The sequence below is a fragment of the Euphorbia lathyris genome, chromosome 8 (assembly GCF_963576675.1).
Source record: "Euphorbia lathyris chromosome 8, ddEupLath1.1, whole genome shotgun sequence".
In the NCBI taxonomy this organism is placed as follows: Eukaryota; Viridiplantae; Streptophyta; class Magnoliopsida; order Malpighiales; family Euphorbiaceae; genus Euphorbia; species Euphorbia lathyris.
This window is the reverse complement of record NC_088917.1, coordinates 57,272,158-57,344,246: the sequence shown is the minus strand read 5'-3', so window position 1 is coordinate 57,344,246 and position 72,089 is coordinate 57,272,158. Positions and strand designations below refer to the sequence as shown.

Genomic DNA, 72,089 nt, shown 5'->3' with positions numbered 1-72,089 from the left:
TGTTTTAAATTTGCCCTCTAGGCTTGTAATAGAATTAAGGAACTGTTTGTACGTTCTGCAAATGTCTCGTAACATTATTTCTATTAGCCATCTTATTGACGACGGTTTTCATATTTCAATAAAAGACAAACATTGCGATTTTTATAAAGATTTGATCTTCTATTTTTCAGGAATATCACAAAATGGGATTTATGTGTTAGATGACAAAATTTCTGTTTTCGCAATTGATACCAAAAGACATAAGCTAGATAATTCAACTTACTTGTGGCATTGTCGTTTAGGCCATATAAACAAAAGACGCATGCTTAAGCTACATCAAGATGGGCTTATAAATTCAATTGATCCTGAATCATTGGAAACGTGCGAAGCATGTTTAAAAGGCAAAATGACAAAGACACCCTTTAGCAATAAAGGTGAACGTGTATCAGACACTCTAGGACTCATTCATTCAGATGTATGCGGTCCTATGTCAGTCCAAGCAAGAGGAGGATTCAGATACTTCATTAGCTTCATAGATGACCATACACGATATGGTTATATCTACTTGATCAAGCACAAATCCGAAGCTTTTAAGAAATCCAAATGCTTCAAGAATGAAGTAGAAAATCAACTAGAAAAGAAAATAAAGACACTTCGATCCGATCGAGGTGGCGAATATCTTTCAGATGATTTTCTGAATTATCTAACTGAATGTGGGATTTGCTCACAATGGACACCTCCCTATACACTATAACACAATGGTGTATCCGAGAGGAGGAACCGTACCCTACTAGATATGGTACGATCCATGATGAGCATTGCATTACTTCCAAAGACATTCTGGGGCTATGCCTTGGAAACCGCCCTCTTCACCCTAAATCAAGTACCAACTAAATCCGCTAGTTCCACACCATATGAACTGTTCATTGGTAGGAAACCCGTATTCTCATTCATGAGAGTATGGGGTTGTTCAGCACTTGTCAAACGCATTGCGTCTGACAAACTAGATTCTAAATCTGATAAATGTTTCTTCATTGGATACCCTAAGGAAAATATGGGATATTACTTCTATCATCCAGATGATCAGAAAGTGATAGTATCCAAGCACGCAACCTTCTTAGAGAAAGAGTTTCTCGAAGAAACATAAAAGGGAAGCGTGATTGAACTTGAAGAAGTTCAAGAAGAAGAAACACCGACTGAAACAACAGAGGTGGTTGAGGTGCCCGAAGCCGTCCCATTAGATGAGACTACAGTGCCACCTATTTGTAGATCACAAAGAGTTCGTGAACTCCCAGTTAGATATGGTTTTCTAGTGGGAGACGATAATGAGGTTCTCGTGTTAGTCGACGAACCCAAAAACTACGAAGAGGCTCTTACTAGTCCAGATTCTAAAGCATGGCTTGAGGCCATGGATTCTGAAATGGATTCCATGTACACCAACCAAGTGTGGACTTTGGTTGATCCACCCGAAGGGATAAAACCCATTGGGTGCAGATGGATCTTCAAAAAAGAAGACAGACATGGATGGAAAGGTTAGCACCTACAAAACTAGGCTAGTAGCGAAAGGATATCGTCAGAAGCAAGGAATTGATTATGACGAAACTTTCTCTCCTGTGGCTATGTCCAAATCAATCAGAATCATGCTTGCCATTGCCGCTCACTACGATTATGAGATTTGGCAAATGGATGTGAAAACAGCTTTCCTAAACGGAAACCTGCTTGAGGATGTATATATGATGCAACCTGAAGGTTTCATATCAAAGGATGCAAACAAAGTTTGCAAACTTCAGAGATCCATTTATGGACTCAAGCAATCATCTAGAAGCTAGAACAAGCGTTTTGACGAAACCATAAAACAATTTGGTTTCGAACAAAACTGCAAAGAAGCTTGCATTTACAAGAAAGCAAGTGGGAGCTCTGTAGCATTTCTAATATTATATGTGGACGATATATTACTAATGGGAAATGACATAGCTCTACTACAGTCGGTAAAAGTATGGTTATCTGGTAACTTCTCAATGAAAGACCTTGGTGAAGCAGCTTATATACTTGGTATAAAGATCTACAGAGATAGATCAAGAAGACTGCTTGGTCTTTCACAGGCTACATACATCGAAAATGTGCTAAAGCGGTTTAGCATGCTTGAATCGAAACGAGGTAACTTACCCATGCTACATGGAGTAAAGTTAAACAATCATCAATGTCCTAAAACCGATGATGATAAGAAGCGCATGGCTGTAGTCCCGTACGCCAGCGCAATCGGTTCGATTATGTATGCTATGCTATGCACTAGACCTGACGTAGCGTTCGCGTTATCTATAACGAGTCGTTACCAAGGAAATCCGAGAGACGAGAACTGGATTGCCGTCAAGAACATTCTTAAGTACTTGAGAAGAACTAAAGATATGTTCCTAGTGTACGGAGAAGGGGATCTGAAAATAGAAGGATTTTCAGATGCAAGTCATCTCACAGATGAGAACGATTTTAAATCCCAATCAGGATACCTGTTTATCTTGAATGGGGGCGCGGTCAGTTGGACGAGTTCCAAGCAGGGAAGCGTAGCTTTCTCTACGACCGAGTCAGAGTATATCGCAGCTGCGGAAGCAGCAAAGGAAGCGGTTTGGATTAGAAAGTTCATTACAAAACTTGGTGTGGTGCCTGACATTGTAAATCCCATTACACTGTATTGTGATAACAATGGAGACATTGCGCAAGCAAAGGAACCACGGTCTCATAATGCATCCAAGCATTACCTTAAGCGATACCACATTATAAGAGAAATTGTGGCAAGAGGGGATGTGAGAATAGAAAGAGTACCTACAGAGGACAACGTTGCAGATCCGTTGACAAAGCCCTTAACCCAGAAAGTACATGATCGTCATCTAACTTCTACTGGGATAAGTTATAGAAACAATTGGCTTTAGTCCAAGTGGGAGTATGTTGGGGTTTAGTGTCCTATAGACAATTGTTCTAGGATACAAACTTAATGTAAATGAAGTATTCTTTATATCATTTGTTTTAATGAGATATATGTTTTATAACTATATAAAGGCAATCCCTTTTAAGCACTAAATAAAGTCTAATAAAAGGAAATCCGTAAGTTTGTTTTAAAGTGATTATAAAGTGTTCATACAAGCATGAAGTGAGACAAAACTTTATAATAAACTTAAAACCACCCCAAGTCAAGTGATATGTTTAGGATTGATATATCACTATTGAGACTTGCATGTAACAATGTCTTCTGTCCAACAGAAAGCTGATCTCACAAGCTTCATATATACAGATATCTGGACAGTTACATGGATCCGATGAAAAGTAGTTCATTAGGATTGGGGACCCGACTTGAGATAACAGGATGGGTAGATTCATCCTTGTCACATGTTCATCTCATTGGTATTAATAGGTGTAAATAATCCTCAGACTCAAAGGAATGTTAATTGGTATTCTGGATTACGGAATGTGACGCTTTGACTCTGGTGTAACACGATCCTTAACAGAGATGACTCTGGGGTGTGAACACCAGACTTTGGGTATCACAGGAAGTGATTGCGGGATCGTTATATATTGGATTGAGCATTTATCACTCCCGATAAATGGGAGATATGTCCATGGATCACTTGTGGAAGACTCGACTCTAAATCCTTGCAAGGTGATAGCTTAAAACTTGAAATACAGATTTCACTTAACCTATCTATTTTGAGTTGACTCGGCCTGTACAAGTAAAACGAACGTCTCGCTATATGTGACTTGACATTACCCATAGTCATAAGATTCAGTTCAAGGACGTAGTTGATAAAGGATCGAATTATACCGTAACTAATACTGAAAGGTCAACGACAGAATCAACCTGTCTTCTTATAGCTCTAGGGGAATGATTACGGACTTGCTAATCACATACTCTGTACATCATTCCGTTATGCAAAGATTAAATATAATTCTTTGAAAGTTAATTTTAATAGTTGCATACGGCTAGAAGCAATAAGAACCTAATGGGTCACACATAAGACTTGGAACCCAAAAGAGAGACAGATGTTAATTAATTGATGGAAGCCCAACTGAGCCTAGTAAGGCCCAGTAATAGAGGGGGTCGAAATTTATGTATATAAATACATAAATAATTAATTTGATTTTATCTATTCTAATTAGATTAGGATTATGAATTAAATTAATTAAAGGATAAATGAGTTAGGAGTTTTAATTAGATTAAATTACTCCTATTATTATCCAATAATGTTATTATTATTATCCTTTATATATTAGATATATTAATGGATAATAATTATGAATTCTATTCCGAATAGAATTCTTATTTCAATAACCTAATTCTATCTAACTAGGGATTAGATACAAGAGATTATAAATAACCCCCCTTATAGGATTTTCGAAATCCACCAAGCAAAAAACCCTACTGGAACTTTCGAAATACATAGTGCAACCGGGAGAGAGAATTTCGACACCCCTTGTTGAGGACGAAACAATCCACCGCTTCCTACCGATTCAATTGATTTCATCTTTCTTTCTTTATCATTGATCTTGTGTTGATTAATTAGAGGCAATCTACTTTGGTTGCTATTCAACGGTTGATTCTAACTTGATCTTATATTTATTTTGTTCTGTGCTCGGGAACTCGAAGTAAGAGTTGTGGGCACTTTGTTTGCAACGGTAGATAGAACATCTAAAAGGTATTTCTTCTTATCCCTCTTTATATGAAATAACGGTTAACAGATCTTATGGTTTATGGAAATAGGTTAAAAAATTTATATTTCCGCTGCTATACGTTAGCCTATTTTCCAACATAATATGGGTATCCTCATACCCCCCCCCCCCAATCATCTTCATCCCTAATAGGTTCACAAAAGATGGCATCATCCTCCTTATAGTCGTCATCATATCTCTCTACCAAATTTACATTTCTTCTCTTTTGGCACTTATTAGGATGGTGTCCCGACTCATTACATCTAGAACATTTGAAACAGGCTAGTTTTGCATATGGATGTTACCCTAGGAGGTGGTGGTGCCCCTTATAAGGCCTATATCCCCACTCAGTGCTTTACTCGCCAAATGAGCCTTTACCCCACTCGTACTAGCCACATTCTTCCTCTTGTCACTCCTTATGGAAGCTTCTCTTCCACCATATGAACTGTCACTAATGGACCTCTGATATCCATCCCTAACCCTTACACTTAATTATGACTCAGCTTTAAGATCAAGATTCTGAGTGTCTTACACCATGATAACCATTTGAGTACCAATTCGATCTTGAATGTTGTACCTCAAACCTTCAAAATACCTTGAGGTCTTTTGGCTTTCAGTTTCCGACAAGTTTTCCCTTGCCAAAAGCCTTAAGAACTCTAAGGTATATTCGTACACAATCTTGGCACCTTGAGAGCACCCACTATATGAACTATACATATATTGCTCGTAATCGGGTGATAAGAACCTCTCCCTTAACATTGCTTTTATCCAAAGCCAATATCTTATTAGATCCTTTCCTCCTCTTCTCCTTTCTTCTCTTATATGGTCCCACCAAACTGATTCCCCCACCTTTCAATATATATGCTACCAAACGGGCCTTTCGCACATCCATAATTCTCGTATACTCGAAAAACCGTTAAACTTCCGATAACCAATCAAGGAATCCCCCAATGTCCAACTTGTTGGAGTTTAGTGTCCTAAAGACAATTGTTTTAGGATATTAATATTAATGAATAAATTGTTTATTTGATCATTTGTTTAATCAGATATATAGCATTAAAATATAACTATATATAAAGGCAAGAATCTTTTATAAAGAAAGTAACCCTAAGTTTATTTAAGTAGTTATAAAGTGTTCATACAAGCATGAAGTGAGACTGTACTTTATAATAGACCAATAAACTTAAAGTAAACCCAAGTCAAGTAATATGTTAAAGGGGTTGGCATATTACTGTTGAGACTTGCATGTAACAGTGTTTTCTGTCGAGACAAAAAGCTGATCTCAGAAACTTTAGATATTCGGATATCTAGACAGTTACATGGATCCGGTGAAGGAGTTCATTAAGATTGGGACCCGACTTGAGATAACAGAATGGATTGATTTATCTATTGTGTCAACTGTTCATCTCATTGGTATTAGTAGGTATAACTAATCCTCAGACTCAAACATTCGTTAATTAGTGATTCTGGATTGTGGAGTTTGATACTTTGATTCTGTGCGAGCACGATCCAATAGGTGAGAGCCTAGGGTGTGTGAGAGCAGGATTGGGTATCACACAAAGTAATTGCGGAATAGTTAATGTCGGATTGAGCATTCGTCACTCCCGATAAGTGGAAGATATATCCAAATGGCCGCTTGTGGTGAATTGACTGAAATCCTTACAATGTGATACAGTTAAGAGTAGAAATGAACATTTCACTTAACTTATCTTTTCAGAGTGAATTCAACTTGTACAAGTAAAACCGGACACTTCGCTATATGTAACCTTAACACATTCCATGGTTATAAGGAATTGACCGACAGGATATAGTTGATGAAGAATCGTATTATGCTGTACCTAATACAGAAAGGTTAACGTCAGTTATCAACCTGACTTCTTAATTGCTCTGGGGGAATATCATAGGTTCTGCTAGTAACAGCTCGCGACGGTATTCCGTCATATATATGTTGGAATTAATCGTGATGAATAATTTCAAAGGATATATACGGCTAGTGGCAATAAAGAACCTAATGGGTCGCATATGGGACTTGGAATCGGAGGACGAAAACGTAATTAGCGGGACACAGACACATGGGCCGAAATTTATATATTAGTTAGGGATATTAATTTAGTTTAATAATTGTAATTAGATTATGATTGTAAATTAAACTAAAGAATTATCTGATAATATTAATTGGATGTTTTATGCAATTAAAACTCTAATTAATTATCTCTAACATTAATTAATTATTAATTTGATTAATAATAATTATCTAAATATAATTAGTTATTGTTTAGATAATATTAAAGTGTTTATTTAATTATCTAATTAGGAATCCTATTCAGAATAAGATTCCAATTAATTAAATTCCCAACACAACTGGGATTAGGGTTTTGGAAGTCTATAAATAGACCCCTAACCTCAGAATTTCGGCCAACACACTATACAGGAGGAGAAGGAATTGTTCCGTCGTCGTCTCGGCTAATTTACTTCATTTCTTACTCCCTCTTTGATCTCGTATCGATTTCTGTTAGAGACAATCATTGCGATTGCTATTCATTAAAGGTTGATTACTGATTAGTTTTTGTTTTGTGTTGAATCAAACGTTCGTGGTTCACGAGTTGATAATAACAAGTTGTGGCCACTTCGTTTGCAACGGTAGATAGTTCTTCAATAAAGGTATTATTTTCTATCCCTCTTTATATGAAATAACAATTAACAGATCTTGGAAAAGGGAAATAGATAAAATAGATAAAAAATTTATTATTCCGCTATGCCTAGACTTGTCTATTTTCCTACACAACTCACTTCTAAATGAAGGCAAGTCTATCTTCAATTTAAAAGCATCATCCTGATCTTAATTATCAACATACCTGCCCCTAGCATGCAAATTCTCAACATGTGGCTTTTCCCCAACAAAGTTCATATTTCTATCACCAACCACACCAACATTATCATCATTATCCATATTTCTACCAATTCTATCATGCTCAAACTCATCAAATCCATCACTATCATTGTCCTTATTATGAATTATAACATGATTAAATTAATCGTCTTACCTCAGAGCCCTAAGGCCCACTTGTGTTTGTCTTTGCGATTGGGGTTAACAACTTCCTCTTGTATCTTGTGAGGGCCTCCGGTGGTGGTTGAAGGGCGTTCCGCATCTCAAGCTTGAAATCTTCAAGAGAGGCGGCTAACTCCCTCATATTTTCATGGTGTTTTTGGTTTTGTTCCATAATAGTCTCTTTAAGCCCTCTTAAGCTAGCTTCCACGCCATGCTTACCTATGGATTCCATCATCTTTTGGGGTAGTTGAGGTTGAACTCTCGCTAAAAAGAAGTCTATCGGAAGGAAAATGATTTGACTCTGATACCAACTGATACGGATTACTAATGAACAAGTTGATTTTAATCGTAAATCAACAAAGAAATTTCTTCTCAAGCTAAACTTGAAGGAGTTAATCCCAATAGGTATGAAAACCTTGCTCCAATGGAGTTTTTGATAAAATGATTCATAAAAGTTTCCTTACAAATAATGGGGTTTAAATACCTCCCATAATTTTAAGGTGAAAAACTTAAATGCCCTAACTATGTTTTAAAAGCATAAAGGTAGGATGGGATAAAGTAGTTAAATGGCATAGAGGTTAATATGCCTAAAAGGTAAGACATCAATTAGTATAATGGCAAAATAGTAAAATAAAAGAGAGCAATAATTCTGGCAGCCTTGTCCCTTTGTCCTTCTTGCTGATTAAGTCACCTCACGCGGCATGTGAGTGTTGTGACACGCCATGTGGCTTGAGTTCTCCAGTCGCCAGGTTTGTCGAAGCCTTGATCCAATCTCCATCACACGGCGTGTGAGAATATGCACACATCGTGTGAATTAGCAAGTTAAGTTCCAGGGGTTCAGAAGCTAGCCCACACGATGTGTGCCCCTGTGACACGCCATGTGGGTTAATTTCTCAATCTCCTTCATACAGCTCTTGTCTCACACGTTGTGTGGCTGATGGCACACACCGTGTGAGCACAATTCCTTCTTGCCTTGAGTTCTCATGTAAGATGCCTGCATCACTCAGCGTTAGAATGTTTTCTCCACCCTAGGATTCTAATAGGCCTAAATCTAACAGTGAATGATAAAATACTACATGGTCATTAAAGTCAATATGATCAAAACTGTGTTTGAGGCAAAGTTTAAATAAAGGTCTAATTTACTTTTTAAGATTCATTAAATTATAAGAAGTTTGCTATCAAAGGATATAAGTCTATGAAATTTAACATGATAGAAACCATCTCAGCGTCTAGTCTAGGGACGGAATGATACTTTCACACTCTTAGAAATCTATAAATACGTAATATTTACTTTCTTTCTGTCTTCATTAACGATCCTTGTGAATCAATCAAAGCACATAAGATTTTTCAGGATTAACCTAAATAAAATTAGTATTCTAGATATAAAAGAAAAAATATAAAATATATACTTTCAGCAGATAATATTAAAAAAAAAAAAAAGACATTGTGGTGCTAAAAAACAACAAACCAAATACAGATGGAATGATTCTTATAAATGAAGTAATTTTGGTAAGTCTCCCAAAAAAATTGATATCTGACTTGTTCAAAAATTCTATCCGTATGCATAAAGTCAAGTAAATTATATTTCTATGGGGTTTTTTTTTTTTTTTTTTTGGAAAATGTATGAATTATTTTCATAGTTTGTTCAATTTGTAAAGAGAGTTATAGGTGGTTTAAAAAATTTCAAATGAAATGTCCTTTATGAAATTTGCCGTTAAAAATTTTTGTGAATCAATTATCCGGATGGTTTAGTTAATTTGCAAAATCAGACCTCGTATTTTCGATAATTTATAAAGTTAATCTTTTTATTGCTTCAAATCGCTTTCTTTTGTGGTAAATAGTTACAATAATATTTTTTGACGGAATGGCTGAATTTATATATTGCATAAATCAATCAAACTATGATTATTGTAACTTTCCTTTCGTTTTTAATATATAAGATCAATTTTCACACGGTACGTTTAGTATACGGAATTGAAGGTCGATTATACTATATTATAAGAATAGAAATAAGATAAGTAAATCTGCAAATTCAAAATAATATGTGTCAGATTTGGAAGGGGATAAGTCATAAAAGATGAAGAAAGTCAAATTGGCACAACTAAAAGGAACGTGTCTTGCCTTCCTAAATACTTATATATACAATACAAGAATCGATTATTTAGAAGAAGAAAAAGAAAGACAAAATGGATAAGCATTTGATTAGATTCATGATTCTTACCATAACATTAACATTAACATTATTGGAAGTTGGAAATGGTGCTACTACATTTACAGTTGGAGACAGTTTAGGATGGAGTCTTCCTCCAAATAATTCAATCGATTTCTATCAGAATTGGTCTGCCAACCACACTTTTCAGATTGGAGACTCTTTGTGTAATTACCTTTCTTTCTTTCCTTCTTTGGTTTTTATGGTTATTTATGAGAGTAAATTTAATCCGTATCGTACAAAACTGTAATCTTATGCCTAGTATTCATTAAATGATGCAATTTTAAGTCTCATTAGGTGAAAGTTTTTATTAACAAAAGATGTGAATTTTCTTATATGAGAGTGGGCTCAACAGTAAGGAAGGATTCTTATAGCATGCACACCTAAATTCGATTCTTATTGTCATTGTTGGAGTGTCTTAGGTGGAATAATATGTAAGTCCTCCCATAAACTCATCTACAGCCTTGAGGCTCTGGACTGGAGATGCCCCATCCTGCTAAGCTTTTTATAATAAACAAAAATGTGCAATTTCAAGTTGTATTAAGTAGCGAGAATGATGGAGATATAAAGGTGACTAAAACATGAAATTGCAGATCAAAAACACTTATCTATCGTTATGGAGATTTGAAAGTATATTATTTGGTAAAAGTTAGGTTTAATATTGTATTGTTTTATAGTAAGTGCTAAATTCGCTCTCCCCTAATCTCGGCTCATCCGGACTTGTGACTAAAAGAAATGTTTTTTTTTATTGCAGTATTCAACTGGACCGGAACGCATACAGCAACAGAAGTAGCGAATAAAGAGGAATATGAAAACTGCACGAAAATGGGAATAATATTGGCATCAAGTGGAATAAGTACTTTACTTTCTCAAAATGGAACTCGTTACTTTGTATGTTCAGTTGGGACACATTGCGAACAAGGTATGAAGGTCGCCGTCAAAGTTGGGAATGGGATTCCTCCACCGCTTTCTGCCGCTCCTTCTCTCCCTGCTGCTTCCTTCCTAGCTGCTATTCTCTACTCCATAGCCATCCTCTTCTTTACTCATGTTTAATTGATTGGGCTGTTCCTCAGCCTGGCCAAGAAGGGCGTCTGTCTGGGCCCGATGGAGGAAGGAGCCGAGATTAATATTTTTATAAAAAAATATAGAAGTTAAATTTTAAAAGATACCATGATAATAATCGCAACATATATATACAGCTTAAGGGAGAGAATGGTCCGAAAAGTAATATTTTTTATAAAAAAAATACTTATTTGTTTTTAATATTTTTTATATAATTGATTTTTTTACTTTATTTTGAACACGTACATATTTATTGCTTCACCTATAAGCTTCTAAAATTCCAGATTCCCGGATTGACCATGTTAATTGCTCCAATTATTTCTTGTGATTGGAACATATGTTGTTGATTTTTTTATTTGTTTTCTATGATGTAAAGTTATTTGATTTTATTTATGAAATTATAATAAGGCAATCCGTTTTTTAATGATCTCATTCCCTTTTCCACAATTCAAATTTCAGTAGACTATGAATGATAAGGATTGAGAGGGTTGAGAGAGAGAGAGAGATTTGGATGTTTCTATTGAAAACCAACAAAGAAAGAATTTTAACCTAAAACTATCAAGGTTCTCAAACTAAATATTTAAGGAATAGGTGAAATCCCAAGTTCACTTTTTTTAAAATATTATTGAACCTTCAAAGGTAATATTAGTTCCTACATGTTAATGTCCGGTTGGCTCATATTCCATACGTTTTTGAGTTTGTTTCCTTTTACAATAAATCATGACGTTTCTTAGGAATTAGAAGCATATATTTGGAATCCATCCATGTGATTGGAACATGTGTCTAGAAGTTATACTTTTCACATAAGGTATTTCATTGATCCATATATGAGCTCTTTATTTAGTATGATATCATATGTCCCACCGTGTTTAGAGTTTTCTATTCGAATCACTTTAGTGCTTTGTCTTAAATAACCCATATGAACAAGTATGGGCCAATTTTATTGTTTGGAGGTCCACCTCATGTCACTTGTAGACGGTTTCTCTTTCCTAGGAGTTGTCCAGCTTTAATCGTTTTGGTAGATGTAATTATTACCTATCCATCGTTTTTTGAGAATACCTAAAATATAGGTAATGATTATGAACATGTCTCTCTTTAGGATCCTCCCAGTTTGTGCTTAAAGCAAGTTCCTTTAAAGAGTGTCAAAACACATTATACTAAAATATAACATTTTATTAATTTAATCATGCACATTACTTTTGGCAACTTTTGTTAAAAGATGTTCCAATAGTAAATAACTTTAAACATTGGCACAATGGTCCCACAAATTTCAATAGTTTGTTTTGCTCTTTGTGGTCCTCTACCTCATTCTCTTTATTAGTATTTATTTTATTAATACAACCATTTCACTTGTCTTTTTTAAGTTTTGGATTTACCCTAAATTCCTCTAATCAAATTGCACGACCTCCTTAAAAATTTTATTCAGTTTCTCCTCTTTTACTACATGTACATTTATCCTTCTCATAAAATTCTATTTTAATCTTTATTATACTTTTTTGTTTTTATTTTGATCCATAGATTTATTTATTTTTACTTTTTATATCTCTTGATTAATTTTACTTTTAATCTTTATATGTATATATTTTTATTTTTTTCCTCAAATATATATATATATATATATATATATATATATATATATATATATATTTGATCAAATTTTCTTCTTAATTTTTGTTTTGGTTATTATCGTATTTATTTATACTTTTTTATTCCTGGATTAATTTCACTTTTGATCCTTATATTTATTTATTTATATTTTTTACCCTCAAAAATAATTTTGACAAATTCTTTTATTCTATCATATTATTCAATTTTAATATTTACTTTTAATTATGTTAAAATTATTATTTTTAAAAAATATAATGTTTATTCCTTTTTTATTAATTTTATTTCAGTTTTCTCTATTTCACCGTCTTTCGACTTTAATTGTTGAAGTAATTGACTTTAATTCTTATATTTACATGTAATTAATTTATTAATATAGCACATGTATGTATAAAAATTGTTGTTAAAAAAATCCACAACTCTGGTTTATTATTTTCTTTGAACCAAACAGCTACAAAAAGAATTAGATGTATATCATTTCCTTTCTGGCAGGGACAGATCCTGCAGGTGCTTGAGCAACTACAGGTCGTCGAAAACGTCAAAATTTCTACTTAAAATTGTGAACATGACTTTAATTTTTTTATGGAAAACACTAAAAAAATCAATTAACACTCATAAATCACAATAAACATACCCTTTCAATAAATCATTGGTGTGTCACTACTTTCCGGAATCGAAACAAACAAATAAAGAATTTAAGGATCATTACTTCTTTTCACAGGCTTTCACTTCCTTTCTAGCCAATGCTCTCTCATATTGAGAGTTCCTCTCTAATGTAGTCAGTAACATTCACCTGGTTAATGACTGACCAATTGAATTTGGTCGATCACCATTGGATTTAAGCTTATTAAAATTATGTGATGGAGATTGAAATCATAATAAAGCTTAGGCCCCGTTTGTTTGGGGGAAAATATTGTGTTCTGGAAAATTTTATGCGGGGAAAATATTGTGCAGGAAAATAAAATATTTTCCTGTGTTTGGCAACAATACTGGAAAATATTTTCCGGTGTTTGGCGACAACACTGGAAAATATTTTCCAACCACTAAATATAGATTTTCTATATTTTTTTATTTTCAATTGTATATTAAAACACAAAAAATATATAGAGACGTGGAAAACTGTGAAAACGTAAAAAAATAGAAAAAAAATGTAAAAAAACTCATGAAAACAAGAAAATGTAAAAAAAAACACGAAACACAAAAAACGTGAAAAGATGTGGAAAACACGAAAACGTTAAAAACACGAAAACATGCAAAAATATGGAAAACAGAAAAACGTGAAAAAACACAAAAAAATATAAAAATTTATTAAAAACACAAAAGGTGGAAAAATGTAAAAATTACGAAAAGTAAAAAAATATTAAAAACATGGAAAAAAAAGTTGAAAAACACAAAAATGTGAAAAAAATAAATATAAAAACACGAAAACATTTTTTCACATTTTCGGTATTTTTTGCATGTTTTCTCATGTTATCAACGCTATTATGTTTTTTTGCACTTTTTCTTCTTTTTTGTGTTTTCACGTTTAGCTTTTCGGTTTTCGGTTTTTTCCTTTTTCACGTTTTATTTTATTTTTTTTGCGTTTTTTATTTTTCGCATTTTGTTACTTTTCCGTGTTATTCACGTTTTTTCATGTTTTTCGTATTTTTCACGTTTTTATGTTTTTTACGTTTTCGTGTTTTGTTTGCATTTTTCGTTTTTTCATGTTTATCGTGTTTTTCACGTATTGTCAAGTTTTTGTGTTTTAACATTTTTTCCGTTTTCGTGTTTTTCATATTTTTTCACGTTTTTGTGTTTTTCATGTTTTTGTATTTTTCGTATTTTGTTACTTTTTCGTGTTCATGTTTTGTGCCTTTTCAAGTGTTTTTTTTTGCGTTTTTGTATTTTTCGCATTTCTTCACATTTTCATGTTTTTTGCGATTTTTTTTTGTCATATTTTCGTGTTTTGTAACGTTTTCATATTATTTATATTTTTTGTGTTTCATATTTTCATATTTTTTAAAGTTTTCTGAACGCGTATGTTTTGGGGAAAATGTTTTACCCTTTTGAAAAGGGTAAAACATTTTCCCTTATTTCTTTCTTGTTTTTCCATTGACTTGCAACTTATTTTCGTTTGACTTATTTTCCTGTCCAAACAAACACTGAAAAATTGGAAAAATATTTTCCTACAGAATATTTTCCTCCAAACAAACGGGGTCTTAGATTCACATTTGGTAGATCTAATGATAATTGACTAAATTCACTTGGTCAGGTCAGAGTCATTGACCAGGTAAAAACCACCCATCGTGTTAAATGTCCTCTCCTTTCTCCTCTTGGTATTTCTTTTTTATTTTCTTTTGTTTCCATCATATCAACTTTTTTTTGTTTGACCAAACCTCACCCATTCTTTGTCCTTTATTTTTCTCTCCTCCTTATTCCATCCGAAGATGAGACCCTTCTCTTTCTTTTTGTCCTTTCTCTTTACCTGCCAAAGCCATATGTCTACCTACTTTTTTATTTTTCATTTCTTTTCTTTAACTAATGCTAACCATGATTCATGCAAATCACAATACAACACAAAAATGAGTTCAATTAATATTATACTGAATACCAGTGGCTAGGGGTGAGCCTGGTTCGGTTTGGTTTTGTTCAGTTTTAAACCAAACCAAACCAAACTGGACCGAAAACCGAACTGTGTGAAAAATAAGAACCAAAACCAAATCAAAATACATTTTGGTTCAGTTTTTTCGATTCGGTTTTTGGATTTTTGGTTCGGTTCTGCTCACCCCTATCAGTGGCTATAAGTAGATATTTGGAGGCTAATTTTAGTTTGTTATTAGGAGTAATTCTTCTAAGTCCAGCCGATTAGGGTTGGACAAAAAAAAATAACCTCTAACAGCTAAAACTTTGTAGTTTAGGTTTGTTGGCTATAAATTTTAACATTTTTACATTTTTTTATTTTTAGCTATAAATTATTTATAATTTTCATAATTTAATTCAGAAATTAAGTTATTTGAATCTGAAAAGTAAAAGTAAGAAATTGTTTTTTTTATGGAAAAGAGATAATAAATTCTAAAAGAAATATAATAAAAATAAGTTCAAAAGTATTATACTAATAAAGAGTCAATTTAGAAAGATAAAGTTTAAATACATAAAGTTTTATAAAACACAAAATGAGTTTGGTGGATATTGAATTCATGATCTCTCACACGTTATAATATATTTTTTATATTTTAATCTAATTTTTTCACTACTAATAATTATTTATATTGTTATTAAATAATTTAAATGTTATTAATTTAAAAATATATATTTTTGAAAATAAATATGTATTAATAATAATGTTGCTATATTTAAATAAATTACTAGTTGGTGTGTTTTAATAAATTAGAAGTTGATAAAATAAATTACATATTGTTTTAAGGAACCGGTTTATAGAAACATTGTGCATTATTTTCATAGTTGATATTAAGAAAAACTGAAAGCAAAAAATTAAGTGGAATTTAATTTATTGGTGTAGATGTAGGTTGGTCCACTTTCTTCCTTCATTTTGGTGGACGCGCGGAGAGCTTTGTATGAAGACCACAGCTTTCTCATGGAGAGACACGTAAGGGAGGGCAATTTTTTTTATCAGTATCCAAATGTGAATACTGTCTAATTGTGGATACTTAAAACTTGGAGTGCTTTAGTGGTTAGATACCATATTTTAAGAGTTTGAAATTGCAGATCAGTCCTAAAAGTGAACCACTAGGGATGCTCTTAAAAACAAAGCTCTTAAACTAACTCAACCACTTTAAAATACTAAACTAATATGACATAAATTAAGTATAAACCAATATTTGAAGACGCTATTCAGTAAAACTAACAATACTGAACTGATTGGAAAGACTATTCATCGCTAATGGACTATTGTGGTTACCATCAAAAAGGTGTTAACGGCGATGCTTTGTGTCCTAGGAAAAGAAAATGGCTAAGGACAAACTCTACAATAATGAACTCCATACACATACAACTTAATAAAAGACTTGTTAGAGGCTATTGGATCCTCTTGGAAACATAAGGTATTTGTTCTAGTCTGACTTAAGCAATATCATATCCGAGCTTCCAGAAGCATATTTCCTTTATTATGTCGGAAGAGGAGTCCTCTCCTAATTAGGAGTTTGAAACAGCGTGCGTGCATAGATAGCATCTCTATTGAGGAATGCCGACCTTTTCGGTATCTTTTCTCCTAATTAAATGAGGAGTCTCCACTCCCAGGAGTTCAACTCTCTTCATAAGGTCTCTGTCTAATGATCCAGTCGGAGCTTGTTCAAGGAGGATATGCGATCATGTACATTTAATCCTATTTGTATTCAGAACTCTATCCTCGTAAGTACATCCCGTATCCATTAGCAATATCAACCGGATCTATAATAGCAAAATTTCGTGTTACGGCTCAGTTTAACAATGAAAATACCAACCAAAATTAAGTAAATCATGTTATAATAACTTTACATGGTGGTATAGGTCAAAAGGTGAATCCTCTTCTTGCATTTTTTGTTTTAATCCTTTTTTCCCTTTAAACGAGTACATGATGGGTTTGTGAAATGGAAGGCCCCCATTTTGTTGTGATTAGGAGGATGAGTGTATCCTATCGTGGCTTTATAGATGTTTCCGAAAAGGTGTGGTGGACATGGCCCATCATCCAGCCGTATACAGGCCCACCAGTTTCTTATTCTTCTAATTATTCTCATCATCCTTCTTTATGCCATTCCATAAACAATTAGGACACAATACCAACCAATGCAGACCTTGCCATCACCATTTGCAACAAAAACAAAATGACAATGCTGCTATTCTCTTATTCATTTTGTGTTCAATTTTTAGTGGGAAATGGTATTAATTTAGTCTTACGAGAGGGTAATCTTAATTGGTAAAAATGAGTTTTTTTCATTAAAAGAAGATGTGAGTCTTATTGGATCGATAGAATGTTAAATGTCAAAGGATTGTCCAAATATGAAATTACATATGAAAAAAAATTGTTTATCAATTGGGATTAAAATTGCACGAACTATTAAATTTGTGTTTATAGTTTATATAGTTCTTATTAATGATGAGTAAGTGAGAAAAAAAAAACGTTAGATGAAATCCGAGAATAATTTAAAGAGTTTAAAAATCGCTTGAAAGCTTTTAAGAACATTTAAAGATTTTAATTTTTTTTCAAAAAAAAATTATTTTTAACTGTTTTAACCAGTTTTAAACTTTTTTATTATAGTTTTTTTTTTTTTTCATTTGAAGCTTTTTATTATCTCTTGTATTTTTCCATATATTAGTGGTCTAGTTTCTCTCTCTATTGATGTTATCATGTTTTTCTAACATAAGAGTTTTATCTATTATTAGATATCATTGAACGATTATGAGGTGATTCCTTATGAAGATTGAATGGGGTAAGATCAAATACTTACTATTTTTCTCATTAAAATGACAACTTTATGCTTAAACATTTATATACTTTAAAACTTTTATATAGGAATACATTTGGAACCGGACTATTTATATAACAATTTGGAAGTTATTACTAAATAGAGCTTGGTCATAGAGGTTATTACTAAGTTGGGACCAAGTTTTTTTATAAAAAAAAATAGAGGTTACTCTCATATAAAGTATTCCTATATAGAGGCTTTACTGCATTAATTTTTGGTTTGCTTAGCAAGAAAAGACTGCACTAAGTAATTAAAGGACATAAACAGGTATAATCGTGGCCGTTGATCCTGGATGGGTGTGATGAATGGTGTGGATGAAGTGGATAAAAATAGTGTGTTGAGGTGCAGCTTAGTTGTGTTGTGCTGCTTCTGGAATCTGCTAAATGGCAAAATGGCAAAATGCCCCTGACATGTGAACAGGGTTGTCTGTTTGATGTAAATAAGACTCAAAGTCCTTATCTTTTGCTTTGTACTTGTTACTTTAACCAAAGAAAAGCCAGAGAAGACTTCCTCCAAACAAGACCTTTCATTTCTTCTTCTTCCATAAACCTTTGTTTTGTCTCAAAAAAAACTTTGAATTCAATTGTGGATAGAATTTGTTTCCAAAAACAGTTTTAAATACTATCTATTATTGTTCTATCACCATTTATAATATTGAAATACAGATTCAATGTCCTCTAATATACTTCAAAATTATAATATTTTAATTAATTATGTCGAATTGTACTATTTTTTCTATAAATGAAACAATTAACTTTTTTTCTTAAAAAGAATATTTTTTAAAATTTTAAAATATTTTCTACATTTTGTATGTAGGCCAATTTATATATATATATATATATATATATATATATTGCCCTGGTTGAGATTAAATTTGTATTGAATGTTGTTATTTGTTGTTCATTTCTTCTTTTAATGATTATTTCAATCTAATCAATTGAGTAGAAAGTTTAATCCATATAATTAGCTTTTCTTTTTTTTTATTGAAATCAGTATCAATGTAATTGGTCTTTTTGTCCATTTCTGATTCTGTTGCTTTGGACCAACTCTTTTAGCTAACTTTGGCTTTTTGACTCTATTTGCGTATTACTAAAAGAACAGAAGAAAAAACAAAACAAAATAACTTTAACTTTGATTGTTCGGCTTGACCGAACCACATACAAATATATTTGTCCCAACCCCATAGATATTCATACTGCATAGGCTTCAAATTGTAAAAATCACTAGGCATATGCTAATCATGAAAATATAGTGATTTGTAATTTTTTATTTTTTATTATAAATATATTTATTATATTATTTAAAAACAATAATATAAAATAATTTAATATAGAAAAATATGTTATATCTTTAAAAATATATTAAGAACAATATTTCAACAATAACATCACCAAAACAACTGAAATAAATAAAAAACAATAATATATATATAAATAATATAATTCGGCAAAAATATGAAACAATGACTTTAAAATCTTAAATCATATCATAGAAACAAGTAGAGAACGGAATTAACAAAAATCTCTAAAAATAATAAGCACAATTAACCAACAACCATGTCACAATGTAAAGTAATAATAAAGCAAAAAAAAAAAAAATCAAAAAAGGTTTTTTATTCTGATCGCTGCCCTATCGGCTCCACAGTGGCCTTCAGGTGGTTAAAAACGGCTAGGGGGTCAAAAACGCACATAGCGCTTAGATGGGGAAAAAAATCAAAACAAATTTTCGATTTAAACATCTAAACAGTCCAAACGGCCTTTTTCTTAAACATTGCTTGGGGTGGATAACAAGTCTAGTTTTTAAAATAATAATAGAGTTACACTATAGTTTAAGATGAGATATGGACATTGCAAAATCTTTTCTTTTGTGCTTGCCCCACCCCCCAACTCTGCCATACTGTCACTCCTAACATGCTGCCTCAAAACATCCATCATTTTCCCAACTCTGTATTCCCAACTCACATATCACCATCAATATGTCGAAACAAAATCAATTGATACATTGGTTTTTTTATTTATTTTTTTATGAATTTAATAAACCGGATCAAGTTCGATTCACATCCCTATTAAAGGCTATTGACTACACTAAGAATCGAACTTGAGATCAAATGGACGCTTCAAGGCCTACAATCATTGCTACAAACTAAAGACATCACAGAAAAGATATGTTATAACGAGTATGCCGCAGTGTCACACTTTCATTTTAAACATCAACTTGGAATGCCCTAACCCTAAGTGACAATTAAAAGAGAAAGCTCGAAACTAAGCTAGACAAGACTGAAGCTTTTGCTGGCTGCTCACATTCCCCATTAACTTATGAAACAACCCACTTTCAAACACTTTCACCAACTGAAGTTTTCAAATTAATTTCTGTAACCAAATATGTCAATCATGCAGCAAACACATTCCAAGCAGGCCCCCTTAACTACATCACATTGATAATCTCAAAACATCTAGGCCTTCAAACCAATACTTAAACCTGGAGTTGAGATTGAACCTACATAAAAATCCTGAACCATGGAAGAAGTACACCAGGACATACCATTTTTTTACACAATTAGACATTCTCACTACAACTCATCTCTATCCTAGCCTACTTCTTAATTGAGACTGACTGTTCTTCAAACAAGGCTATACCCTAGTTACCTAGCAAAGCAAGTATGCAGAAAAGGACAGAACAGCGTATTCAAATAACTAGGATCCGGATATTACCAACAGATTGGTTGCCAGAGGTGAACAAGGGAGACCAGCTTTTTTCTTCAGGCAACAGCAATTGGAATGAGCTCTGTGAGGAAGTAATTCCGGTCTCTCCTTATTTTTTCCTTTCAAAAACAAATGTGAAGAGATGAAGTACAATGGCCTGCAGCCAAGCCACATTTAGCTTGAGGCAAAAATATGAATTGATCAAATATTCAAGATAACAATTCCCAAAGTAGTTGGGCACATGATTTTCGCAAGCTAGAGAGAGAAGCCTACAATATTTGAGATCTGAGGGAGTCTGGTTTCTCAAGAGTCTTGTATTCTACCACCAACTGTTAGCATATGATACAAACTCATGATTCCATTTACACTTCACCTTTTTCCTAAATTTCAACTTGCAATCTCACTGTTAGCATTTATATTATTTTCTAACTAAATATGAAATTGAGGTTGAAAATGGATTGGAATAATTTAAGGCATCTCTAACTTTTGATGCATATACACTACAACATGAAAACATTGTCTACAAACCTCGTCTTTCTATTCGACCAATAAACTGGTTAGAGGGAATTTCAGGTTGCCAGCAAAATTGCCCATCCTCCACATTGTCATTAAAGGGTGCCTTGCGCTTTCTGATAGTTGTGTCCAAATTATGACCTTCACCCTCATAAAAACACTTAGTTGGAAAGGAATCAAAGGGATCATTTGTATTCCTACTAGGAGAAAGAAACAACTCCATGTTTCTTCGTCGAGACAAATGAGTATATTTTCCCCTATCTTGGGAGCTGCTTGAAGCAAGATCTTCAGTCATTTGAGCCGAACTTCTTTCCATGCTCATACAAGGATCAGTGGATGGACCCAACCTCAAGGACAAATCATATTGTGTCCCAGGTGGCTTCTCTTGAGTATTCCCTAAATCTGCTTGTGAAAATCTCCTGCCAGCAATTTCAGCACTAGGACAAAAGAAAAAGTTCTGCATGGCACCCATTTCAGTAGCCTCTGCAACTGATTTGCTGATAGGTTTACCAACAAGTATATTGTTGCAGGTCTTCTCTGGGACATGGGAAGCAAAATGGGGCCGTTTGATGTGATAGTCCTTTCCATAATACAACGGATAAGTTGAACCCAACTGTAGTTCCTTGTTAGTTTCCTTTGTCAACAATGTACTAAAGCCAGGGGGCATATTCTCATTCAATGAAGGGTAATAGCAAGGAGAAGCAACTTTAGTAGCTTCTGTCAAATGTCGGTTATACTCAGAAACTGGAACCGTTGAACTTACAGTTGTGTTGGTTCTTGCAAAGTTCAACTGACTGCTGGACTGAAATTGAGATGACTGAGAGCATTGTATCTCGTTGGTCTTTTCCGATAGTCTAAGAGGCACAGACACAGGTTCTTGTACTCTCGGGCTGAGATAACTCCTCGGATTAGTATGCCGTTGGCTTCTTGAAGCTCTCACTGGAATGCAGCCTAGATTGAGGGCAGCTACACAACATTTTGGGCCAAAAAAAAGGGACATGATTTAACATCTCAAGCCTAATCAGTTGCAAACTACTTTGAATTACTTCCTAAATTTACCACATTAGAAATCAAAATAAAAAAGTAATAGTTGCAAGCAACTTTTCTTTCATGGGAGCAATTATCAAAATAGAAATTTCAGAGTTGGATCGAAAGAAACGCGCGCATAAGCGAGTTAGAACTCAGTACCTTCAATACAAGGAGGTAATAGTTCTCCAGCTCCACTTTCACTGCTCTCGTCTCTTCGAATAATGGTGTTAACAGCATCATTAAGACGATCCCACAACGTTTCGGGATCTATATACTCAGACTAAGCAATAAAACGCTGCAAACTAAGTACAGAGAGAGCAGAGAAAACAAAGATCCAAGAAGAAGCTGAAAGGGAAATGAAATGAAATGAAATACCTCATAGTTAGCTTTGGAGTACATGATTTCCTCGGCTTTTAAGACAACAATAGGAAGTTTCTCTTGCCACTCCTTGTTCTTCTTAGTGGCGGCAGAGTGAGCGTCATTGGCGACCCTAATCAAACAGATGGAGAACAATAAGAAAATGCACAAAAAGAAGAAGAAGAAAAGCATAAAAAAAAGAAAGAAATAGAACCTGAAAATTTGTTGAATGATAGAACCTCGGATAGGCTGATGTCTATCGCTGTGCCAAGCCCGCCTGACGCACTCATAAGGTCTGGGGCCAGGTCTCGGCATCTTCACCGGCAACCCAATGAGGGAGACAGAGAGCGAGAGAGAGAGAGAGAGATTTCAAGGTTCCCCTTTTTCTTTTAATAAACACAGTACAGTACAGTCTACAGATACTAATAAATGGGTCAATTCAATTCGTATTGTTGTTTTGCTGCGTTTGATATCAAATCAAAATTTAATTACAGAGTGCACACTGCACATCAATGGATGCTTTTCCCTTTTTTTTATGTTTTTTATTTTTATTGCTCAATAATGTAGAGAGATTACCATATTTTTCCAATTGAAATTAAATATCATGACTACATGTCAATTTTGACCTAAACTTTTAGAAAATTAGGATTCTTTTTAAAAAAAATAGAAAATTAGGATTTATTATTAGGTTTAGGAGTGAGCAAAATAGAATTGGAAATAGAAAATCAAAAAAAACAAGTTGAACTAACCTAAATCAAATATTACTTTAGCTTTGATTTTCGATTCGATTTCTTTTTAAGATCGGTTTTTCTTAAACAGAAACACAAAAAAAAATAGAAACTAAACTCAGTTATATCATTTTTCTAATTAATACTATATTTTCTTATCTATTATATTATATATGATTATATGATGTATTTTCTTAATTAATATATTATCGGTAGCTTTTATTGTAAAGCTCTTGATATGTCAGAGTCTGGCAATTTGATGAGCTCATGTCGTCGCTTAGTAAAAATGTATTTAGGGATTAAAATCTCACACATTCCGAGATAAATAAATGAAGTTGTGGATACTTTAATTACGGTTTTTTTTCTAAGAAAGCTAAGGATTTTTTTTTATTTTTATAATTATCATATATGATGCATATATCATGATTTATTTCTATACAAAAAAATATAATTCACTAATTTGTAATGATTAGGTTAATAATAACAAATCATAACCTTAATTACTTTTAGTTTTCAAGAATTTAATCATTAAAGTGAATTTTTTTAGTTAATCAATATAAATTTATTAATTTGATTCTATATTAATTGTTTTTCTTAATTTGGGTGAAATATCCTAAAATGAATTATTGTAATGTTTAGCAAATAGATGTTAGTTGATTACATTAAAGCATCTCCAACAGCCTATTAGTTTGACTCTTAAGTTAATATTTGAGGAGAGATAGTTAAAAATAAGTTTCAAACAGCCTCTTAGTGGCTCCTCAAATCACTAAGATGATCTCCACTCTTTCTATTGATAGAGAGTCGCTCTCCACCTCTGCTTGGATAAAGGTTTCACAAGGTTCATTAAAAGGATGGGAGAGAAGGGGAGGTTATTTAGAGAAACTCCAGATCCCACCAATTTGATGGGACTAAAATTGAGGTTATTTCAAGGTTTTTGAACCTTCATTTCACCCTCATTTAACCTTCATCTCCATTTAAACTCATTTCCGAGTAAGGTTAGGAAAATAACCTTCATGTAAACTCCTTTCTAAGCAAGATTAAGAAAATAACCTCCCTTTAATTAACCTCCTCTAACCCAAAACAAGTAGATGTGCCTCCTTATTTCATTTTTTTTATTAATAACTTATTATTGATGAGTCTTTCTCCTCTCACTATTGGTAAATATAACAACAATTAATAATTTTAATGATAAACTAATAAATAAGTAGTGAATACGATGAGTATTGTTGTGAATGATATGTATTAGTCACTCTTAAATCACTAATAGTCAATTATTTATATTATTTTTATAGAGTAAACTAAGAGGTTCTGTTGTTCTATTTACCAATAGTGTGAGGGTTAATTATAAATCTGGGCCAATTTGAAAGTTCATTTACATATTTAGCCTGGTTCTCCAACTTCTTACCAATCTAGACACTTTAGCCTCATTTGGACAAAAATATCTTCATATTTCTCTTTCCTCATCTCTCAAAACACGCGACAGCAGAAGCAGAAGTGGGAAAACGATGAAGATTATTTACCTTTCTTTTGTTGTGTTCTTTGTTTACATTACACCCATTTTGGACCCCAAACTAAAGCTTCAAAGTCAATTAGGACCCTAAATTATCAAAATCGTTAATTAGATCTCTGAATTAAGCAAAAATAATCAATTGAGTCTATATCCTATCCTAAAATTAGAAACTGTGATATTTGATATAGACTTTAATAATCTCCGTGTTAAAATGGGTTTGGAAAAGAGGATCTGAAACTGTTCAATGGAATGATTTTCGATGAGGCCTCAATTGATGATTTTTATTTAGAATTGAGACTCAATTAATGATTTTTTATTAGTTTAGGGACCTGATTGATTATTTTTATAGTTTAATGTCCTAATTGATTTTGAAACATTAGTTTAGGGAGCATTATGCCAATAAAATATCACATACCTTGAAGATTTAAAGGTCGTTGTATAAGACTTTAAGGTTCTAATCAAAATAGGATTCATCTTCATATTCATCCAATATGAGTGAAACTAAATCGGTATAAGATTGTTTCATATGTGAAGAGATTTCTTGCACGTTTACTGCACAAATAATAAATTGTGAAAATAATTTATATGTTTAAGACTGAATTGAGGTTAGATGCTTTGAGAAGACGATTGGTGGTTGAAACTTGTAAAAAAATATAGAAACCATTCCGACGCTCGAATCAGTAAGAGATCCATAGAGAATCGAGTAAAAAAGAGAGAAAATGAGTGCAGATATTATAGTTTTGAAGCTTAAAGGCCTTTATACAGGACTTGAATAATCCTAATTAGAATAAAAATACTATTCCTATTTATCCAACCGGACGAAATCCTAGTTGTGGGTCATCATGGCCCACATAATATTTTATGTTAAATAAGTATGAATCTTTTTTTATAAGAGGGACATGAAATAGAATATGAACTCGAAGATAACAGATTATCTTTCGAAAGAACCTATAATCTCTAAAAATTGAAATGAATATATAGTACACAATTTGAGTAGAAACGATAACCCTTTTCTTCTCTACTTATCTTTTTGTGTTATTCGTTTGAACAAAGTTCATTTATCCAACCGAGAAGAAAATTTGGTCCTCACCTTATTGACGTCTATTTCGCTTGGAAGATACCAAATATATTATTTTACTTCGTTACCATTATATTATTGTTTTTTTTTTTTTTTTTTTTTTTTTGCAAAATTCGATAGTGTAGTATAGTAAAATGATGAGAATAATTTGTTAAAATTACAATATTAGAAAAAAAAAATGAGATAGGCCACACACTTTTATCCTAGTTGAAGGCTATTCCATTGGTTTGAATCCAATTTGTGTAATTATAAGGTAAAAAACATTGTGAAATTTCTTATCATTGCCTGAGTCTCTTGAGCTCTTAAATCTTTTATTTTAATATATTAAATTTTTGATATTTTATTTTTATTATATTAATTCATTAATGTTTTATTTTTTGTTATATTAAACTCTTATTTACTAAATTAGTTAGTTGTGAACATAAAATTTAATTAATAATTAGGATACGCGGAACAGTGATCCGAGCTCTCTTCGGGATGGGGGGTGCTCGTGTTCCTCGAGGGTCGTCTCTGTGCGGGGAGCGATCCCTGGAAACACTCCGACGATCAAGACAGTTAGTCGCTCGAGTGTATTGATAATCTATTCAAGATGAGTTAGAGAGTATGTTACCCGATCCTTTTGCCTTGGTTGCCTCCTTCTTATTTATAGTCAATCCTCTTGGGCCTTTGAGGCCTCTTGCCCTTTAGCCTGCCGGGCCCATGGTCGTAATGGGCCAATGAGATATTCCGAATCAGGTAGTCCCCCCCCCCCCGGTCAGGCATACCGAGTATTGCATGCGAGGTGTAATTGGGAAACTGGGAGCCTTATGTTCGCCTGGTGAGCGGGGGGTAAGCTTTGGAAATGCTGCTCACTTAGCGAGACAAAAGACCCTTTCAACTTCCGCATGCGCTTTTAGGTTTTAACGCAGAATTAATTGCTTGTACATTAATGCTCATGCACACGCCGTAAAGTATCGTTGGATACCGTGCTCTGCCGGCGCCTCCGCTTGAGATATAAATATAGGAGAGAAGGTATTATTTCTTTTTCCAAATTCTCACTCGGTGTGCCTTCTTAGTCTACTTCTTTCTTTGGATTCCCTGCTTTCTTACCGGCATTATGGTCTGTGTTCCTTTGCTTGTCGGAATTTGCTGAGTACCGGGTTTGTCTGTTCACGGCGGTCGTTTGAGGACGGTTTCTTCTTGTTGTCGCGGCGTCGTTTGAGGTCAGTTGTGCCTCGTTTTCATCTTTTCTCTTTCGTTGTTATTTCGTTAGTTTATCTTGGGAGGGAGAGTATGTTAGAGGGTTCTTCGCGGGGAGCCTTAAAACGACTGCCGTCAGTGACACTGGGTGACTTTACGCTTTGTGACGCCTCTCGAATGCGATCTGTGACGAAAAAGGCGAGTAAGGACGGAGGGGGAGAGTGGTATCACTGTTGGAAAGAAAAGGAAAACCGTTGTGGTGCGTGCGACACCCAACATTGAGCGGTCATTAGGAGGAGTTGCCGTCGGTGTTCTTGAAGTGACCGTGGTTGTACCGGAGGGCGTGATTACCGAAGATCGGCCCTTAGCCTTGATTTACGAAGAGATGCGTGAGAGAGTGTGGACGCGGTCGTCGGGTGTGACTAGTGTTGATGGTAAACGCTATGAGGGCAGGCAACGCCCGAAGAGACCAGAGTCCTTTTCGGTGGATGATGCATATAGTATCATAGTGTCTGCGGACTTGGCCGCCATCTCTGTAGTGTACCGATTAGGGCAGCCCTATGAGCCGGTTGCGCTTGAAGAAGATGATCGTGCTCATCATACGGGTGGAGCAAACGAGCTGGTTGTGTACGAAGAGCAGTTGGAGTCAGAGATGCGGCTACCTCTTCTCCCCTTTTTTGTGGAGGTATTGAAGGAGTACGACTTGTGTCCTGGGCAGATCCATCCAAATGGGTGGAGGATGATGGTGGCGTTCTACTCACTATGTCGATCGGCTGGATATCGAGCTACTGGGCTGGTGTTTCGCGAGTTCTTTCGTCCGAATAAGGGACCCCGATCACAGTATGTGACCTTTTCGCACCAAAAGTTCAAGGTTCTTGGCGGGTTGAAGGATAAGGTTCCCGAGTATCGGCATCGCTACTTCCTGGTGAGGAAGTTAGATGGCGATTTCCCTTTCCGGGTGTCATGGAATGGGGATCCCATGGATTCTAGTCGGTGGCTAAAAATGCGACCTATGTTGCCATCGGAGGAGCACCTCGTAAAGTACCTAAAGGGTCTGCCAACGGATAAAGAACGTAAGAAAGATGTGGATGAGATCGTTGGTCATTTTCTTGCCGCAGGGTATTACATCTGGAACCAGTGGAGAATGGATCAGCTATCTGGCTGGTCGCCGGTGGATTTCGAGAAGTGGAAACGTGGGTACAACTTTTCAACCGGAGAGCTAGCGGAGTTGGAGGCGATAACTGTAAATGTTGCTGTCGTAGGTGAGGGGTCCAGGTTGTGGGTTTTGTTTTGCATGTGTTGCGTGTGTTTGCTTGAAATATATTGATTGTGTTGCTACTTATGCAGGTCCAGATGATCCTCGCGTGAGTATGGATTTCGACCCGAATGAGTTTGCTGTTGGCTTGGAGACTGCGGAGGAAGCATTTGCAGTTGCATCAGGTTCCTTGGCCTCATTCTCTTCGCTTGAGGATGCGAATCAAGTGGTTCAGAGCATGGGCGGGGTGCTTGCTACACACGAGGATACTGATGTGACTGGTAACATACCGCAAGGTATGCCCGTGCTAGAAAGTGAGGCGAAGGAAGCTGCGGAGGTGATAGCTGCTGAACCGGAACAGGTCGAGAACCAGATTCAGGGAGCGCTTACCCGAAAGCGTACGAAAGATAAAGGTATGTGCTGGCAATGATACTGTTAGGGCAAGCGACGGCTCTAAGCGAGCGTGTACTGACGGCGGGGCCGAGCTTTCAGCGGAGATGATGGATCAGGTAGGTGATCACCCAAAGATGATGAAAAGAATGGTTATCAAGATTGCCAAGTTTCGGGAGTACGTGATGGGGTTGTCGGTGCACTCAGACATGGCAACGTCGGACCTTACGCGGGCGATGGCTCGTGTTGCTAAAGTTCACCGAATGGATGGTGTGTCCAAAATGAACCTCGGTGTGGAAACTTTGTCGGCGCTTGGTGTGGTAAGTTCTCTTGACATGTTCGTTCAGGTTTGTTTCTAATGATCGTGTCCTGATTTATGTATCTTTATGCAGGCCATTCAAAATGCTAACACGGTATTTGACATGTGTGTGAATGATGAGAATTTGTTTCCGGACATGGAGCAAGGTTTGCGGAATGCTGTGAAGGAGCTGGAAGCGGCGAATGGGAAGTTATCCACCGCCGGAGAGTTGTTGGAGTGCCGTGAGGGCGAGATCGCAGTGCTGACCGAGCAGCTCAAAGTGGAGACAGGAGGCCGAGTGGAGCTGTCGAAGAAGTTGGCACATGATGCTGAGGATCTCCGTTCTTACAAGGTTTTGCTTAAGGTGGCCATCTTATGGACCCGCCGAGTGAAGGAGAAGGTCGACGAGAGAGCTAGGCGAGCAGTTGCATTGTCCGATGAGAATGAGAGACTCAAGCGAGAACTTGAGGTGGCTCGGAAAGAGGCTAGCGAGTTGCGTGCCTTCGCGGGACAGCGCGAGGAGAAGCTGATCAAAATGGATCGAATGATGCTTATTGTTGCTGCTCATTCTGCGGGGCATGAGGTTCCTCCAGAGGTCATATTCTCTCCGAATGTGTATGATAAAGTTGCCCAGGCGAAAGCCGTAGAGTTTTGTGACCATTTTAAGAAGAAATAGTTGTAAATGGAGATAGCATGCTCTTTTTGTTTCTTTGATTCAAAGATGTAATAATGTTTTGTACGGTTGGAATCTTTGAGGATCTTTTGGCAGCTAAATTTGAACATAATTTTGCATGTTGATTTGATTTGAGGTTCTTTGATGTGTTTGTCAAGTCTTGTCTATTCTTGCAATAAATAAGAGTTGGTTTGTGTTTGTGCTCTTCGTTTATGGGGTGTCCTTGCTTCGTTCGTTTGTATTTTTAGGTGCTTGTTTAGCCCCATTTTCGTGTGATGTCGCTTCAGGATGTCGTGGATTCCGCTAAGATTCTTGAGGTGCAGAAAGCGATCTCGGCAATGCCTCACCCTTATGTGTATTGTCTGCCAAGGGATGATCATGATCTTAACAGAAAGGTGCGATATGCCTCCTCGGTGTGGATGAATCGGGGTGTTTCGTGAAGAAGCCGAAACGGGGAGAGTGAGAGTTCTGCTCCTTATACCGGGTCTGCGATAGATTCGTGCGACGTGGTCGCCAGTGCCTTATCTTCAACTGAGAAGAAAGCTTGGTCGCAGGACGGAATTGGTTTTCTGAACCCTGACGAGACGGTCGTGCCCGTGACGAATCCGCATCCTGCATGGGTGAGGAGGCTTCTTACCGATGAGCTCGATAGGGTGATGAATCTTCCTCCTGAAACGAAAAACCGGCGTGTCGGATGCCATGCTTCGCTGACTCATCCCTATGGATCGACGTTCGTCGATCCTTTGAAGCCTCGTAGTGTTGTCTTTCTTGAATTTTCTAGGCAGGGCTTTCTGGGGCCTATTCCGGCAGATCCGGCGCATCGAGTGACGCATGTTGGGAAGGCCTGTCTGTATCATAGGCAGAATGGGAACAATACGGATGAATGTACTGATTGGCGGACAGTGCACCAAGCTTTAATGGATGCTGAGGCCATTCCTAATCCTGATCGTGCCAATGTATCGTCGTAGGAGATTGGACTATTTTGCGTTTTGTGTCTGTCCTTTTGCGTAATCTGTTTAAGTTGCATTGTACTAGAGATTTCCTTTCAATTTGTCCAACCTTTTGTAGTTTTGCTGTCTGTAATGAAAACTGCAAATTTGATTTCCTTTGTTATTACTGCGACCAAAGCTGTAGCTGATTTTTCGTGCGAAAATTTTTGACATGTTTCGGGATTTTGTCTAGAAAGTCCGTTTTGAGGATCATATTGCTTCCTATGGATACGCAGCCAACTTGCTAAAGTGTGCAAGATGCTGTTTTAGATGTGCGACTCCTCAGGCGTTCGAGATGCTCGAGAAGCCTTAGTATAACCTTCGATGTTATTTGAGCGGGGACCGTATATGGTAGCGCGCTTCGTTAGTTAATCGGAAACAACATGGTATTGTTTGCACGTTTTGCTAAGAGGCGTTTCGAGATGATCGAGAAGCCTGGGAATAACATTTTGAGTTATTCAGTGCGAGGACCATATCGGGTAGCTTGCTTCTTGGTTAATCGGTAACAACATGGGGTTGTTTGCGCGATTTAAGAGGCGTTTCGAGATGATCGAGAAGCCTGGGAATAACGTTTTGAGTTATTCAGTACGAGGACCATATCGGGTAGTTTGCTTCTTGGTTAATTGGTAATAATATGGGGTTGCTTGAGCGATTTAAGAGGCATTTCAAGATGATCGAGAAGCCTGGGAATAACGTTTTGAGTTATTCAGTGCGAGGACCATATCGGGTAGCTCGCTTCTTGGTTAATTGGTAACAACATGGGGTTGTTTGCGCGATTTAAGAGGCATTTCGAGATGATCGAGAAGCCTGGGAATAACGTTTTGAGTTATTCAGTGCGAGGACCATATCAGGTAGCTCGCTTCTTGGTTAATCGGTAACAACATGGGGTTGTTTGCGCGATTTAAGATGCGTTTTGAGATGATCGAGAAGCCTGGGAATAACGTTTTGAGTTATTCAGTGCGAGGACCATATCGGGTAGCTCGCTTCTTGGTTAATCGGTAACAACATGGGGTTGTTTGCGCAATTTAAGAGGCGTTTCGAGATGTAAACATGTATTCTTATTCATGATTCAGATTACAGGGGCTTATTGATAGTACTTCTTTAGTGTTTGGATGTTCCAGCTATTGTCAAAGACCACCCCGTCTAAGGAGGCGAACTTGTAGGCTCTATTATGGAGGACAGTATCGATCTTGTATGGCCCTTCCAATGATTATCCGAGCTTGCCTTTAGCTAGCGGAGATTGAGCGGCAGCTGCATCTCGGAGCACAAGGTCCCCAACTTGGAAAGTGCAAGGCCGGACCCGTCTATCGTGGTATCGAGCTATGCTTTGTTTATGGGTCGTGATGTGAAGTAAGGCATTAAGGCGCTCTTCCTCTAGTCGCTCGCTTGCTTCGGCAAGTTCCGCGTTGTTGCCAGCTTCCTCGAAGGTGATCTGCCGAGGAGAGTGAAGGATGACTTCGGATGGTGCCATTGCTTCTGCCCCATAGGTAAGGAAGAAAGGAGTGCACCCGGTGCCGGAGTGTGGGGTTGTGCGGTATGACCATAATACTGCTGGGATATGGACAGGCCATGTTTGACCCTGGTCGGACAGGCGCGCTTTAATTCCTCACAGGATTGTTCGGTTGCTTACTTCAGTGAGCCCATTGCTCTGAGGATGTGCTACCGAGGTGTAACGCCCTTTGATATCCCATTCCGCGCAGAACTCGCAGAATTGACTACAGTCGAACTGCCTCCCGTTATCTGTGATGAAAGAGTGAGGGACTCCGAACCGGTAGATGATTGTACGCTTAAGAAAACCGATTACATTGTCGGCGGTTATTTTGGCGATTGCTTCTGCCTCGATCCATTTGGTAAAGTGATCGACTGCTACCACTACAAAACGCTTCTGTGCTAAGGCCATCGGAAATGGGCCGAGCAGATCAATGCTCCATACTGTAAACGGCCAGGGTGTGACAATGCCTTTGAGCGGAGCCGCCGGTGCGTGATGGGTATTGGCATGCAGTTGACACGCCTAACAGCTACGAACCAGACGCGTTGCGTCGGAATCCATGGTTTGCCAATAAAGTCCCTGTAGACAGGCTTTCTTCGCAATTGACCGAGCGCCCTGATGCGAGCCGTATACGCCCTGGTGTATCTCCTTCAAACAGTGATCCCCTTCCTCCTCGGATATGCAATGCAGCCACGGGTGCTCGGAGGACTTCCGATAGAGTAGGCCATCGTGCATTGCATACCGCTAGGAACACCGGACCACGAGGGATGTCTGCGTCCGATCCTCCGGCAGTGTCCCATCTTCTAGATACCTGATTATCAGACTCCCCCAACCGCTTGCTGCTGCGTCTGCTGTGTCGATCTGTAATGAGCACTCTGTGTCAATAGCTGGGGTCGCAGCAATTTCTATAAGGGTATGCGGGTCACGGGACTGCTCGCCAGCTGCGAGAGCGGCAATGGCATCTGCCTCTTCATTATCTTCTCGTGGTACAAGCGTAAGGCAAAAGGTTACTCCTTTGTTCTTGAGGTCCTCGAGCAGGGATTTGGCGAGCGCCAAATATTGACACATCGTCGGGTCTTTTGCTCTGTAAGTACCGCTGACGTGGCTAACGACGAGTTTGGAGTCCGAGTATACTGTCAGGTGCCCGGTTACCATTGTTTTGGCTAACCGAAGAGCTACGATCAGGGCCTCATATTCTGCTTGATTGTTCATCGTTGGAAAGTCGAGTCGGACGGTGTACCGTAGCCAGAGGTTATTCGGTCCCTGGATGGCAATGCATACGCCTGCCCGCCCTGGGCCGCAAGACCCATCCACACTCATGGTCCACATGTCGCTGTTGTGAGTTCTCTTCAGTGTGAGGTCGCTAGTCGATGATCCGGTAAATTCTTCAATGAAGTCGGACAACACTTGAGCTTTGATCGCCGTACGGGGCTCGAAACGTATGTCGAACTGCGATAGTCGCACCGACCAGTTGGTGATCCGACTGGAAATTTCTGGTTTTTGGACTGCCTTCTTAAGAGGATAATTGGTCTTGACCACAACCGTATGCGCTTGGAAATATGGCCTGAGATGCTCGGATGCTTATGTGATGGCGAACAGAGCCTTCTCCACCTTGGAGTATCGGATTTCTGCACCCTTCAGGACCCTGCTCAAAAAATAAATTGGGTAGAGCTCCGTCCCCTCTTCTTGAGTTAAGACGACTGCCATAGTTTCATCGGCGATGGTGAAGTACAGTTGGATGTCCCGCCCTTGCTTTGGTACCGACAGTAGTGGGGGCGTGGCAAGGAAAGTTTTAATGGCATTGAATGCCGCCTGACAATCCGTGGACCATTTGAAGGGATGCTCCTTCTTGACTGCTTTGTAAAAAGGCAAGCATCGCTGTGTCGTGCAGGAAATAAATTGGCCCAAGGTGATAACCCTCCCATTGATCCTCTGAACTCCCTATAGATTATGCGGTGCTTCCATTTCTAAGATTGCCTCGATCTTCGCGGGATTAGGCTCGATAGCTTTCTCCGAAACTACGCAACCCAGGAACTTGCCGCTACAAATACCAAAGAAACATTTCTCCGGGTTTAGCTTGAGGTTGTATTCCCTGAAAATTTTAAATACCTCCACCAAGTCACGCGGGTGGTCACTCTCAACAGCGCTTAGGACGACCATGTCGTCGATGTATACCTGCACTGTTTTACCGATGAGGTGAGTGAACATCTTATCTACTAGTCGCTGGTATGTGGCCCCCGCATTCTTTAAGCCGAAAGGCATCACGTTGTAGCAATATGTGCCTTCATGCATTTTGAAGGAGGTCTTCTCGGCATCGGCCGGGTCCAGAGGGATTTGTTGAAAACCTGCGATGGCATCAAACTGGGATAAGATTTTGCGACCAGCTGTCTGGTCGAAAAGCTGATCTATGTTAGGCAACGGGTAGGAATCTTTGGGGCATGCTTTATTAACATTGGTGAAATCTACACACATGCGATACTTTCCGCTGGCCTTCTTTACAAGTACAACGTTAGAAAGCCAATCCGGATAGTGGATCTCGCGAATAAATTTTACAGGTAGTAGCTTTTCGATCTCTGCCTTGACTGCAGCTTGCTTGTCTTTTGCCTATACCCGCTTCTTCTACTTTATAGGCTCAACGGAGGAGTCGATGTTCAATCTGTGAGTTGCTTGTTCAGGTGAAACTCCTGTGATGTCTTCGGTGCACCATGCGAATACGTCCGAATGCTCCGTTAGAACGGCTTTTATCTCGCTGGCCAGATGAGGCGGGAGCTTAGTCCCGATCTTCAGTGTCTTGTTTTCCCCGATGGCACAGTCGCTGACCGGCTCAATCGGCGTGGGATTGTACCCCCTCATATCCATCAGACCGTCCTCCAGGTAAAGCGCTGTCCGAGATTGAGTCGCCTCCCATTGCAGTTTCTTGGCCAGGATGCAATCTCCGTGGATGGTGATTTTGTCGTGTCGAAGCGGCAAAGTCAAGCATAAGTCGGAGATGTCAATTGGAGCTTTGAGGCTAGCCAGCAGAGGCCTCCCGATAATGGCGTTGTAGGCCAAGGGAATATCCACTACCACCCATTCTGCGGTGTCCTCTACTTCTTGGTCGCTTTCAGCAAAGATTGTTGACAGAGAGATGATTCCCTTCACGGGGACTTCAATTTCTGACAGGCCAACCAGGGGAAAAGTTCCGGCACGGAGGGCCGTGTGAGTATTTTTCATAACGCGGAGCGCTCTCTAGGTGAGCAAGTTCACCGAGCTTCCTGTGTCCACCAGCACCCGATGCGTTTTAAAGCCGGCGATGTTGATGGTGACTACAAGGGCCTCCGAATGGCTGGTCCGGAGTGGTGGCTGCAACGTCAGGGTCTGATCAGCTGCTTTTCTCTTTCGGGAGCTCTCCGGGAGCGGGCAGAGTGCCGGTGCTCCCTCCCGTATGACATGGATCTCTCCGTGGTACCTTGGTCGTTTCGCTTCATCTGTTCGGCCGGTGTCTCGTTGTTTCGGGCTCTGTTCCCTTTGTCTAATGGTCTTCGGTGGCGCACCTTGCTCCGTGATCGGCTCAATTTCTTTCTGTAGTTGATAGCAGTTCTCCGTGGAGTGTCCGGAGGATTTGTGGTACTTGCAGTACTCCTTCTCGACTCGGGTTTTGCCTTTGTCTGTCGGCGGAGTCAGGTGTGCGAATTGACGGGGCTGGTTCTGAGCAGCATAATGTACCTCTTTTCCACGGGATCTATCCCCCCTGTGCTCAAGGTTTGCTCGCTCGACCCACGCTAGAAAGGGCATCGGGGCCTCCTTGCGCGCCCGGCCCTCGTCTCGTGCTTCTGCGGTAGGTCTGCTTCTTTCCTGTTTGTGTGCATCTCCTCTGGCCTTGTCCCTTTCTGATTCCTCGTACCCTGCCGACCGGTCGCAGTCGTCATACCGGACGAAGGTCTGTGCTATGGTCATGAGCTCCTCGAAGGATCGCGGCATCTTTCTGAAGCACTTTTGCTTTAGGGGCTCACACGAGGTTCCTTTTGCTAGGGTATCATGAGCTACCTCTAGGCTGAGGCCTCTGACCTGAGAGGCCATATGGTGGAACTTGGAAAGAAAGTTGCATAGTGGTTCGGTTGCTCGCTGCTTGAGCCCATTAATGTCCGAGCTGATCTTCCTCACCTTCGCTGTCGCGGCAAAACGGGAGAGGAAAAGGTCCTTTAGTAGATCGAATGAGCCAATTGATTCAGGAGCTAGTCCTCGATACCACTCTTGGGCACTGGATGAGAGTGTGGTGGGAAAAACTTTACACATGATGTCCTCGTCCTTTGAATACAGGTTGATAGTGCTCATGAAGGATGCCACGTGGTCATTTGGGTCTTCGGTTCCCGAATATTGCGATAGGCGAGGAGCCTTCCAGTCTCGTGGGAACCTTATCTCGATGATTCTTTGTACTAGTGGCATTTTGCTGGAGGTGATGATTCCCCCCATGACGCCTCTGAGGGCTCTCTTGTCTAAAAAGTGCTGGATCTTCAGTTCCAATGCGTCTTCGTTGCTCACGGTTGTTGTCTCTTCCCGTGGTATGCCGCCTCTTCCGGTCGTGGCGGTTCCGGCCCCTCTTCCTGCGGGCATCTCGGGTTCTAAGGACTGCCCCGGGGATATGCCTTCCCTTTGTGTCTCCGCTGCTGCCTTGAGGTATTGCCAAATTTTGGCGTTTTCTCCTGCAAACTTCTCTGTTGTTCTATGATCTTCATCTGAGTCGCCGTATGAATAGCTTGAGTGGTTTGAAAACCTTGTACCGCACTGAGGAGCTGCGTGGTATTGTAAGTTTCCTCTTCTTCCGGGCTTACCTCCTCCATCAGTGGAGCCAAATTTCTAGGGGAGATTAGGATGATCGGAGCGGATCGGTCCATGTTTGTCATAGAACTAGTTGCTCTGATTTCCGGCGCCTCCGTTGGGGTGGACTCAGTCGGTGTTTGCATCTCGCTGGAGGCTCTGCGGTCACTTGTATTCCACGTTCACCGCACCAAATAATTAGGATACGCAGAACAGTGATCCGAGCTCTCTTCGGGGGGGTGCTCGTGTTCCTCGAGGGTCGTCTCTGTGCGGGGAGCGGTCCCTGGGAACACTCCGACGATCAAGATAGTTAGTCGCTCGAGTGTATTTATAATCTATTCAAGATGAGTTAGAGAGTATGTTACCCGATCCTTTTGCCTTGGTTGCCTCCTCCTTATTTATAGTCAATCCTCTTGGGCCTTTGAGGCCTCTTGCCCTTTAGCCCGCCGGGCCCATGGTCGTAATGGGCCAATGAGATATTCCGAATCAATTAATAATGCACTACTCATTTTTGTTAACAAAATGAACACAATAGACAATTGTAGATGTTGCAAAGGTATTTGTTATTTAGAACGTAAACTGAGGAGGCTTTAAATAGCTTTACAATGAACAGAAATCCAAAAAGAAAAACTAACGTATCCCATATATACAGGAAACGTGATTACAGCAAAGACCAAATCAGATAAAATCAAACTCTAACTTATTCCTATTTTCTAGGAACTTATTCTTAACAGCAAAGACTACTTCAAAAACCTAACAAAATTCTCCCCTAAACTGAACATGTCTACTGCATATCAATTTATACCTTGACTACTTCTAACTCCAAGGGCTTCCTTGAGTTTTTCAAATTGATCAATCTTCAAAGGTTTGGTCATTATATCAGCTACTTGTTTACTGCTACCACAATATTCCATATAAATTGATCCATCACTCGTGAGATTTCTCAGAAAATGAAATCTTACATCGATGTGCTTACTTCTTCCATGAAAGACCAGATTTTTAGCAAGTTTAATTGTAGAAGAATTGTCACACAAAATTTTGACAGAATCCTTTTGAGTACCTTCAATTTGCTTTAGAACTCGTTGCATCCAAACATTTTGGCAAGCACATGAGGCAGCAGCAACATATTCTGCTTCAGTAGTTGACAAGGCTACTATAGGTTGCTTCTCTGATGCCCAAGCTACTGATCCTCCACTCAACATGAACACATAACCTGAAGTGCTTTTTCGATCGTTTATATCACCAGCATAGTCACTATAGGTGTATGCCATCAGTTCATTTTTGCAATCCTTTTTGTAGAAGATGCCGAAATCAATAGTTCCTTGAATGTACCTCAAAATTCTTTTTGCTGCTAACATGTGTGTTTCCATTGGATTTGACATGTACCTGCTTTTGAGACACACTATACATTAGATCGGGTCTTGTAACAGTCATGTACATTAAGCTTCCAACAATTTGCTTGAACAATGTACTGTCAGCTCTTGTTCCATGTTCCTCCTTCGATAATTTGCTTCCTAGAACAATCAGGTTTCTGACTGCATTGCAGCTTCCTATACCAAACTTTTTGAGAACTTCACTTGCATATTTCTTCTGGATGATAAACATTCCATTTCTTCCTTGATTCACTTCCACTCCCAAAAAGTACCTCATCTCGCCCAAATCAATCATCTCAAACTCATTTTTCATTGAGTTTTTGAAATCTCGTATCATTAATAAATTGTTACTTGTAAATATCAAATCATCAACGTAGAGACTTACAATCAGAATTTTGTTGATCTCATACTTTTTGATGAACAAAGTATGATCACAAGAGCTTCTCTCAAAACCTTCTTTGATGAAGTAACTCTCGATTCTGCTGAACCATGCTATTGGGGCTTGTTTCAAGCCGTAGAGGGCCTTTTTCAACTTGTATACCTTGTTCTCTTCTCCCTTCACTTTATAGCCTTGTGGTTGGGCTACATATACATCTTCACTAAGTTCGCCATATAGAAAGGAACTTTTTACATCGAATTAAAAGACTTTCCATTGATTTCTTGCTGCCATTGCCAACAGCAACCGAATGGTGTCCCATCTTGCTACAGGAGCAAAGACCTCAGTATAGACTATCCCCTTTTCTTGAGCATACCCCTTTGCCACCAGCCTCGTTTTGCATTTGTCAACTTCTCCATTCTTGTTCAATTTTGTTTGATAGACCCATTTGACTCCGATCAGTTTTACTCCCAAAGGAGCATTTACAAGCTCCCAAGTGTTGTTCTTCTCAATTGCCTTGATCTCAAGATCTATTACTTCCCTCCATTTTTTTGATTTTACTGCTTGTTCAAAAAATAGAGGATCATCAGCATCAATTAATAAGGCAAAGTTTTGTACCTCATCCTCTGAAAGTCCTTCTCCACTGGTATAATCTTCTAAGTAAGTTGGAGTTCTTCTTCTTCAAATTGGTGAGGTAGTAGCATCGCTGGAAGTGATTTCTTCATCTGTTGCATCTTCATTTTGTGAAACAGCAGCATCACTTGAGATGATTTCTTCGTCTGTGGTATCTTCTTCGTTTGAGGAGGCTGCTGCATCTTCACTTCCTTCCCCTTGATTGTATGTTTCTTTATATTCTTCTCCCCAATCAAGAACATCATCTTTGAATCCATTTGTTGTGTTTTTCCAATCCCAGCTTTCATTTTCTTCAAAAATTACATCCCTGCTGATGGTTACTTTCTTAGTGCAAGGGTCTATTGATGCGTGCCGTATTTCTTTTTAACGACGAAATGTATATCACGATGATTGCGCTATGACTATGGATGTGGTCTTTCTAAGTGCTTTGTATCTACTATATGTCACTACTTAGGGGTAAGTGTACCCCGTCGTATCAAGTAATAATCCGGTTAAGACCGGGTATCGAATCCACGGGATTTATAACTGCAAGTATTAGACGACTCGATTTTATACGTTATTTAAGAGGTGAATACTTTGAGGTTGGTGTGAAACACAACTACAAACTACTCCTAGCTACGTGTGAGGCGAATTTATATAACGAAACTCTATGGAGTGATATGAATGCGATAAGTTATAACTATGACAAATAATGACTTCTAATGTTTATACGGTTGATGGTTTGCTCATGCAAAGACGACTACGTGTAGAGCAACCGTCCCGTGAAGTACTTAGACTACGTGGTTCCTAGTCAAGGCGTGTCTAATGCTTGGGACCAAAAATTAGGGCCCGTAAGTTCCGTGGTTTGTCAATCCCTACGGTTTCCGGTTTGTCACTTCTGGTAAGGCAACACCTATATGAATCCCTAAAAATAGCCCGAATGGCGTCGGAAGTCGCGTTCTCCTACACAACAATCAATTATAAATATCAAAACAAGTAACAAACATCAACACATATATAGAAAAGAAGGTTATGAATCATAAATTATAAATGTGGAAAGTGTAAATATGGATTACAAACAAGCCTAGTACATAGGATGAGATCAAGCTAATTAGTAAGTGTAAAGGGAAGAATCCACCCTCGGAACTAGCTAACCGGACTTAAAAGCTGTCTCTAAGGACTTGAATGGTGGAGCTCTCGAGCTTGGTGTTCGGAGATGGAGCGAGACTTTGGTGAGATGCCGGGAGCAACGGACAAGCTCTCGAGATGGAAGAGTTTAGTTACACAAAGCCTAAAAACAAATCTAAACTACAACAATCAAAACAAGTATAGCTTTTGCTCTTTCTCAATGGTGTCTCAAATGAGTGCTAGACACTCTTATTTATAGATCAAGCTAGGGGCAAGATTGTAATTCCATAAAGTGCAAGCATGGAGGACCATTAGTTTGTGTAGAAACCCCGTGATACGCCCCGTGTATGGTGGTGTACGCCCTGCGTGTATGCCCATTCCGTCAGAAATCTCCTGCATATGGACCAATTCGGATCTTGTTGTCTCAAACACGCCCCGCGTTGATTGGGATACGCCTCGCGTGTTTGAGTCTCTGAGATTTTATTGCTTGAATTGAGCCTTTTACGCCGCGCGTAGCTTGAGGCACGCTCTGCGTAAATGAGTCTCTGAACTTTTTGTATTGACGAACTCCCTTACACGCCCCGCGTGTAAGGTGGTACGCCTCGCGTATGGATCGTTGACTCAGGAGACAATGCAGTCTGACTTTCAGGATTAGGCAATTATTTCTGACATATGTTTATACGCCTCGCGTAAGTTGGCGTACGCCTCGCGTATGCTGACTAGATTCCGCGTGGTGTTTGTGGATAGGGCAACTATTTATGACTCTATATTTCATGCCCCGCGTATGGGATGATGCGCCTCGCATATTTGAGTGGATTTTCACTCCTTGCTCGTACCTGAAATACAAATCTCGGGACCGAGTTAGCTTGATGTTTTTATTTCCTAAATTACTCAAAAATAAGGGAAATTAATTGAACGCATGGAATTTATTTTTATTCCGTTATTTTATTAAAACACTCTATTTTTATAATTAAACTTATTTGTTTCTTCTAAAATTAAACTGTAAATCATGCTAAAAGATAGGGGTAAAATACCCCTATCAAACCTCCTCGGACTTTAAAGTTTTACTTATCCTCAAGTAAAAGAAATCGAAAGACAAGGGATTGAGATTATTAAGAAACAAACCGACGGTTGGTTTTACCAAGTGCGTGACTTCAAAGTTAAAGTTTTATGCAAAGTTTTCGGCGAGTACCCACGCAAACAATTCAGCGACCAAAACTTGTTTGAAACCTCCATAATTAAAATTAATAGGCAATAATAACGAGGGTTGATTATCTTTTGAGAACCCGATAATACTTCACCAAGGGATTTCACTCTTACGCTCAAACTTTGGTGGGTCGGTGTTTTAGCACTCTTCTTTGCACTTACCCGAGATCACGTTGAGTTTGTATTTTTATCCGAATTTTTCCTCCTATATCATGGTCTTGGCAGTATTAAAAATGAACCCGGAGGGGGTTTGTAATGTGGGTGGCTTTTTAGTGGTTAGTTTTTGGAAACTCGAGTTTAAATACCGTTTTAATGATCGCACCGTATTCTTATTTCGGCTTTGGTGAGTTCATGAAATATACTCGAAAATTGCTCGGGTGGAGCTTAAGAATGCCTTGTTGCTCTTTATTGTGTTTTTCTTTTTCTTTTTTTTTTTGTTTTGAGAGCGGCACAAAAACGATTCCGAGACTTTTTGGTGCTTACTTATCAAGGCCTTGGCTTATTTCGGGTACAAATTGATTTTGTTGGTATTTAATCTAGAGGAAAAAGGGTTAAATGTTAAATAGGGTGTTAACCACAAAAAAAAGTGGTTAATAGGCTCAAAGGGGGTTTTCTAGAGGTTAACAAAAACGAGAAAAATAAATTAAGAAAAGAATTAGACTAAGTGGGTTCGTTTTATCATCTATTGCCATTTTAACCAAAATAAGTGTACTTAACCCGGTATTAGATGCAAACTCTATGACTCGAGTGAAGTCAAAGCTCTCGAAGAATTGTGAAAGAAATAGAGTTCTCGTACGAACTCCTGTAGGCTCAAAATTACCTCACAAAATTTCGGGTTTAAATTGTGTATTATCGAGTTTTCGCTAAACTTTCAAACATCCCGTTTTTATTGCCTTTTTAAGTTTCGTTATGGAGATGACTTTATGGGTTAGGACTCGATGCTTTTGTTTAGTATCACCTAGTCTTTACATAAATTCTATGACTTCAAAATTAAGACTAAATTTTTTTAATAGAACCGATCCTTTGTGGTCCGATAGTATTTACATTTAAGGACAAACAACGGAACATTTAATTAATTCCGAGGAAGGTTAGTGTGTCGGGAAAAATCTTAAGAATCAAAAAATTAGTTTAATTATTTTTATGTTTGTTTGATTTTTTATTTTTGTTTTTGTTAGTGCAAAACAAACTGAAAGTGCGGGGTTGCATGGCCCTCCGCGTTATTAAAATGACGTCTATTTCAAGGACGTCGCAAAAGAAAAACAAAAACAAAAACAAAAACAAATGGTGAATTAAAAGTGAGACCCTTGGGGGTCAGATGTTACGCGAGGCGTGCCCAGGGGGCGTCTCGCGCAGACAGTGCGTTTTATGTTGTTTTTGGGTAGAGACTCAAATACGCTGGGCGCATGAAGTGGGGCGCCCTGCGTGTTTGAGTTTCTGCGTATTTTGTGCAAGAAAATAAAGGGCACGTGAGGCGTACAAGGGGGTACGCCCTGCGTGAGTGTTATTGAAAAAATAAACAACCATGAAAATAAACCGACTAAACACGAAACATAAGGAAAGCTAAAAATATATTAAAGGGAAAAGAAATTACAAGAAAACAAGAAAACAACTAACAACACAAACTAAAATAAACACGAAGAAAGAAAATACAAAATAAAGAAAAAGGGGACTATGGTTGTGGTGGAGGAGGGTTTCCGTGGATGTTGAAGTGGGTGTAGAAGGTGTTGGTAAATGCATCGAAGCTAGCCCTATCCGCTTGCCTTTGAGCCTCGGAGGCATCGAGGCGAGCATCTAGGGTGTCGAAGCGGGAGTCGAAGTGGGCCCGATCACGATGTTGGTTGTCCTCCAAAATGTCCAACCGGGCATAAAGAGCGTTGAAGTCGTGGAGGGGTGGAGGACTAAAATTGAGGCCCATGCTCGAGTCCGAGTCTCCCTCTTCATTGGAGCGGGCCGCCCCCGAAGTCTCACCCGGGCCGGAGGTAGGACACTTAAGAGACTTAAAGGCGTTCTTCTCCACGGGCCGAGGCAAAAGGCTCGGGAGGTGATCAAGGGCAGCTTCAACGAGAGCGGAGGTGGCGAAGATGGTGACGAGATGGCCTAACCCAATCTTGCCACATTTTCGGGTGGAAATGTGGTGGAGTTGGACGGCCACGAGATAGGAAAGATCGTAGGTGCGGTTATTGGCGCAACAATAGAGAGCCAAAAGTTCGTCCTTGTTGACCTTGGTGGACTCCGACTTCCCCGAAAAGTAGAAGGAGATGAAGCGGTGGAGAAGTTGGAGGATCGGATCACGGATGAGAGATGGGCGGAGGTTGGAGACATCGTAATCCTCGGACCCGGTGATGGAGGTCTAAAAATCACGAGCGAAAACACCCTCGGGCCAATGTGCAATGCCCGCCTCCGCTTGTTTGGTGAAATGATTGCGGATCCATTGGGTGTCAATGGTGAAAGGTCGGTTGTGGAGGCGGAAGTTGAAGAGGGCGGCTCCCGGAACATTGTTGGATTCAAGGGAGGTGTAGAATTCCACGACCAACGAAGAGTAGACGTGGTGGTGCGCCCGGTAATGATCGAGCTAATTGAAAGCACGGAGGCGGTCCTCGAAGGCGCCCCCAAGATCAAAACGATCAAGAGTGCTACGCTAGATGTAAGGAAGCTCCATAATGTGGGCGACGGAAAGTGTTTGATAATTTTGGGCTTCCTCTTCGGTGAAGAGATGAAAAGGAGTCCGGTAGACGTGGGTGAGTTGTGGTGTTTGTTCCCATTCGGGTGATGGTGGTGGTTGTTGGTTCTGTGCGGAACGGGAAGATCGGGCCCGAGTGGACCATGGGGGACGCATGTCGGCGGTTTGCTTTCGCCTAACCATGGTGGTAATGGAGGATAGAGGGAGAGTAGAAGAGGAATGGGAGAGTGTATGAGGGTTGTGAGGGAGAAGGAGGGAAAAAAGGGGGAGTATATATAGGGTAAAAGTGGGGAATCCAAGCAAAGCTCGGATTCCTAGAGGGGTACGCGGGGCGTGGAGGGGCCACGCCACACGTATCCCTCCCCCTGATGTTATTTTGCGCAAGAATGGTGTGATACGCGGGGCGTGAAAGAGGGCACGCCTCGCGTATCGCACCTCCTGCTCCTTTTTTATGACAAAAAAGGGCGAGGACGCGGGGCGTAAATGGGGTTACGCCCCGCGTAGAAGATAGAAGATGAAGGATTTTTTTCGGTTTTTAGCAGTTTTCTGATTTTTTTGATTTTTTGATTTATGAGTTTTTAATGAGTTTTTAATTGATTTTATGATTTTTATGTTTTATTTATTAACTCTTTTTAATTTTTATGTGTTATTAATTTGTAATTAAGGGGGTAGTTAATAGGGCTGGGCACAGTTCGGTCCAAGTCGGGGATTCATGAATCTCCAGTGTTGGATTGAAATTCGGAGATAAATAAAATGAAATCTCCAGAATTGGATTGAAAGAATAAATCTCCAGAATTGAATTGCCCCAAAATTTCAGTCCAGTCCAGTTCGGGGATTCGGAGATTCGGTTCCGGTCCAATCCAATATAATTTTTCGGTGATTCGGATAAATATCTAATAGTTTAAGTCCTAAAAAATAAATTAAAAATTTAATTTATAAAATAATAAAATATAAAATTTTATTATCTTACATAACTTGAAATAAATGATATTTTTTTAGGAAGTAAACAACATTCATTAAAAGTTACAGTAGACAACAAGGCTAAAAAAACCCGATAAAATCAAAGTATTAAAAGTTACGGTAGACAACAAGGCTAAAAAAACCCACAAAATCAAAGTTACAAAATAACAAATCCATAAAAACAAACAACCTTTAATTCAAAAAAGACAACACTTCATTAGCAAAATCTCCCTAATCATCATCCCAATTTGTAATTGAATCTTCTTAACGCAACAAATTCCTTGTTTTCCAAAGCAAAGGCAGTAAAAGCCAAACATCAATCTAAACATATAAAATTTGTAATTGAATCAACAAATGTTAAATTAATTAGCTTTCACTTCAATAAAATTAATCAACACACTAGCAAAAAGTAAAAGGAAAAAAATATGCTTACCAAAGTGCATTTGATTCGGTCAAAAAAACCTTAGATATCCAATTGAAATATAGATAAAAGAGATGATGCAATTTCAGGATCAGAACTAATTTCTACAAATTAAATAACATTTATATAGTTAGTATTCATAAACATTTAATTAAAATAAAACTATGAAATATAATTGCTAAGTAAATATTACCTTCTTCAATAGCTTCAAGATCTTCAACTTCTTCTTCATGCTTGAAAGCTTGAGTTGAAGTTTTCAACCAATCTTGACAACAAATTAAAACCGCAGTTGTAGCAGGAGTTAAAAAAACTCATAAATTGATCCAAAGTTTTACCATTTGTGCTAAACATAGATTCAGAAGCCACAGTTGAGCATTGAATTGCAAAAACATCTTTTACAACTTTGGATAAAGCAGGATATCGCATAACATTAACCTTCCACCACAATAGATATGATAAAATAGAAGCATAAGACGACAAGATTCACTTAAAGAATCATATACAGAATAAACACAAAATTAATTCGGCAAACACAAAATTACAATGCGATTCAAGGTCAATCATGATTCACCAAACAATTAACATGATTTGAGACCATAATATGCAAATTTTTCCCAAGAGAATAAACAGGCGTTCCAAATTAAGACAGTTCATACTGCGAAATGGACTAAAAAAAGTAAATAACACAAAACATGTTCAATTGTTCATATGAATTTCCACTATAAATTATTGGAGATTTGTGAAGAAATAGTCCGAAGAGTGATTCTGTCTTCACGAGCCAAACATTCTTCAAGTGACTGATATCTCCCTTCTCTTATATGCATAATTTCACGAAGATTTCCTCCATTTTTTGTAGCTTTATAGGTCCCTTATATTGATGTTTATATTAGAAAGTGTAGGTGATGTTTGAAGTTTATTGCGTAGCTATAAGACCCCATAATACCCGATTGAACAAGAGGTGATGAGATGGGAAAGGTGGGAGTGGCTGTCTAGAAAATTTTCCATGGCTGAAAAACCAGGTGAAGAAAATTTTCCTAATTGATTTTCCATGAGAGGAAGCTTCTGTGAATTAATTAAGAACTATATCTAATACCCTAACATATAAAACTTCAAATATAACACAGAACATATAAAACTTCAAATCTACACAATGTACGCAACATAGAGTTTAGAAATTGAAATATAAAAGTTCAGAGTTTAGAAAACTTACCAGACTTTAGATCGGTAAAAGGTGGAGGTGGCGGTGTGCATGGTGGAGGTGGCGGCGTGTGAGGTGGTAGCAGCGATGGAGTGCAATGGAGGAGATAGAACCGTAGAAAAAAATCGAAGCAGAGAGAATGGGGTAAAGAAGCACGAGATTCTATTTTGTAAAATGTTTAAAAATTTTAATATTTAAAACTTCTAATATTTGTTACTTAATTAAATGGTTAATAAGAAGTAGAATTGGTTTAGATGGTTAAGGCGATTAACAATAATAATGTTATACCTTATTAATAAATTATAAATTTATATTATTGTAATTAGTTTACCAAACCTTACAAAATATATAACTATATATTATATAATATTTCTCTTTATATAAAGTTAATGTATGAAATATAAATTTATTATTGCTAAACTTTCGATTATTTTAGTTCGGTCCAATCCAATCCAATCCAATTCGGTTATCGGTCCGGTCCTGGATAAATTTCGGTCCAGTTCGGTCCAGTTCTTTGACGAAAAGTCAACGGTCCAATCCAGTTCGGTTCTTCAAAAAAAGTCAACGGTCCGGTCCAATTCCGGAGTTTTTTCCTCGGATATTCGGTCCGGTCCAGTATCTCCGGGATCCGCGCCCAGCCCTAGTAGTTAATGCAAAATTTATTGTGGAGGGAAGTTGAAAATTTGAATTTGAAAAGATGAAAATTGATTGGATGGAAGAGGAGGTGGAGTGTGGAAATGGAAAAGGTGTATAGGGAAGAGGAGTGATGGGAAGTTTGAGAGAGGGGGAGTTGCCATGGGGAGTTGTGATTCACAACTCCCAAAGATACGCGAGGCGTGCCCTGGGGCACGTCCCGCGTGTCTTCCCACGTGGCGTTTATTAAAGAGTGTCAAAAATTAAAGTGTACGCGGGGCGTGATAGGAGGGGCGCCCCACGTACCGTGTCTTTTTTATTAGGGATTAGGGTCAGACACGTAGATACGCGGGACGTATGGGTGTATACGCCCCGCGTGTCGTAAAATTTTTTGGATTTACAAGGGATTTGTTTTTCTTTTGATTTTATAAAGATAATAGAAAGTAAGATAGAAATAAGATAAAATAAAAATGAAGACCAGAAAGACGAGAAATAAAGCAATTATAGAAATAAAATTTTAAAATAACAACAATTAAGGGGAAAAAATAAACAAAAGAGAAAAGAAATAAGAATAAGTTTATAATACATATAAACAAGGGGTTTGAGAAATTCAAACCTATGCTACGTTTAGAGTCGAAGTAGCTCGACTTTCTCGTGCGGCGGCTCAATGTAAGTTGCCCGAGTTGGAACTTGACGGGTCCGAACCTCCATTATTCATGAGCGTTATCGCCTGTCCGAATTCCCGATTTTTGCCCCGCGGATTTTGTTCGGTGTTTGCCGATAGGGTTCCTAGTGGCCTTTCTTGTTGTTGACGGTTCAGATGGGCTACTTGGCGGCTAAGATCCCTGCAAAACACCTCGCTATCGGAAAGACGGGTTAATATATGATTCAACAAAGACATGACCGATTGGTCGTGTACATTGTTGGAAGGTGGAGCGTTCCGATTACCGGGCGCGGCTTGTGATTGCCCGAGCCCGTTTTCCTGATATTCTTGCTCAAAGTCGGATGGGGGCCTCAACACGTTATTATTATTGCCATATGACAAGTTCGGGTGTTGGTACCGAGGCCGCCAACCGTTGTTATTATTATTGTGGTGGTGATAGGAGTTCTGATTAGGATTATACCTTGGGTTTCCTCCTACGTAACTTACACTCTCGATGTCGCCGGTGAAAGGGCTGCCGGCTTGGCAATTGAGTCCGTCGTGTTCTCCGCCACAGTGATTGCACATCAGGACCTGTGCACTTTTGTTGAGGCTTAGTTGGGCAATTAATGAGTCAAGTTTCTTATGCAGTTCTGATATGGAGCTTTTTGGAGCCTCTTTCTCCACAGCAAACATTTGGTGTCGCGATGGGCCGGCAAGCCGATCCTCTTGCCATTGCACACTTTTCCTTGCGAGCTCATGAATGAGCTCGTAGGCCTCACTAGCTGACTTCCGAAATAGATCCCCACCTGCAGCGGAATCAACAGTCGCACGGTTAGTGGGGGTTAACCCATGGTAAAAAGTGCTTACCAAGTCGTGATTCGGGATGTCATGGTGGGAGCAGTTTCGGAGCAACATCCGGAACCTAGCCCAAGCTGCATGAAGGGCCTCGCATTCCAACTGCCTAAAGGACGTGATATCGGTCCGTAACTTGACTGTTTTGGACGGCAGAAAATAGTAGGAAAGGAACTCCTTCTCGAGCTCCTCCCATAACGTGATGGATCCCGCCTCCAAAGAGTGTAGCCATTCCAACGCTTGCCCTGTCAAAGAAAAAGGAAACAGCTTTAGTCTAACAGCCTCAACGGGAACACCATTTTGTCGAGAGGTGTCGGCACACATAAGGAATTTATCGAGATGTTCGTTAGGGTTCTCGTGGAGTTCCCCTCTGAATTGACCGCATTGTTGTATCAGCTGGATCATCCTGGTCTTTATCTCGTACATGTTGGCCGGTATTGTGGGGGCGACAATTTCGTTACGGTTTTGGGGACGGTGCGGAGCAAGGATCTCCATCATCGAACGTGTGTCGTTGCCCCCGCGAATGTTGTTCACGTGTGGCCTTTGGTTTCCTTCGGGTTGGTTGACCTCAGCGTTGGGGTTGGCCATCTTCTCTTTTCGAATCCTACAAAGAGTACGTTCAATTTCGAGATCAATAGGAATAAGAGAATCACTCCGAGATCGGGTATGCATAAAATAAGTGAAATAAAATATAATATCAACAAGAAAAGAATGTTGTTAGTAAAAGTATATATAAACAATTTATACAAAAATAATGCTTAAACTAACAATAAAACGTTTTTGTCTAATATTGCAAGATGTTATAAATCCCCGGCAACTGCGCCAAAAACTTGATGCGTGCCGTCTAGTAGTCGTATTTCTTTTTAACGACGAAATGTATATCATGATGATTGCGCTATGACTATGGTGTTGGAAATTAGGCTAAGGTATAGCAGCGGAAATATAAAAAATTTAGCCTACTTCCTTTTAACCATAGGATCCGTTAATCGTTATTTCATATAAAGAGGGATAAGAATGAATACCTTTTGATGAACAATCTACCGTTGTTAAAGAAGCGCCCACAATTCTTCTCCGAGATTCCAACCACGAAGTATAACACGGTGAGGTTAAGATGGAGTCTACCCTTATGAGATGCAACCAAAATAGATTGCCTCTAATTAACCAACACAAGATCAAAGAGAAAAGGAGATGAATGAAATTAATCAATTGACGGAAGCCGTATGAATTCTTATCCACGAACTTGGGGATGCGAATTCACTTTCTCTCTCTTAATGTAGGTTTCGAAAATCACATAGAGGGGAGTAGTATGGCTTAGTCGAAATTCACACATTAGGGGGGTATATATAATAACTTATATCTAAACCCTAGTTAGATAGGAATAGGTTACTTAATAGGAATTCAATTCGGAATAGGATTCCTAATTATTATCTTATAATATATCTAATATATTTGGGATAATAATAAATAACCTAATTGGATAATAATAGGAGTATATTAATCTAATTAAAACTCCTAATTTAATTATCTCTCTTAATTAATTTAATTCACAAACCTAATCAAATTAGGATTAAGGGAATTAAAATAATTCCTAACTTATTATATACAAATTTCGGCCCCCCTAATTAAATGGGCTTTATTGGGCTCATTTGGGCTTCCATCTATTAATGACATCCATCTCTCTTTTGGTTCCAAGTCTTATGTGTGATCCATTAGGTTCTTACTACTTCTGGCCGTATGCAACTATTAAATTAATTTCTTCAAGAATTATATTTAATCCTTGCATAACGGAATGATGTACTGAGTATGTTATTGGCAAGTCTGTAATCATTCCCCCAGAGTTCGTTAAGAAGACAGGTTGATTCTGTCGTTAACCCTTCCGTATTAGTTACAGTATAATTCGATCCTTTATCAACTATATCCTTGAACTGAATCTTATGACTATGGGTGATGTCAAGTCACATATAGCGAGACGTTCATTTTACTTGTTCAGGCCGAGTCAACTCAAATAGATAGGTTAAGTGAAATCTGTATTTCAAGTCTTAAGCTATCACTTTGCAAGGATTGAGAGTCGAGTCTTCCACAAGCGATCCTTGGATATATCTCCCATTAATCGGGAGTGACAAATGCTCAATCCAATGTATAACTACCCTGACATTACTTCCTGTGACACCCAACCTTTGCAGTTCACACCCTATAGTCATCTCTGTTAAGGATCGTGGGACCACAGGATCAAAGTCTCACATTCAGTAATTCAGGATGACCAATTAACATTCCTTTGAGTCTGAGGATTACTTATACCTATTAATACCAATGAGATGAACAGGTGACAAGGATGAATCTACCCATCCTGTTATCTCAAATCGGATCCCCAATCCTAATGAACGACGTTTCATCAGATCTATGTAACTGTCCAGATATCTATATATATGAAGCTTGTGAGATCAGCTTTCTGTCGGACAGAAGACATTGTTACATACAAGTCTCAACAGTGATATATCAATCCTAAACATATCACTTGACTTGGGGTGGTTTTAAGTTTATTAGTTTATTATAAAGTTTTGTCTCACTTCATGCTTGTATGAACACTTTATAATCACTTTAAACAAACTTACGGATTTCCTTTTATTAGACTTTATTTAGTGCTTAAAAGGGATTGCCTTTATATAGTTATAAAACATATATCTCATTAAAACAAATGATATAAAGAACAATTCATTTACATTAAGTTTGTATCCTGCAACAATTGTCTATAGGACATTAAACCCCAACATACTCCCACTTGGACTAAAGCCAATTGTTTCTAAAACTTATCCCAGTAGAAGTTAAATGACGATCATGTACTTTCTGGGTTAAAGGCTTTGTCAACGGATCTGCAACGTTGTCCTCTGTAGGTACTCTTTCTATTCTTACATCTCCTCTAGCCACAATCTCTCTAATGATGTGGTATCGCTTTAGGTAGTGCTTGGATGCATTATGAGACCGTGGTTCCTTTGCTTGCGCAATGGCTCCATTGTTATCACAGTACAGAGTAATGGGATTGATAATGTCAGGCACCACACCTAGTTCTGTAATGAACTTTCTAATCCAAACTGCTTCCTTTGCTGCTTCCGCAGCAGCGATGTACTCTGACTCGGTCGTAGAGAAAGCTACGCTTCCCTGCTTGGAACTTTTCCAACTGACCGCGCCCCCATTCAAGATAAACAGGTATCCTGATTGGGATTTAAAATCATTCTCATCTGTGAGATGACTAGCGTCTGAAAATCCTTCAATTTTCAGATCTCCTTCTCCGTACACTAGGAACATATCTTTAGTCCTTCTCAAGTACTTAAGAATGTTCTTGACGGCAATCCAATGCTCGTCTCCCGGATTCCCTTGGTAACGACTCGTTACAGATAACGCGAACGCTACGTCAGGTCTAGTGCATAGCATAGCATACATAATCGAACCGATCGCGCTGGCGTACGGGACTACAGCCATGCGTCGTTTGTCATCATCAGTTTTAGGACATTGGTGATTGTTTAACTTTACTCCATGTACCATGGGTAAGTTACCTCGTTTCGATTCAAGCATGCTAAACCGATTTAGCACCTTTTCAATGTATGTAGCCTGTGAAAGACCAAGCAGTCTTCGCGATCTATCTCTATAGATCTTTATACCAAGTATATAAGCTGCTTCACCAAGGTCTTTCATTGAGAAGTTACCGGATAACCATACTTTCACCGACTGTAATAGAGCAATGTCATTTCCCATTAACAGTATATCGTCCACATATAGTATGAGAAATGCTATAGAGCTCCCACTTGCTTTCTTGTAAATGCAAGCTTCTTCGCAATTTTGTTCGAAACCAAATTGTTTTATGGTTTCGTCAAAACGCTTATTCCAGCTTCTCGATGCTTGCTTGAGTCCATAAATGGATCTCTGAAGTTTGCAAACTATCCTTCGATATGAAACCTTCAGGCTACATCATGTATACATCCTCAAGCAGGTTTCCATTTAGGAAAGCTGTTTTCACATCCATTTGCCAAATCTCATAATCAAAATGAGCGGCAATTGCAAGCATGATTCTGATTGATCTAGACATAGCAACAGGAGAGAAGGTTTCGTCATAATCAACACCTTGTTTCTGACGATATCCTTTCGCTACCAACCTAGCCTTGTAGGTGCTAACCTTTCCATCCATGTCAGTCTTCTTTTTGAAGATCCACCTGCACCCAATGGGAATTATCCCTTCGGGTGGATCAACCAAAGTCCAAACTTGGTTAGTATACATGGAATCCATTTCAGAATCCATAGCTTCAAGCCATGCTTTAGAATCTGGACTAGTAAGAGCCTCTTCGTAGTTTTCGGGTTCGTCGTCTAACACGGGAACCTCGTTATCATCTCCCACTAGAAAACCATATCTAACTGGGAGTTCACGAACTCTTCGTGATCTACGAATAGGTGCCACTGGAGTCTCATCTAATGGGACTTCTTCGGGTACCTCAACCGCTTCTGTTGTTTCAGTCGGTGTTTCTTCCTCTTGAACTTCGTCGAGTTCAATCATGCTTCCCTTTTGTGTTTCTTCGAGAAACTCTTTCTCTAAGAAGGTTGCGTATCTGGATACTATTACTTTCTGATCATCTGGATGATAGAAGTAATACCCCATGGTTTCTTTGGGATATCCAATGAAGAAACATTTATCAGATTTAGAATCTAATTTGTCGGACGCTATGCGTTTGACATACGCTAAACAACCCCATACTCTCATAAATGAGAACACAGGTTTCCTACCAACGAACAATTCATATGGTGTGGAACTAGCGGATTTAGTTGGTACTCGGTTTAGGGTGAAGAGGGCAGTCTCTAAGGCATAGCCCCAGAACGACTTTGGAAGTAAGGCCATGCTCATCATGGATCGTACCATATCTAATAGGGTACGGTTTCTCCTCTCGGATACACCATTGTGTTGTGGTGTATAGGGAGGTGTCCATTGTGAGCATATCCCACATTGAGTTAGATAATTCAGAAAATCATCTGAAAGATATTCGCCACCTCGATCGGATCGAAGCGTCTTTATTTTCTTTCCTAATTGATTTTCCACTTCATTCTTGAAGCATTTGAACTTGTCAAAAGCTTCTGATTTGTGCCTCATCAAGTAGATGTAACCATATCGAGTATGGTCATCTATGAAGGTTATGAAGTATCTGAATCCTCCTCTTGCTTGGACCGACATAGGACCGCATACATCTAAATGAATGAGTCCTAGAGTGTCTGATACACGCTCACATTTATTGCTAAAGGGTGTCTTTGTCATTTTACCTTTTAAACATGATTCGCATGTTTCCAATGATTCGGAATCGATTGGATCTATAAGCCCATCTGAATGTAGCTTTAGCATGCGTCTCTTGTTTATATGGCCTAAACGACAATGCCACAAGTAAGTTGAATTATCTATCTTATTTCTTTTGGTATCAATTGCAAAAACATGAGTTTTATCATCTAACACATAAATCCCATTTTGTGATATTCCTGAAAAATAAAAGATCGAATCTTTATAAAAATTGCAACTATTGTTCTTTATTGAAATATGAAAATCGTCGTCAACAAGACGGATAATCGAAATAATGTTACGAGACATCTCAGGAACGTATAAACAATTCCTTAATTCTATTACAAGCCCAGAGGGCAAAGGTAAAACATAATCTCCAATTGCGAGGGCGGCAACTCTTGCTCCATTTCCAACTCGCAAGTTTATGCTTCCTTTCTTAAGTTCCTTAGTCTGTTTTAGCTCCTGCATATTTGTACAAATATGAGATCCACATCCGGTATCAAGTACCCAAGATTCAGACAGTGAAACTGTATTTATTTTAATATAAAACATACCAGATGCTGAAGCACCATTATTTTCCTTCTCGTGGAAGATTAGGTACTCCATGCAATCCCTCTTCCAATGCCCTAAGTCACCACAATAGTAGCACTTTCCTTTGGGCTTATTTGGTTCCTTTCCCTTTGTTTCGGTGAGCACAGCCCCCTTGCATTTATCAAGATGGTTTGGATTGGGAGCGACCCCTTTCCTTTTTCTCGATCCTTCAATAGCAAGGGCCAACATTTCCTCGTTTTCTTTTATAATAGGCTCGACTAACTCGAGCATATGTGCAAGCTCTACAAGAGAGGTTTGCAAGCCACTCATCTGATAGTTCATGATGAACTGTGAGTAGCTCTCAGGGAGGGACTGTAGAAGTAAGTTTTCACTTAGTTCATGGTCCATCGCATCTCCAATACTAGAAAACTTGGTCATGAGGCTGATCATCTTGGCACAATGTACCATCACAGATGTGCCCTCCTGCATCTTGCTTTTATATAACTCCTTGGTTATTTCGAAGCGCTCGCACCGAGTTTCTATCACAAATAGCTCTTTAAGGTGCTTGACCATGGAAGAGGCATCCATATCTGAATGCAGTTGCCTTTTAACCTCCGGTGTCAATGATGCAAGTATGATGTCCCCTACTTGATCGTCATCAGCTTTATGCTTCAAGTAAGCATAAACCTCTTGGTAGGGAGCATCATCCATTGGGTAAGGGGGTATCGGTGTATCAAGTACATACCCTTTCCTTTCGAACTTCAAAACAATTTTGAGGTTACGAAACCAGTCGGTGAAGTTTGAACCATTCAATTTGTTATCGGTAAGGATGTAACGCAGATTGGTGTTAGTCATGATTTTAAGAGTGCGTTTATTTAAACCTGAGAGTGAGAAAGAGTAAACGTATGTCATTCATTTGCTTTAAAGTATAACAATCTAAAATTATAGGCCTTTTAATTTATTTCAGATTGCTCCCACTATTTTGCCAAATTAATAACCCTCCATATTAATTCGAAGAATTTCACAAATCCTTTAGTGAGCTAGGATCCTAACTCCTGAGATTTCGCCTTGACTTTAGCCAACAAGCTAGTCTCATTTGTTAGGTAGATTCATGCAATCAATCACATCTCGAATGTGATTCCTAGGTTATTGGGTTACTAACCACATTAGTAACTAATATGTCATTCATATTAATCCCAACCATCTTGCCCATTAGTTTATGACAACATGACTTTGCCCATCCAATTATCATACTCTAATTTAAGTATTACCCCATATTCATGAATGAACGATTTTCGATAATCCAGGTGTTACCATAAGACCCCAAGCTTGAGTTTACCCAACAACCCAAAGGCCCCTAGTACTGCCGGCTGAATTATAATATTAGGGAGGGGCAACCGATTTTAATAACTTGCTTATTTACTTAACTTTTTAATGAGGGATTTTTATTTAAGTCTCATAATCTAATTTAATCTTGATTTGCTTTAGCATACATCAGACACACATACATACATACATTGGCGTTATGGACATATCATCTAAATAATTCCGTCGAGCCAGAGACGGAATAAAAGGCCAAACCTAAGAAAATACTAACTATTACATATTTCTCTTTAGGTCCTCCATCTTCTCCATGGCGCCTTGAAATTACATATTAATTTCTATACTACTATAAGAAAATTTCAACTGAATTGAAGGGAATTAGATGAGAGGAGAAATTACAATAGATAGTAGAAAGGTAGGATGCGTAAGCCCTATTTCAAAAATACCAAAAGACTAAAAGAGGGTCCAAATATGTCCATAACTCCAAACATGCAAAGACTCAATTAATAAATTTAATTGGTTGATTACATAACCGTTTTATGTAATATTTAGGTTAATCACATTAACTCGTCAAATTAACTTTCATCCAATTTTACATCTTATCGTTTCGTATCTTTATATTAATCCTTAGATTAATATAACCATATAAAACGTCGATTATGCATGTTCCAATTATTTTGATTTCAATTCATTTAACATTTTGATTTACAACTTGGTAAAAACAAACTTTTAAACGAATTTTTCATTCGATAATCAAAACAGAAATTATTGATTTCCGAAACATATATATATATATATATATATATATATATATAAAATTATTTAAAAGCCGATTTTAACAATTAAAATCATGTGGGATTCGGGCCGGGGCTCGAAACTGGGCTGCTGCCGTTTGGCAGCAGCCCCGCGGCTGCGCACGCGACAGCTGCCGCGAGGCAGCAGCCGCGCGACAGCGGCTGGTCGCGCCGTGAGGCGCGACCCGAGCCACCGTCGTATTTTTTTTTAAATATTATATATATATATATATCAGATTTAAAACGATTTTAAAAACGATTTTCAGAAATAGGAAAAACTACAATAGATTTCCGTTTTATCTTTTAGAATTAATAAAACTAATTTTATTAACCTAACTATAAAACAAATAGATTTTGTTACAATGATTATCAACCGAAATAATTAGGAACATACGCATAATCAATTTTAATTAACAATTAACTAAAATTTATTTATCTTTAGAATTAATTAATCAAACAATTTGTTAATTAATCCTAACCATAAATATTTATTCAATCCTATTGAAAAAACTTCTAAATTTTCATATATGAAATAACGGATTTAACGATGGCTCTGATACCACTGTTGGAAATTAGGCTAAGGTATAGCAGCGAAAATATAAAAATTTTAGCCTACTTCCTTTTAACCATAGGATCCGTTAATCGTTATTTCATATAAAGAGGGATAAGAAGGAATACCTTTTGATGAACAATCTACCGTTGTTAAAGAAGCGCCCACAATTCTTCTCCGAGATTCCAACCACGAAGTATAACACGGTGAGGTTAAGATGGAATCAACCCTTATGAGATGCAACCAAAATAGATTGCCTCTAATTAACCAACACAAGATCAAAGAGAAAAGGAGATGAATGAAATTAATCAATTGACGGAAGCCGTATGAATTCTTGTCCACGAACTTGGGGATGCGAATTCACTTTCTCTCTCTTAATGTAGGTTTCGAAAATCACATAGAGGGGAGTAGTATGGCTTAGTCGAAATTCACACATTAGGGGGGTATATATAATAGCTTGTATCTAAACCCTAGTTAGATAGGAATAGGTTACTTAATAGGAATTCAATTCGGAATAGGATTCCTAATTATTATCTTATAATATATCTAATATATTTGGGATAATAATAAATAACCTAATTGGATAATAATAGGAGTATATTAATCTAATTAAAACTCCTAATTTAATTATCTCTCTTAATTAATTTAATTCACAAACCTAATCAAATTAGGATTAAGGGAATTAAAATAATTCCTAACTTATTATATACAAATTTCGGCCCCCCCTAATTAAATGGGCTTTACTGGGCTCATTTGGGCTTCCATCTATTAATGACATCCATCTCTCTTTTGGTTCCAAGTCTTATGTGTGATCCATTAGGTTCTTACTACTTCTGGCTGTATGCAACTATTAAATTAATTTCTTCAAGAATTATATTTAATCCTTGCATAACGGAATGATGTACTGAGTATGTTATTGGCAAGTCTGTAATCATTCCCCCAGAGTCCGTTAAGAAGACAGGTTGATTCTGTCGTTAACCCTTCCGTATTAGTTACAGTATAATTCGATCCTTTATCAACTATATCCTTGAACTGAATCTTATGACTATGGGTGATGTCAAGTCACATATAGCGAGACGTTCATTTTACTTATTCAGGCCGAGTCAACTCAAATAGATAGGTTAAGTGAAATCTGTATTTCAAGTCTTAAGCTATCACCTTGCAAGGATTTAGAGTCGAGTCTTCCACAAGCGATCCTTGGATATATCTCCCATTAATCGGGAGTGACAAATGCTCAATCCAATGTATAACTACCCTGACATTACTTCCTGTGACACCCAACCTTTGCAGTTCACACCCCCAGAGTCATCTCTGTTAAGGATCGTGGGACCACAGGATCAAAGTCTCACATTCAGTAATTCAGGATGACCAATTAACATTCCTTTGAGTCTGAGGATTACTTATACCTATTAATACCAATGAGATAAACAGGTGACAAGGATGAATCTACCCATCCTGTTATCTCAAATCGGATCCCAATCCTAATGAACGACGTTTCATCGGATCTATGTAACTCTCCAGATATCTATATATATGAAGCTTGTGAGATCAGCTTTCTGTCGGACAGAAGATATTGTTACATACAAGTTTCAACAGTGATATATCAATCCTAAACATATCACTTGACTTGGGGTGGTTTTAAGTTTATTAGTTTATTATAAAGTTTTGTCTCACTTCATGCTTGTATGAACACTTTATAATCACTTTAAACAAACTTACGGATTTCCTTTTATTAGACTTTATTTAGTGCTTAAAAGGGATTGCCTTTATATAGTTATAAAACATATATCTCATTAAAACAAATGATATAAAGAACAATTCATTTACATTAAGTTTGTATCCTGCAACAATTGTTTATAGGACATTAAACCCCAACATATGGATGTGGTCTTTCTAAGTGCTTTGTATCTACTAGATATCACTACTTAGGGGCAAGTGTACCCCGTCGTATCAAGTAATAATCCGGTTAAGACCGGGTATCGAATCCACGGGATTTATAACTGCAAGTATTAGACGACTCGGTTTTATATGTTATTTAAGCGGTGAATACTTTGAGGTTGGTGTGAGACACAACTACAAACTACTCCTAACTACGTGTGAGGCGAATTTATGTAACGAAACTCTATGGAGTGATATGCGATAAGTTATAACTATGACAAATAATGACTTCTAATGTTTATACGGTTGATGGTTTGCTCGTGCAAAGACGACTACGTGTAGAGAAATCGACCCGTGAAGTACTTAGACTACGTGGTTCCTAGTCAAGGCGTGTCTAATGCTTGGGACCAGAAATTAGGGCCCGTAAGTTCCGTGGTTTTTCAATCCCTACGGTTTCCGGTTTGTCACTTCCGATAAGGCAACACCTATATGAATCCCTAAAAATAGCCCGAATGGCGTCGGAAGTCGCGTTCTCCTACACAACAATCAATTATAAATATCAAAACAAGTAACAAACATCAACACATATATAGAAAAGAAGGTTATGAATCATAAATTATAAATATGGAAAGTGTAAATATGGATTACAAACAAGCCTAGTACATAGGATGAGATCAAGCTAATTAGCAAGTGTAAAGGGAAGAATCCACCCTCGGAACTAGCTAACCGGACTCAAAAGCCGTCTCTAAGGACTTGAATGGTGGAGCTCTCGAGCTTGGTGTGCGGAGATGGAGTGGGACTTTAGTGAGATGCCGGGAGCAACAGACAAGCTCTCGAGATGGAAGAGTTTAGTTACACAAAGCCTAAAAACAAATCTAAACTACAACAATCAAAACAAGTATAGCTTTTGCTCTTTCTCAATGGTGTCTCAAATAAGTGTTTGACACTCTTATTTATAGATCAAGCTAGGGGCAAGATTGTAATTCCATAAGGTGCAAGCATGGAGGAACATTATTTTGTGCGGAAATCCCATGATACGCCCCGCGTATGGTGGTGTACGCCCTGCGTGTATGTCCATTCCGTCAGAAATCTCCTGCATGTGGACCAATTCGGATCTTGTTGTCTCAAACACGCCCCGCATTGATTGGGATACGCCTCGCGTGTTTGAGTCTCTGAGATTTTATTGCTTGAATTGAGCCTTTTACGCCGCGCGTAGCTTGAGGCACGCTCTGCGTAAATGAGTCTCTGAACTTTTTGCATTGACGAACTCCCTTACACACCCCACGTGTAAGGTGGTACGCCTCGCGTATGGATCGTTGACTCAAGAGACAATGCAGTCTGACTTTCAGGATTAGATAATTATTTCTGACATATGTTTATACGCCTCGCATAAGTTGGCGTACGCCTCGCGTATGCTGACTAGATTCCGCGTGGTGTTTGTGGATAGAGCAATTATTTCTGACTCTATGTTTCACGCCCCGCGTATGGGATGATGCGCCTCACGTATTTGAGTGGATTTTCACTCCTTGCTCGTACCTGAAATACAAATCTCGGGACCGAGTTAGCTTGATGTTTTTATTTCCTAAATTACTCAAAAATAAGGGAAATTAACTGAACGCATGGAATTTATTTTTATTCCGTTATTTTATTAAAACACTCTATTTTTGTAATTAAACTTATTTGTTTCTTCTAAAATTAACCCATAAATCACGCTAAAAGATAGGGGTAAAATACCCATATCATCTTGTACCCTTTTGATTCTTCGTTGTAGCCGATCAGGATGAGTTTTCGACTTCGTGCATCTAGTTTTTGCCTTCTTGCATCAGGTACATGAACATTTCCAATGCATCCAAAGATCCTGAAATAATCAACATTAGGTTTAAAGCCACTCCAGCATTCTTCTGGAGTTTTGTCCTTCAAAGGAACTGTAGGACTTCGGTTTAATATATGACAAGTCCACTTCACACCATCTAGCCACAACATTTTAGGCATCTTCTTTTCCTCAAGCAGACATCTCACCATGTTGAGAATTGTGCAGTTTTTACGCTCGACAACTCTGTTTTATTGAGGAGTATAAGCTGTGGTCAGTTGTCTTTTAATGCCTTGTGATTTACAGAAATCAGAGAATTCTTTAGAGTTAAATTCTCCTCCTCTATCTGTTCTCAAGCTGCATAATGAAAAACCAGACTCTTCTCCACCATTATTTTGAAATTTTTGAACATAGTAAATGTCTCACTCTTTTCATTCAAGAAATAAACCCATAATTTTCTGCTAAAATCATCTATGAAGGTTAGCAGATACCTCTTTTTGCTATGGGATGCAGGTGAGATGGGACCGCAAATGTCAAAGTGAATAAGCTGAAGCTGTCTTGTAGCTCTCCACTTGCTCCTTTTTGGTATAATTTTTCTATGTTGTTTTCCCAGCAAATAGCTTGAGCATTTTTTTATTGGTGTGCTGATATTTGGAATCCCTTGAACCATCTCCTTGTTGTGCAGTAGTGCTAGGCTCTTGTAGCTTAGATGCATGTATCTTCACATATCGCTTGATTCTTCATCATATGTATTGAAACATGAGGCTGGTTCCATGAGAATATTTGCAATGATTATAAACATTCTGTTTGCAGTCATTGTACTCTCCATTATGAGCCCACGAGTTGGATGGTACAATTTGCAAGCTCCATTTTTTTTTATCAGAATAGTGATACCTCGACCTTGTAATTGGCCTATGCCGAGCAACTTATTATGCAAATCGGGAATAAAATAAACATCACTCACTATTTGGATTTGACCTCTCCAGCTTTATGTTTCCTTTCCCCATCACCATTAACTTTGAATCGTTTCCAAGCTTCATATGGTCCGTGAATCCTTCATCAAGGTGTGTGAACCATTCTTTGTTTCCAGACATGTGATTTGAGCATCCAGAGTCAGGGAACCAGATTCCTTTACTTTTATGTTGTTTCATATCTATATGTGCCATGAGGAGCATCACATCTTCTTCATTGATTTCTGCAAATTGTTTCATATCTGTATGTGCCATGAGGAGCATCACAACAAGAGTGTCTACATTATTTGATTCTTCAATGGAGCATACAACATAGTTAAATTTGGGACCCAGAGAACGTAATATCTTCCCTGTGATGTCCACTTCTTTGACGGCCTCACCGCATGCCTTCATCTTCTTGGCAATAGAGAGCGTTCTTCCAAAATAAGCATTGACAGTCTCTCCTTCCCTCATCTTCAAGGTTTTAAACTCAGTTTTAAGAGTTTGAAGTTGTGCCCGCTTAACTCTTGTTGATCCCTTGAACTTCTGTTTCATGGAATCCCATATTTGCTTCGATGTATCATCATTAAGGATGGTTTCCATGATTTCTCTATCTATTGCTTGATAGAGATAATTCTTCACTTTCTTGTCTTTCAGCTGTTGTTCTCTAATCTGCCTTGCTTCAGCTTCTGTTGGTTCTTTTCCTTCTGTAATCATAACTATTCCATCTTCTACTAGGCTCCAAAATTCCTTTGCTCTCAAGAAATTCTCCATCAACTTTGCCCAGTGCTCATAATAGCCATCGAATATGGGAATGGCAGGTTGCACAAATGTGTTGTTGCCGAAACTGTTTTCAGCCATTCCTTCTCTCTCTTCTCTGGCATTTCACTCACAGGAAACTCTTCTTTTCTCTTTCAATCAAGCCTCTTATGAGGAGGCTCTGATACCAAATGTTAACAAAATGAACACAATAGACAATTGAAGATGTTGCAAAGATATTTGTTATTTAGAATGTAAACTGAGGAGGCTTTAAATAGCTTTACAATGAACAGAAATCCAAAAAGAAAAACTAACGTATCCCACATATACAGGAAACGTGATTACAACAAAGACCAAATCAGATAAAATCAAACGCTAACTTATTCCTATTTTCTAGAAACTTATTGTTAACAGCAAAGACTACTTCAAAAACCTAACAATTTTATCAGTATTTAGAATTATATGTTTTACAGTTCGAAATAAAGTTTTTATAATTTTTCTATAATCACATCACACTTATACAAACTTATTTTTCACATGTAAATTTCAAACTCATATAGAATAAAAAATAATGTTCTATTAATCTAGATTAAAGTTGACTTGATGTGATCAAAGTTAAAAAAAATGGAGGTTTAGTGTATTGAAATGAAAAATCACAAACTTAATATTTGTTTGTTTTTTTCGAATTATGATGGATGCATGAGTCAAAGTAAAGTATTTTAGTTTTATTTTTTCAAAAAGGAATATAGAGATGGTTTAATTGGGAGGATGTGACCAGTATTAAATTTAGGACTTTTGAAGTTGCTTTAAATATATTATATATTGATGGACTGGAGTTGATGGGTGAAAGTATGTTGGGTAGTTTTTAGTAAAAGAATAAATTGTTGATTTGTAATATACATAGAATTAGGGGGGTGGGGTTTCAATAAAGATGAATTGAAATGACCATTATATGTAAGAGACATTGTATTGTATTGTTTGAGCACAAACATACTAAAATGACATCTTATCCTACAAATTCCTCAATAAAATCCACTTTTACTTTCTTAAATATTGATAACTTGTATGAATTTCCAGTCCCCACGAGGCTTGGCTTTCGTGGAGCAGTCTTGCCCGATACGCTCCCGCGCGGTCGTCGAATGCTAAAAAATGCGTCTTTCGCCTGAACTTATCCCTGCGCATGCACAAAAACTCCAGATAACATTAGTCCAAAGGCTAAATTGACCCGTCAATCGCTTATTTTGAGCAAACGCTTTATTCGGTGCGACTTTTGACGGATCAATTAGCTTCAAAAGATAACAAAATTATAATACGCATGCCATTTTGGCCGTATTTGCCTAAATTGATCATAAAACGAGCCTAAACAACGAAAAGTACATAAAACGTTTCCAATTTCTAACTAACTCACACAAAAGCATTTAAATGCGAGAATTGCTCGCTTATTAACTAAATAACGTTAAAACCCGTCCTAAAACCGTACCCAAAGATAGGGTTTTTGACCCCTATCATTGACCACACCAATGTCACGTGTCATTTTTTATTAAATTTTTCCATTGAGACCCCTGCTCGGCGAGCAAGCCCATTTGTGCTCGGCGAGCAACTACCAGAGATGGATTTCGATCAGAATTCTTATGCCAGAATGGAAAATTTTAATAAAAAAATGACACGTGACATTGGTAAGGTCAACAGTCAAGCGCGTTTTCTACATTGGTTAATATTTTGACCGAACATAAGGGTGTAAGGGGTTGTATGTGATGTTTTTGGAGAGTTGAGGGGGCCAGGTGAAAAAAAGTTACAAGTTTAGGGGGCTGGGCGCCTATTAAGTCTTAAAATTATTAATTGTTGTTATATTGACTAATAGTGAGAGGGTTAATTATAAATATGGGCCAATTTGAAAGTTCATTTACATATTTAACCTAGTTCTCTAACTTCTTACCAATCTAGACACTTTAACCTCATTTGGACAAAAATATCACCATCTCTTCAAACACACGATAACAGAAGTAGAAGTGGAAAACGAAACAACGAAGATTATTTACCTTTCTTTTGTTGCGTTCTTCGTTTTACATTACAGCCATTTTGGTCTCCAAACTAAAGCTTCAAAGTCAATTAGGACCCTAAACTATCAAAATCATCAATTAGATCCCTGAATTAAGCAAAAATCATCACTTGAGTCTCTATCCTATCTTAAAATCAAAAACTGTGATATTTGATATAGACTTTAATAATCTCTGTGTTGGTTTAAAATGGATTTGGTAAAGATGATCTGAAACTATTCAATCGAATGATTTTCGATGGGGCCTCAATTGATGATTTTTGTTTAGAATGGAGACTCAGTTAATGATTTTTTGTTACTTCGGAGATCTGATTGATGATTTTTATAGTTTAATGTCCTAATTGATTTTGAAACATTAGTTTAGAGAGACAATCGGGTATTATGCCAATAAAATATCACATACCTTGAAGGTTTAAAGGCCCTTGTATAAATGTGAAGAGATTTCTTGCATGTTTACTGCACAAATAATAAATTATGAAAATAATTTATATGTTTAAGACTGAATTGAGGTTAGATGCTTTGAGAAGACAAGACGATTAGTGGTCGAAACTTATAAAAAAATATAGAAACCATTCTGACGCTCGAATCAGTAAGAGATCCATAGAGAATCGAGTAAAAAAGAGAGAAAATGAGTGTAGATATCATAGTTTTGAAGCTTAAAGGCCTTTATATAGGACTTGAATAATCCTAATTAGAATAAAAATACTATTCTTATTAATCTAACCGGAATTGTGGGTCATCATGGATCACATAATATTTTTATGTTAAATAAGTATGAATGTTTTTTATAATAGGGGCATGAAATAGAATATGAACTTGAGGGTAATAAATTATCTTTCGAAAGAACCTATAATCTCTAAAAATTAAAATGAATATATAATACACAATAAGAGTAGAAACGAGAACTCTTTTCTTCTCTAATTATCTTTTTGTGTTATTCGTGAAAGTAACGTTTATTTATCCAACTGAGAAGAAATTTGGTCCTCAGCTTATTGACATCTATCTCGCTTGGAAGATACATAATATATTATTTTACTATGTTATCATTATATTATTGTGTTTTATTTTCGTAAAATTCGATAGAAGAAGGTATAGTATAGTAAAATGATGAGAATAATTTGTTAAAATTACAATATTGGAAAAAAAGAGAGATAGGCCACACACTTGTATCCTAGTTTAAGGCTATTTCATTGGTTAGAATCCAATTTGTGTAATTATAAGGTAAAAAACATTGTGAAATTTCTTATCATTCCCTGGGTGTCTCTTGAGCTCTTAATCTTTTATTTTAATATAATAAATTTTTTATATTTTGTTTTTATCATATTAAGCCATTATTTTTTATTTTTTGTTATATTAAATTCTTATTTACTAAATTAGTTAATTGTGAACATAAAACTTAATTAATGCGCTACTCATTTTATCGGTGTTTGGAATTATATGTTTCACGGTTCGAAATAAAAAATTTATAATTTTTTTATAATCACATCACACATATAAAAACTTACTTTTTACCTCTTAAAAAATGTAAAGTTCAAATTCAGATAGAATAAAAAATAATGTTCTATTAACTTGATGTGATCAAAGTTAAAAAAAAAAAATTGAAGTTTAGTGTATTGAAATGAAAAATCACAAACTTAATATTTGTTTGCTTTTTTCCGAATTATGATGAATGCATGAGTCAAATTAAAGTAAGTATTTTAGTTTTATTTTTTCAAAAAGGAATATGGAGATGGTTTAATTGGGAGGATGTGACCAGTATTAAATTTAGGACTTTTGAAGTTGCTTTAAATATATTATATATTGATGGATTGGAGTTGATGGGTGAAAGTATGTTGGGTAGTTTTTAGTAAAAGAATAAATTGTTGATTTGTAATATACATAGAATTAGGGGGGTGGGGTTTCAATAAAGTTTAATTGAAATGACCATTATATGTAAGAGACATTGTATTGTATTTTTTGAGCACAAACATAATAAAATGACATCTTATCCTACAAATTCCTCAATAAAATCCACTTTTACTTTTCTTAAATACTGATAACTTGTATGAATTTGCAGTACCCACGAGGCTTGGCGTTGTTTCAAACAAAATATTGGACTCTCTTACAAAATAATAAGTTTTCATAACATTTCATTTCAAAAAAAAAAAATAAGTTTTCATAACATATATGTAAACCAAAAAAACAAAACTACGGGAACAGTAAATTTGAAGTATATATTAGTAGTTTCCTTAAGACAGATTTCTTCACTATTGACGATCATCTCCCGGGATACAACAGATTACGCAAGCGAACCCTTACCATGTGTAGATTCATTGTCACCGGAGTAGGAACACAAAAACAACATCAACAAATAGAGAGCAGGAGACATTCGGAGAATCTACTTTTTAATAACCTCTAAATCTGACAGTTCCAGTTTGTATAAATAGAACTCAAAAGAACATGCATTTTCACGAACGAACACGACTATTCATGAAAAGGAGATGTTTGTTGGTATTTAAATTAATTATATAATTTTATTCAATTTTGTCCAACAATCCCCCACATGAATAAAATTGGAAACGAGATAATTATGACATGGTGATAACTTTCCACAGTCGATATCTGTATAGGATAGATAGCCAACGTGTCTTGAACCTTCCCCTGTGAAAGTATATTTACTTTAATGATTGACTAGTAGACTTGATGTCCTTGAACTATTCTGCCGTTTGTGTAAACAATGATATACTCCACACAGATACCAACATAACACGATATTGGGTTTCACGGTTATTTTCGTTCTGGTCATGAACATTGCCTGATTTTGCGAGAGTGTTAGAGAACTAGGTCTCACTAGTCTCATTTGAAAGGACCACACTTCACTCTTACATATGTGATTTATTTGCTCCGCATTTCTAACCCACAACGTATCATTAAAAACATACAACTTAACCTTTTTCTCGTTTTTATGTCATTATTTACATCATAGGAATGGATTTAGATTTAACCCCCATAGTGACCACACAAGGTTCAAGCAATTAGGTTGTCCCTTTGAACCTAGATATTGGGATCTCCAGTCAACAAAGTAGATTTTTCTTCACATGATGCCTTAAATTTAATAGGCTTGATCCCATTACTTTTTATGCATTTTCAATTTGATCTCGGTTTAACCTTTAGGTTAGCGGATCCGCTGTGTCATCATTTGATTCTGCAAAATCAATAAGGATGATACTCGTTGAGATCAATTGATCTCATCATACAGAAGCTTCTTATACCGCATGCTCGCCAATAGATATGATATTTTTCCTTCCCTTCCATCATTATGACGTACTCGTTTTAAGGCGATTTGATTTTTACATTTTCAGTGACTTTCACAAATTGAATTTCTAGCCAACTAATGTTCCTCTACCAGCGCCTAGCTTGGCTATATAAATTGCTCATATTTTTCAATTTATGACATTTCACATTTCTAATGTAAATCAATCCTTACGCGTGAGAATGTCAAAATATGGAATTTTTGCATATCATCATCATCATCATGCCTGAAGAAAATATATATTTTTTATGGCTAAATCTTACACCAATAAATTTTTCTAGGCTTTCGTTTATCGTAAATTTCGAAATAAGAAAAGATGCACAAGAAGCTTCAAATCTTTATCCAAAAGTTAAATACATAGGATGGATGAATAAATATGTATCTTTAATGGATCCATCATATTATATAGACACAATATTCAAGGTCCTTGGATTTTCTTATTCAAACACTTCCTGCACTCTTCCCCTCTATGCTAATAAATTAATTTAATTCATAATTTAACATAAAAACACACTTCAATTGTGCATAATTTTACGCTATTCACTTTTTCGTGTGCCAAGTAACATTTGTGTCTAAACCGAAAAGTAAAGCAAACTTTCTGTGAATTTTTTTTCTCTGTGCATTTGTTTTTTGGAAATAAAACAGTAATTTTGTCTTAAGAATGTTAGATATGATTAAACTAAAAAACAAAACGAACACAACAAAATATATGAACAATAAATAGAAATCAAAAGAACAAAGTTAGACAAATCCGAGACCTGTATATTTTCTGAGGAACCTGATAATGTTCCAATCATTCAGGAATTCGAAGAACAAGACCATGTCAATGTACCTCAGAACGTTACGAATACTCTAGATCCGGATGGAAGTGTGAGTGTTATTCCCCATTATTATAACAATATGGAACTTGGTCCTAGTGGGAGCATAAAAAATTATGATGAATACATGAAATTCGTCTACCAAGATTCGGAACCGCGTTGCAATAAAAGACAAAAAGTTAATCACCGATGATTCGGTGTCGAAGGCTCAGCTCTTTTAGTAACTCCTTATGATGATGCGGAACCGAATAATATTCAACAAGTTCTCTCGTGTCCCGAATAGGACAAATAGATTAAGGTAATGGAAGAAGAAATGACTTCTATGCAAGTCAACCATGTTTGGCAATTGGTTGACTTACCTAAAGGTAGAAGGGCAATTGGGAACAAATGGGTTCTCAAGATTAAGCGAAAGGTTGATGGCAGTATCAAAAGATACAAGACCCGTTTAGTCACCAGGAGACATTTTCTTCTGTTGTGAGATTTACTTCCATAAGGCTCATACTCACAATTGTGGTAGGTTTGGACCTAGAACTACATCAAATGGATGTTAAAACTGCCTTTCTCAATGGAGAATTGGAAGAAAAAATTTACATGCAACAACCTATAGGTTTCATTCAAGAAGGCTACAAACAAAAGGTTTGTAAATTGATCAAATCGATCTATGGCCTCAAACAGTCTTCAAGGCAATGGTACCTTCATTTTCATGATGAGATGACATCGAATGACTTTAATCAAATTGAAGAAGACCACTATATCTATACCAAGCACTCCAGAAATAAGTTTATCATTCTATCATTATATGTTGATGATATCATAATTGCAGGCAATGATATGAATTTTGTAAATCAAATCAAAGCTTGCTTAAGTTCAAGTTTTAAGATGAAAGATATGGGAGAAGCAACATATATCATTGGGGTCAAGATTACAAAGGATCGCTCTAAGAAACTGTTGGCCTTGTCTCAAGAGACTTACATCAACAAAGTTCTTAAGCAATTCAATATGCGAGATTGTAAACTCATAGATAGCCCGATGAATAAAGATCATGTTCTGAGCTCAAAGATGTGCCCCAAAACACAACAAGAAATCCAGAAAATGGAAAATGTCCCTTATGCAAATGAATTGGTAGTCTTATGTATGCAATTTTATGCACTAGGCCTGATATCTACCATGTTGTTGGGATGGTAAGCAGATATTAATCCAACCCAGGTCAAGCTCTTTGGTCTGCTGTAAAGAGAATACTCAAATATATCAAAGGAGCGACATACTACTCTCTCTGTTACCAAGGAAAGAATCTTCTACTTAAAGGATACACAAATGCAGATTGGGCAGGAGATTTGGATGAAAGAAAATCCACTTTCGTCTATGTCTTTTTACTCAGAAATGGGGCAATTTCCTGGAGTAACAAGAAACAGACATGTATAGCCTTATCTACCATAGAAGTTGAGTATGTTTCTTATTTGCAGCCTAGGAGGCTGTATGGTTGAACATATTCATAGATCACCTAAACGTTGTTACAATAAGCTCTCCAGTAATAATTAACAGTGATAGTCAATATGCTATTGCTTTTTTTAAGGATAAAAAATTTCATAGTAAAGCAAAACATATTGAGATTAAGTATCACTTTGTTAGAGATTTAGTTGCATGCAAAGAAGTCTGTATGAAATATGTTTCGACTCATGACATGGTTGCTGACCCTCTAATAAAACCTGTCAAGATAGATGTTTTTGTGAAACATATTAGGTCACAGGGATTACTTAGGATCTAAACATATTTCTATTACATGTAATTTTTTGTAACATGTACTTTGAATTCAATAAATTATCTTTTTGAATCACTTATAATACATGTATATATAAATATCGTATGTTAATGTTTACAATTGAGCATGTCAGACAGAGAAGCAACTCACTCACACGAGCGCTTACCCTCATTTTGTTAATCGTGGTGACAAAGATAAGGATGAGGCGAATTTTTGAATAAGCGAGAACATGCTTAATAGATGTCATTTTGCAGTAACAATGGATCTAGGTTCATTAGTTTACAGGATAGAAATATACATACAAGTGGATAAATATCTATATAAAAGATTACTTATAATCTGAGATTTCAATCATAGTTGCTTGAATGAAATCTTCTGTCTAGGATAGCCGAAGGTAGTCCTATAATGAGAGAGACTAAGGTTTGGTGTGACACATCAAAACCAAAACCTTTGTATGGTGTTGTTTTGAGCATAGACATGTGTTTCCTTCAGATGGAAGGATTTGAACACCGTAGCACATGTTTGTTCACACCATGTGTGCTTTGTGACCCAAAGATGGAAAAGGACAATCTCCTTTTTTTTCCTGGTGCGAGACTATCTTTGTAAAAAACATGTTTTTCTTGAAACGTTATCATTGATATCCTTTACTAGTTCAAGAAGTGTAATCCATTTTGGCTACTTTGAAAGGATGCTCTTAAGAGCTGGGTACAAATTCAGTTCGGACAGGGGCTAACTGGGCAAGTAAAATGAATTAGGAAACAATCTTAACTTGAAGTAGTCAAAGTTAAAAAGGTTAGCTAATTCTCCACATTGGATAGTGAATCTAGCCACATGCTCCAACGTAGATTGCCCTTCTTCTGCAGAAAAAAGAGTAAAGTCAGGGATTCGATATCCTTTCGGATAAGGATTTTCTCGATCCATTTATGGCCCCCCATAACCTAATTAGTTTAGGGTTAGGGTTAGGGTTTAAGTTTAACCTAGCTATAAATAGATATGGAGGTTAAACCTAATACACAAAACATATTAAATACACAATATCAGAGACTGCATAAGGCAATCCGTCTATTCCTCTCTCTAGTCGCTGCCCCCTCCCCTTTTGTCCTCGGGTTGCGTTCTTAGTTCGTGAAACAACAAAGATTTCTCATTCGGTGT

The 72,089-nt window shown here is 37.5% G+C and overlaps 2 protein-coding genes and 1 long non-coding RNA gene across 3 annotated transcripts; 1 reads left to right on the top strand and 2 right to left on the bottom strand.

The window, feature by feature from the left end:
• The first annotated feature begins 9,902 nt into the window (after positions 1–9,902).
• LOC136203274 (cucumber peeling cupredoxin-like) lies at positions 9,903–11,195 on the top strand. The gene is made up of 2 exons (XM_065994396.1): positions 9,903–10,099; positions 10,687–11,195. Exons 1-2 carry the CDS (start codon positions 9,910–9,912, stop codon positions 10,983–10,985), a joined length of 489 nt encoding a protein of 162 aa, XP_065850468.1. The 5' UTR covers positions 9,903–9,909; the 3' UTR covers positions 10,986–11,195.
• Positions 11,196–20,112: 8,917 nt separating this feature from the next.
• On the bottom strand, positions 20,113–23,132 carry LOC136204224 (uncharacterized). Its single transcript, XM_065995435.1, has 4 exons — positions 22,856–23,132; positions 22,660–22,774; positions 22,444–22,564; positions 20,113–22,221 (listed from the first exon to the last, which is right to left on the bottom strand). The coding sequence occupies exons 1-4, from the start codon at positions 22,954–22,956 to the stop codon at positions 21,263–21,265; spliced, it is 1,296 nt and encodes a 431-aa protein (XP_065851507.1). The 5' UTR covers positions 22,957–23,132; the 3' UTR covers positions 20,113–21,262.
• A 22,380-nt stretch (positions 23,133–45,512) lies between these two features.
• LOC136202080 (uncharacterized) lies at positions 45,513–46,526 on the bottom strand. Its single transcript, XR_010674300.1, has 3 exons — positions 45,977–46,526; positions 45,796–45,887; positions 45,513–45,683 (listed from the first exon to the last, which is right to left on the bottom strand). It is a non-coding gene; the product is annotated as an uncharacterized lncRNA (long non-coding RNA).
• Between the last annotated feature and the right edge of the window lie 25,563 nt (positions 46,527–72,089).

Coding starts and splice junctions, on each gene's coding strand:
- LOC136204224 (XM_065995435.1), bottom strand. CDS start 22,956: ATGCCGAGACCTGGCCCCAGACCTTATGAGTGCGTCAGGCGGGCTTGG. Junction 22,565..22,659: donor ACTCCAAAGCTAACTATGAG/GTATTTCATTTC, acceptor TTTATTGCTTAG/TCTGAGTATATAGATCCCGA. Junction 22,222..22,443: donor ATTACCTCCTTGTATTGAAG/GTACTGAGTTCT, acceptor AATGTTGTGTAG/CTGCCCTCAATCTAGGCTGC.
- LOC136203274 (XM_065994396.1), top strand. CDS start 9,910: ATGGATAAGCATTTGATTAGATTCATGATTCTTACCATAACATTAACA. Junction 10,100..10,686: donor TCAGATTGGAGACTCTTTGT/GTAATTACCTTT, acceptor TTTTTATTGCAG/TATTCAACTGGACCGGAACG.